This window comes from Castanea sativa, chromosome 11 (assembly GCF_040712315.1).
Source record: "Castanea sativa cultivar Marrone di Chiusa Pesio chromosome 11, ASM4071231v1".
Taxonomy (NCBI): Eukaryota; Viridiplantae; Streptophyta; class Magnoliopsida; order Fagales; family Fagaceae; genus Castanea; species Castanea sativa.
In genome coordinates, this window is record NC_134023.1 from 14328636 (window position 1) to 14400724 (window position 72089).

The 72089-nt window shown below is 35.0% G+C and overlaps 2 protein-coding genes and 1 pseudogene across 3 annotated transcripts; all 3 read right to left on the reverse strand.

The window, feature by feature from the left end:
- Positions 1–9962: 9962 nt before the first annotated feature.
- Positions 9963–10748, reverse strand: LOC142616119 (protein FAR1-RELATED SEQUENCE 5-like). The gene has a single exon (XM_075789004.1). It carries the CDS (start codon positions 10746–10748, stop codon positions 9963–9965), a length of 786 nt encoding a protein of 261 aa, XP_075645119.1.
- Positions 10749–19670: 8922 nt separating this feature from the next.
- On the reverse strand, positions 19671–30723 carry LOC142614973 (disease resistance protein RPV1-like; annotated as a pseudogene).
- Positions 30724–54911: 24188 nt separating this feature from the next.
- On the reverse strand, positions 54912–61937 carry LOC142617154 (uncharacterized). 2 transcript variants are annotated; one of them, XM_075789873.1, is made up of 10 exons: positions 61788–61937; positions 61097–61537; positions 59640–59769; positions 59051–59541; positions 58041–58121; positions 57808–57912; positions 56954–57067; positions 56784–56867; positions 56314–56385; positions 54912–55658 (listed from the first exon to the last, which is right to left on the reverse strand). In XM_075789873.1, the coding sequence occupies exons 2-10, from the start codon at positions 61415–61417 to the stop codon at positions 55380–55382; spliced, it is 1677 nt and encodes a 558-aa protein (XP_075645988.1). In that variant the 5' UTR covers positions 61418–61537; positions 61788–61937; the 3' UTR covers positions 54912–55379. The 2 variants fall into 2 exon arrangements, with proteins under 2 accessions (XP_075645988.1, XP_075645989.1); XM_075789874.1 differs by having other exon boundaries at positions 61097–61937.
- Between the last annotated feature and the right edge of the window lie 10152 nt (positions 61938–72089).

Here is a 72089-nt window from a genome sequence, read left to right on the forward strand (position 1 = left end):
TGAATTGGACGAAGTTGGTGTTGGATTTTCTTATTTGAGGTGTGCGCAAATATAAAGAAAAGAATCGTGTTGGCTTTAGTGGTTGCTTGCTATTTTTAATGGTAATTTGTAGAAAATAATTACTTTCAAGAATGCGATTTTCTTTTTTATCAAATTTGTATGACTCTTTTGACTAAATTTCTATGACCCTTTTATACATATTGCAGTTGTTTTATTTTGAGTATGTCAATGTTGAAACGAATATTGAACATGTGTCCAAACGACCTCAACCACGTATCTGTTATTGGGGGAAAAAAGAAGTTAACCAAAGGATGCTTAAATTACATTCAATTGGAAGTTTTGACAGTCCTAAGGTAATAATTGACTTTTTTTTTTAATGTTTGACTATTTAGAAATAAGTTAAATATGTTTTATATGTGAATTATTACCCCCATGTAGTTGACATAATTTTTATTTTCTTTTTATCATAATTGTTTGTAACACAAATGGATGGTGGACATGAGACAGAAAATATTCCATTACAGAAACAAGATATTAATGAATCTCATGCTATGCCATCTCAACATGAAGACAAGCCAAATATGGTATCTTTTTTCAACCAATAAATCTTATGAATTTGATGATAATTTGGTGCTAGACATTTGTTGATGATTGTACCTATAAATTAATCCACAGGGTTTTGATGAAGCAATTCGTAGAATTGAGCAATCAATAACAAGTCTTAAAGATGAAATGCTAGTCATGCAGAAAACCGTGACAAACATTGCAAACAATGTGGACACATTTAAGAATGACATTCTTTTGGAGTTAAAGAAAACAGCAAGGGAACATTATGGACATTCCAATGACCTCAACTTAAATGATATTGTAGATGTTAAAAAAGAAATGAAGTCTGCATCTCTATATATAATCCAAGACACAATGGATGACGATGATACAGTATGTGCTAAAAAAGAATCTAAGATAGAGTCTACATCTCCAGTTCAAGACAAAATGAAACAAGATGATACAGAGCACATTAAAGTATCTAAGATAGTGTCAATGGAGGAAGACTGCAATGTTCACATTGCTGGGCAAACTCAATCTAATAAAAACCTAGCAGCAAAACACCCTTATCTCATAATGTGGTAAGTGAATTAGTATTTGTTATTTATTTATTTTAAATGTGTTTAGGATGTTTAGTAGCAACATGAGTTTTTTTTTTTTTTATATTGCACAGGATGTGGATATGCTGCAATTAACTTTCCCTCATAATGTTCGACTTAATGCATCATGTGTTACACCTTCTAGCAAGCCTAAAGTCACCAGATCACAAAAACGCAGCCCAATTGTCACATCACAAGCTGAAGTTCCAAAAGTCAATAAAAGGCAAAAAATCAAAGATTCATTGCAGGTGAGTTCATGAATGTGTACATTGATATATAAGGGTGTGAATACAACAAATTTTTATATGCTAATTTGATTATACTATATTCTTTTAGGAATCTAGACTGGGTGATGACGAGGATATGAATGAGTTCGAACCATTTACTAAAATGGAGAAGATCATATGTAACTACATTTTTAATAAAAATTTTGAAGAGAGGTTTGTCCTTTTTGAAGTTGATATTAAAAATAATGAATTTATTGAATAAGCTCTAACAGAAGAATTTGTCAATGAATAATGTTTAGTGAAGTTCTTGTTTCCATGAAATATGAGTATGGTGATCGTGCAGCTTTCAATACCTTGCTCCCTAACCAATGGATAAGCAGTCAGGTTAGCGTATGAAATTTAAATACACTAATAAATATTTGTGCTGTTTATTTATACAATAATTATAACATTATGTTGTATTTTAGATTATTAATTTGTTCATTTGCAAGATGAGGATGGAAGAAAACAGATATAGAGACATGTTTGTGTGGTATTTGCCAACGCATTTTGCTGTAAGTTTTCGTAATATTTTGGTTTCTGTGCTTATAGTGTTTAATTAATACACAAGTTGTTTTTCTTGAATATATGTTTTGGATTGTGCTTGTTGAGTTTAATTAATACCGTACTTTTTTGAAATTTTTATATATTTTTGTAGCAAAAAATGCTTGAAGAAGATGGCAATCCCACACTAGAATGGTTTAAAAAGACATATAGGGACGATGACAAGTATATGTCAAATTTGGTGAAGTGTGAACGGGTAATTTTACTTAGCGCGCGCACACACATGTATATTACATTTACTCATGCTAATACATTGTTCATTTGTACCTGTAGATTTTTATCCCAATGAATGACAATAATAGTCATTGGTACTTATGTGTCGTTGATTTTGCAAAAAGATTTATATATATACTGGACTCTTTGAAAGCACAACTAGTGAAGGCATTCGAACAAAAAATGTTAAAACTGTGGTATTGTTTCTTACTCTTTCTACTCAATAATGATTGTTTTTAATGTAATTTTGCTAGGTATTGTACTAAAAATAACTGATGTTAAAATCCAACTTTGCAATAGGTTACAGGCCTTGATAAGTTGTTGAGTTTTTTGGAGAAAGATAAGTATGTTGATAATATTACCAGATTTAAATTGAAATCACCCATCTCAAATCCTCAACAAAATAATGGGTAGGTACCAAATTGTACTAGTACATATGGATAACTATTCTATGCATTTTTCAAATTGCAAAATTTTAACAATTTTCATTTTTCAGGTATGATTGCGGGATGTATGTTATAAAACACATGTTTACAAATACTTCCAGCAGGAATTTACCCCTTTTGGTAATAATTTTCTTTGAATTAAATACAAATTTTCACATAATTTGTTTAAACTACTTCTTAATTACATGTCTAATTATTTGTAGGAGAGTTGGTCGGAACGTTTACGGTACAAGTTGGCAGCAAGTCTAGTGCTTTCAAAGAATAATGATCAACGTTCAAGAATTGTTGAAATTGCTAGAAACATTCCACTACAGGAATATTTTCGGTCACTCAAAGATTAGTATAAAAGAATGAATAGGATACTGTTTATGAGTTAGTGATTTAGTGAATTGAATTTTTTTTTTTAATGAATGGGAGATTGATTTTTTATCTTTCATACAGTAATTTAGTGAATTATTTTTTAATTTTCTAATTTTTCTAATGAATGTGAGGCTGAATTTTTATTTTTTGTTATCACATACGTTTTTGTTGTGCACAAACTGTTTTGATTTCAGCTGCTTGGTTTAAAGAGCTTCTGACATCTCCCCACTCTCTTCATCTGAAGCATTGAACAGATTTTTGGTTTGTGTAAAGGTCATATCATAGTAATTGATGTTTTTGAGTTTCTTTTTAGACCCATCTTGAGTTTAGCCTATTTTAGTGTTTTTTAGAGGAACTTGAGAGAAAAGTTTGTGGCCTTTTTACCAGACTAGCAAATGTGTCTTTCTTGTAGGATATTGAGTACAATGTGATAAATTATAGTTTTCAATTTTAATGTGGTAAAGCAAGTACTCTTGACTATTGTGGTAGTCTCTTTTGGCTTAGAAGCAAAATATATATTATCTTGAAGATTGTGTCTTGAATAATAAGTGCTGGAGTTGCACTTCATCTTCAAGTATATTTTATTAAAGATTGTGTCTCGATTAATAAGTGATTTGGTTGTATTTTCTGCAGATTAGTGTTTGGATCTTGGTGGGAAATCTGATACCTGTTGGCTATATATAGTTTGTTTAGGTGTCTAATAATAGTGGATGCAGCTAATGTATTAGAATGTCACAATACCATGACTTCATTGCAGGAAGAAATGCTTTACAACCTGAAGGTAAGTTAAAATGAATCAGTGGTTGTGTTTTTGGTGCAAACTTAGCCAAAAATAGAAAAGAAATAAAAGAGAAAACAGTCACTGTAGATTGCTACTCTTGATCTTTGGTGTCAAAAAAATAGTTCTCTAGATGAATCAAATTACTTCTGCCTTGGACATCATTAATTTGCCAAATAGTTATTTTGGGAAAAACAAATAATAATTGCTCTGCATTTCTTAGAGGTTAGTTGTATCATTGATTTGCCTCTCTTGATTATATTTGTGGCTTTGGACATCATGCAAGTCAGTATTTGGTCAAGCCCAGTCAGATGTTGCCTCAGCTTCCAATCTTAAGAGAGTCTCCAGAAACATAATCTTACTCTTCTACAAGCAGTTGTATTTTTAATTATTCATTTTAGGTGATTCATCAGAAGTAAAATGATCTGTTTTTTATGCTCTTCTATATATTACAGTTAAATTATTTTTGTTGTTGAACTGGTATGTCTGGTTCGAATTTCCTAGCAATTGGTTTTTTTCAATTGAGCTATTTGGGAACCAAAAAATATTTGCTAAGACAATTTAGGTATACTTTATACATCACAATTTTGGCCCCTATAGCTAGTAGAGCATATCAGACTTTTGTTTTGAGATGTAGCAATGGTTAATTGTGCATTCAATAAATTGTGCTAAAAGCTAGCGGTTGTACCAAAAGATAATTGACAATGTTGCACCTTGTCTTTTATTTTAATCTTGGCAAGTATGTTGCTGCATATGAACATTTGTATGAATTCTACATCTTTTTTCCAATGAGTTTTTCTGAACCTTATCAATAACGCAATATTTATACTTAGTTAATGTCATTAGTGTGGTATGCAATTTATAGTTAAGGAAATGTTTGTATCAAGTCTGTAGGAGCGACTGACTTGTATTTTTTTTTTTTTTTTCCTTTCCTTGAGAATGACTTGTGCGTATTCATGTCAATGAAAAGGAAAAGCAAAAAAATAATAAAGAGCATGAGAAATTGAGAGATGGTCGCATGGCTTTTATCTAGCCTTTACAATCATTTAGGAAAAACATCGCAAGTGGAGGAGTTGAGCAAGCTTGACTTCACAAATACAAGAAATCACATTAGAATAACTCTTGGCACGTTGCAATGTGTTGCCAGAAAGAGGCCAGCATTAATATGTCCAATTGCAATCATATGGTTCACAGCTTAGCATTATCCAATAGATATATCATCTATGAAGCTCCTGCTCTTCTAGTATCAACCACTTATGCTAAGGGAAATATGAAAACTCCCCACTTTCCAACTAACCAGATTTGATGCTCTGGTCTAAGTTCAAGATTTTGATAATCTAATAGTCAACTGCATATTTAACCATGCAAATTAATCAAAAGACACAAGTTAGTGGAGTCATCCAACAAAATTCACTAAACTGTCAAAACTTTGGAATAAAACACATTTCAATCAACCACATATGAAACAAATAGGTAGATATTTAAGTTAGTTCTGCAAATCCAACAACATAAACCACAAATTTTGGCAAGTCATGTCCAAAGTTTAAAGCCTTAAGTTATTTATAGAATTTCTTTAAAAAAAAAAAACTTGAAAAGGCCACAAATTAGTTTACATCCCTGAATAATCAATCGCACGAAATATGTGAACTTCGAAGACAATAGTCTCCCGGTTGATCAGCTCAAACACAAGGACATCTCCTTCTTCCAAATCATGTTCCCTAGCAAATGTAGCCCATCCCTTGCCTATACTCCTTCCTGCACCTGAACCCTCCCTATAGAAGCATCGTGCAGGGAACCGTTTTCCCTCAAAATCCTAAAGTGTGATGGACTCTGAAGGAAGATACTTCATAGCAAATCCAGTAGGCACATACTACATAAGCAAGAAAAATATGAACCTAAGCTTGTTGCAACTAAATCACATATGTAGGTGAAACTTAAAACCAACACACAAACTGTAACTCACCACAAAACTATTATATATGTTATGACGCCGCAAGATAGCTTTGAATAAAGGATATTCAGACTGAAACATATCGGCAGCTTTTTTTGCCCTTTTCCTTGCTGCTTGGATCGTTTTAGAAAATTTGGAAAACAGAGTCCCAGCATGCCAAATGCCTAAAACCTTCTCCAGTTTGCTAACACCACCTACCACCTTTGCAACAGTTGGAATTTGATAATATCACAAAGATAACACTGACAATCACTCTTGGGTCACAAGACTACATGTCATGGGAGTAGCCAGAGCCAGGTCAGTCATTCACTATATCACTGAGAAAATGCGAAATGTTCTAAGTTACCCCATAAAACTCAGAAAGTGAGTAACTTGTACACAAGGTATAAGGAACGATTCTATGGATTTGACATTTAACTAATCCATTAATTTGATGTTGTACACAAACAAAGCACATACAAACATCTACCCAATTCTTTTTCTTTTGTGGTTGTTAATAAATGCTTTGAGTCAATATCCTGATTATGGATACACTAATATTAGGAAACAATAAGTTTGTACTGGCAATAACAAAAGTAACAAAATCAATATGAATAAATAGATTAAAAATTATTATTCTTTGATGTATAAAGGTTATTCAAATAACAAAGTTGATTCCAATGAAAATTGGTTTCCTTAATCAACAACAGAAGATGATTACAAGATAAATCAGTTATTACCAAAAACCCTTAACCACTCCCTATACTACAAAATAAAAAGGTTACAATGATAACAGATTATATGAACTTTATGAAGTTTTGGATTAAGAAATCATGATGGAAAAAGCATGCTCAAAAATTTTAGACTGAAAACTTACTTTTTTGCAGCTCTTCTGGTGTCAAATTCCAACTGATGAAGGCTTCTATCAACTCTTTTACCTATCATCTTCACATCTGAATAGACTTTCTTCACACTGATTTCTACGCATATGTTTAAGACAATACTCCTCATCACAAGTACTTCTTCTTCAGTTTCAAGAAAATCACCAATTTTGATAGTTTTGCAGGCTCTCCCTCCCCATTGGTTCCTCAAATGATCCTTCAACTGCATAATTGATACCAGATGAATAGCCAATTACTCAATGTGCAAGAAAAAATTAGCCATGGTTGCTTTTGCCTATCGACTGATGCCAAGCAATGCTCAATGAACTTGTATTGCTCGATTCCTTCCCTCTAGTCATGTTCAATGTCAGCTATGCAAAAGTGGAACATGCCATAATCGGTGGAGTAACTGGAAAATGAAAATAATATTGTTTACACTAGTTTCTTGCACATCTAGAAATTAAGTCTATTGTAGGCCACATATGGGGAGATTGTACTGGTACAATATTGATAAAACATATAAATACATAGCTATAGGTGAATGCCAATCACTTAGCAATCTACTTTTTCATATAAAAACAGACATATGGGTGAATGGAAAGCACAAGTTTGAAATGATATTCCTATACCAGAATTTGGCTCTGTTCTCAGTAGGGACATAAAACTTAGTCTCCGCTAACACGCCACATTACCCCCCAGAGTCCATATTCCCATAGAATGATCTAGTCCCTGGCTAGTCACGCTCATGGTTACCACTGTAAGGATTGTTCACCATGTGGCACATAAGACAAGGTACAAGACAAGTATAAGCTCAAATTTTATGAGTGGTATATTAAGATGAAACCTTGCAATCATGTATGGCACGGTTGATGCAATTGGCTCAACCTGTGCTGTAAATATCCATTTGAAATGTATCCTATTTCAAATTCAATCCTTTTGGGTCTATGGGTTAGCCCATTGGTTGTTATTGCTAGAGAAGTGTTACTGATTGATGAAATAAGAAAAGAAATTTAAGAGCTTATGGATTGAAATTTTCACAAAATTTTGGCTGAAAAGTAAAAACTTATGCTCAAATAATATTATACAAAGACTACTATTATGGACATAAATGCATAACAAAGGAGGTGCTGCTCCTCTGCATAAAACTTGGCTCAAAACCCAATTTTTAGGAGTTCACACCTAAAATCAAAATCATATGCAAGAATAAAGATACAATATACACTGCATTGGGCCATAACTCCTTCAGAAAACTGGTATGTATAAATCTAGGATCACACCATCCCACTGTCCTTGCCGGTGCATCTGCTCATATACAACAATAAGATGAGTTATGGACCAATGGGAGAGAACTCAAGAACAGGTTTTGGGTGATATTTCAACAATACTGAAAAGAAAAATGAACCATCATGCAATTCTTTTGCAAATGTGTCAACCTTCTGAACATAATCTGTCCCAATTCTAGGGATATTTTTTTTATATTTTTTTTTTCATTTATGCTTAGTGGTGAGTCCTGATGTTTAGAGCGGCAACATACCCAGATAGATTTTAAGAAAAAAAATTCAAACGTAAGAATTTTACACACCACACATGCTGTTACGATCGAAAGTCAGTGTCCCAGCTGGAAAAATGCACTTGGTCGCCTCCTTTTGGACACCACTCTACAAAATCTCCTGCATCATTGATCCTATATCCACTTGTCCATGTCACAGTCATCTGAGTATCAATTCAAAACCATGTTATCTCCTTGAAATTGTAAGCTTCTTAATGTAAAATCAGTAACCTAAGGTAACATTAGAATAAGTATCACATGTTATTAGTTCAAGGAAAAAAAAGAGATTAGAAGAAGGTGCTAGAAAACTAGTGGAACAAAAGCTTCAAGGTAAATGAATAGCTTTAAAGTTAATACAAAATCACCAGCATTTCACTGTTTTTTTTTTTTTTTTTTTTATACTTATAATTTGAAGTCAAGCATATCATCAAATGACAATCTTCTTCATTAAGATTATCAAAAATCTACCAAGCAATTAACTTGTCATTTCTATCCTAAGTCATGCTATGTAACACCTTTTCAACCAGACTAGTTCATATGCATTAGATCAGGTGCTTGAAGTATGTCTGAATATCTCATTGTCTCCAACACTCTTTGTGCAGAATTTCCCCATTCTTTTTCAAAGCCCCACTGCCTAAACCTGTAAAGAAAATTGATTTATCAGATAACAAGTTTTCAGGATTTGTTAACGAAATTTAGTATCAAATTTACAACCTAAGCTCGCAATCCTGAAATGGAGTGTCCTTGGTGAGGTTCTGATATAGGAACAGCTCAGCTACTAAGTGCCATTTGAAGCTTTAAAGGTGTATCAATGGTACTATTTATCATTAGATTCTGCAAATTTAAAATTACTTGCAGCATTTAAATTGTAAATGTTATAATGGAAAATTCAACAAGATTTACGGTGCAAACTTCATTAATCGAAATATAAAACTTATCTCAACATTGAGGGAAAATCTCATATATTGATAGTATCTCCTGAAACTTCAATTAATAACACAACATCCTTACTAAGCAACAAAGGCTACCCTAACCCCCACCCACCCACACTCAAACTGCAAACAAATATGCACTTGACTTAGCACCTAACTAAGACAAAGAATGTGATATCTATTAGCCGCAACCATTAACATGCTTGAGGCACCTTCCCTGCAAAGAAAGAAACACATATTAACTAAAAATTTTATAAATTTTCAAAGGAGCAATGTTGATATTGAAATACAACGATGAAAGAATTGCCTCACAATGTTGGGGTGTACTCAGCATAGCATTAGGAATGTTGAAATCTACGCTTTATGATTAAATGTCTCCAACATAATCTATTTGTAAATTAGGTGAGCCAACTGGTGCATCTGATGCAGGTTGTACCATGAATTCATGTGAGTTGTCACTGTCAACATGTTCACCTTAGTGAATATGGATAGATGGACATGTGCGCCTTGTGTGTCCAACATCTCTACAGTTACTGCATTGCCTAACTTTCGCACTGCTATTACTTGTGCTACCATGGTCACCTTTAGTCTTTACAATAGCTGGGTCATGAACATTTCTTTTGATTCCAACTCTACTATGTATCCCTTCTCCATTTGCATTTATATTTGAATTGTAAAGTTCTTCCATGCGGCATTTCAACCTTGCTATTTCATCCTTCAATTCTTCAAAGCCTTCTTTTGTTCTTGAGCCAAAGAAACACATCTAACTACAACTAAAAGACAATGCACTAAACCGTGCCATACTTATGACATTCGGAGAAATTTGGGATTCATGTTTGTCAGATAGGTCAAACTTTGCAGTTTTCAGCCATCTCTTCATTATACATGATGGTGGAATCTATTTCAAATGTTCAGCCTTCATAATAGCAAATAAGTGCGCATAAGGATATCCATATGATTCAAATAGCAAACATGAGCACTTCATATGTTGATCTTTTGGATAATACACAACCTCCCATTTTGAGTCAGGACATTCATATTGAGTTAAAGTATAGGTACGATAACCTTCACTCTCTGTGCTATCAAGCACAATGAATGTTTGTTCATTCATTATTTCTTCCTGAACCCTACTGAACATCTCCCTTGTCAATATATTAGCAGCTTGCTTCTCAATTTTAACTAACTTACTAATCAGAATAGGTTTAGTATAATTTGAACTAAAATCTACCCCCATCTCATTGTGTCTAATACATGTAAGTGCTCTATCAACTTGTTGGAACAACTGATAAAGCCTAGTCTTTCTATTCACGTATCTATTGAAGAATTCATTCATGGCTTCACAACGTTGTGTACTCCTGCATCTGGAAAAGAAATGACCTCTCATGTAAGCTTTTGCCCATTTCTTTTTTTTAGCATACATTTCATGCAACCATTCATGGTTATTTAAATTGTGTTTGTTGACCATTTTCTTCCACATGTCTTCAAATTCATCTGGTGTAACATACCGTACCATACACGTGATAAAACTTTCATATGCTTCAATATTGGGTAGATTTGCAAAAGCATTCCTATCAAGATGCCACACACATAAACGATGTCGAGACTCTAGAAAAACACTTTTGATAGCCGCACTCATTGCTTTGTCCCCATTAGTCACAACCGAAATAGGAGTCTTATTGTTCATTGCTACAAGCAGATTTTGCAACACCCAAATATATGTTTCAATGTTCTCATCAACCAACACTGCACAACCAAAAACTGTGGTCTATCGGTGGTGGTTGACTCCTACCAATATAACAAGAGGCTTTTTGTATACATTCGCCTTGTATGTTGTATCAAATGCCAGTACATCTCCAAAACATTCATAATCTAACCGACTTTGAGAATCTGTCCAAAACAGATTGGCCAAACGGCTTTCTTTGTCAACAGTGTACCGGTAAAAAAATGACGAGTCCATATCTGCCTTGGCTTGTAAATATGCCAAAGCACATTCAGCATCACCATCACGCATGTTAGAATTTCGATCTGCTACTACATGGTTGTAGAGGTCTTTTGGAATGAACCCTACATTCTTATACCCTCCAGCTTGTTGGATCAAATTATCCATGATTTGATTTGATTTGATCCCAACATTATGCAGTGCTATAATGTAAGCCTTGTCAGAATCCTTAATATGCCTGTGTGAATGGAGAAATTGAGTCTCTAATTGAGCAACTAAGTCGTGATTATGCTCCTTTTTAAACTCTCCTACCACCCATTCATTTGACCTTCTATCAAACCTAATACGAAAAGCTGCCTTGCAACCAGTTCTAGTTATTGGCCTTGCCTCTCACTTGCAATTTAAGTTATCCTCCTTTCTTGCTGTTCGAAATCCTTCTTTTGCACAAACCCATCTCCTAGAGGTAACAATGTTATTTTTGTTACGCTTTATCTCATCTTTGCGAATGCTAAACCCAACCAACTTCGCATATGTGTTATAAAATTGTTCGCCATCATCTATGGAACTAAATCTCAAACCAGTTATTTCTGCATCTGTCAAGTGATCTATTCCTTTCTCAAGAATAGTGATCCAGTGTTTTTGCACATTTTGTGTAGCATCACCACTGCCTTGTTGTCCCATGATACAGTCATTATCTATAATATTATTAACATCCTCGCCAGCATCATCATTCAAATCAATGAACACAACCTTCCTACTGTTCTCTGTATTATGATCCATGTGGATTGTGGACCAATATATTATTCCTAAAAATAGATATACACTTATGAATAAAAAATAAAAAAAGGGTAACACAATAAAGCTAACATAATGTTACAAGTAACGCCAACAATTATTAACAAACATTACATGTTAATAAGTAACTAATAATGTATACTTTTGGAATAACTTCAAGCAATTCACTTACACTATAGAGAGCACAAACTAGTAATTTGGACCTTTATCACTCAGAAATCATGGATGAAAAAATTGACACAAGGATTTAAAAAGATCCAACTTCTTAAGTTAATGATTAATTATCAAAAAATTTGAAGTCATTTAGATGTGAGAAATAGAAATCAACATAATGAACAGGGATCAATAAAAACATCAACCAACACTGCAACATAGATAATCGTAGAATTCTCATGGTTCAAGTATATACAATCATCATAGTTTTCTCACCTGCTAGTGACCAAAAGGAGTAATAGAAGAAGTAAAACCTGCTGGGTTGTGTTCCTAGCAAACCTGCGAACCCAAAAGGGAGCCAAAAATTAAAAACAATCAAGCAATAAAGGGACCAAACAGAAATTTTAAATATATATAATAAAAAATAAAACCAGATGGAAAAAGGAATGTTAAAAAGGGATGTACCGAAATTTAGAGGCGATAAACGGCAGATTTCGCGAACAAAGAGAGATGCAGAGAGAGATAGAGGAAACTGTATCTTTTATCGTCGACATCGAAGGGAAGAAGATATGCTGCTATCGAACTGAGAAAATTGCGGAGCAGACAAAACTTTAGAGCTACGTGGGCTTGTGGGATTCTTAGAGCTCCGTAAAATGTGAAGAAAAACAATTCATAGAGAGAGAGAGAGAGAGAGAGAGAGAGAGAGAGAGAGAGAGAGAGGTGAAAACTGAAAAGAGGGAAAGGAAAGAATTGTTGGTCAGAGGAGGTGAATTTACAAGAAATGAGGGAGAGAGTCATTCTTAGATTTCAGGGGCATTATAGTCATTTTTTATGTTCTACTGGTATTTTGATCATTTTTAGAGGTTGTAATGGTATTTTATTTTTTTTAAATGTTATAGGGAATTGAAGGAGTTTTGGTCATTTTTTAGGTTTTGAGTGAATTTCGGTCCTTTCTAATGTTTTCGAGGTCATTTTGGTCATTTTGTAGGTATTAAGGGTAGGGGTGTGTAGCGAACCCACTAAAACCAAACAGACCTGACCCAACCCACAGGGTTAGGTCAATTTTTAGGAGATGGTGGGTTGGGTTGGGTCATGATTTTTTTTTTTTAACAGTGAGTCAGGTTAGGTTTGGGTTATGAGATTTACAAACCTGCCTAACCCAACCAGACTCACCTATATTTAATATATTTTTAAATTTAAAAAGATATATTATATAATTTTGATATTTATTTTTTCTGCCCCTTTTCCTAAACAAACCCTGTACATTACACCACTAAGGCATGGGAGAATGCATATGTGGTTGGATCTGGACCCTACACTTGGAATGTCTGTGAACAAAGGAAGAGGAAGCATTGGCTGAAAGATCCTATTCTTGGTCCGTGCCAAAGGCATGACTACTTTGGAAAGGAAGTAAGATATGCATCTGACATAGTACTTAAGTACACACAAAAAAGGAGATAGTGACTTTCTAAGGTCAGCAACTATGGGGACACTCCTTATTGGTTAAATGCATGTTGGACTATTTTAAAGACATGTGTAATATTCACAGTACTCCTGATATCCCTCTCAATGTCCAAGACTTGTTTCCCAAGCAGCAGCAAAATCACCTACCCACAAGTCTTAGTGCCACGTTGGCGCAATCTCCATCCTTTAGTCAGCTTTCCATATCACAGCTACGGAAAGTTAAAAAACAAGGTCTCTCTTTAAGGAAGAACACCCTTATTGTACAAAAGCAACCTATTTTCCCCACATAATACAAATTTGAACAGAGCAATAACATTCAATTCTTGCTCAAACCATGGTTTTTCATCCCTTTTCCTAGGGTTTTCCACATACATCTTATTTCCTTCTTACGTTCTTGCTATCACTTTCATCTTCTCTAACATGTGTCATGTCAAAGTTAGCATTTTTGTCACTTACAAGCTTTTTCATGTAAATGTATTGTTAGATAACTTATTTTATTCCTTTATATAAGCTCAAATTTAACTTGCACATACAAAACCCAAACCCTAAGTTTTTCTTATATAGTTTATGTTTGTTCGGCGTTATGCTCATGATTATTTGGTTATAAATTTGCTTTTAATTGTAGTGGTGTTGTTCTAATGCTCAATTTAATAATAATGAAAAGAAAATTTGTCCAATCCATGGGTCCAACCAACCCAACCTGATCCACTTGGGTTGGGTTAAGTTGAGTTGAACCCTTATGATGGGTTTAGGTTGGATTTTTTTTAACCCACCATGGTGGGTTGGGTTGAAAAAACTTCTTAACCCGACCCATGCACACCCCTAACTAAGGGTATCTCGGTCTTTGTTAAGTTTCTAAGGGTATTTTTAGATATTCTCTATGTATAGGGACCATTCTAGTCATTTTCTTTTCTAAGGGTATTATGGTCATTTTCTTTTCTAAGGGTAGTTTGGTCATATTTTAGTTTCGTGGTTATTTTAGTAATTTATTTAGATTTTATGGTAATTTCGGTCATTTTTTAAGTTTCAAGGTTATTTGGTCAATTTTATTTATTTTAAGGGTGTTTTTGGTCATTTCTTAGTTTTCGTGGTTATTTTAGTCATATTTTGGGTTTTTTTTTGGTAAAAAGTTTTTATTTATTTATTTATTTTTAATTAATTTAAGTTTTAGGGTTATTTATGTTCTTTTTTCCCTTCTTACCTGATATTAACATTTTAGTTTTTGAGTGAATTACACAATTTTAGTGTTTTGATATGTTATAATTTGAATTTGAAGACAAATTTCTAAGTCATACACAAATTAGGAGATTACTATAACTATGATTGTCTTAAGATTTTAAATGATTCACTTGGGCACGTGAAAGCTTTTTTCTACTAAAATATGAAGCTCATCTTGCAATATATATATATATATATATATATATATATATATATGTTATTCAACATATCATAGCAGAAATTCCTTTAGAAGTATATTATTGATCCTCTGAAAGGATTTATAGCACACAACAGTTACAAAATAACATATAATACCAGAGGGTTCCACAAAATTACCCAAATTAGTACCATCCCATCCTATAAAAGAATATTGCCAATACTATGGCTTCAACACCATGTATACGCGCCACACCACTTAGTTGCAACTCGCAAGACAATCCCTAGCTCCTATCTTCACTCTAAGTAATTTTTTTTGAAAGTATGAAAGAAGAATAAAAGACACAACTCTTACATACTAGCACCAATCATTTCATACACCGTTAGAGAAGCCACTCATGCAACATATATGTTGGGACAAAGTCACTAATTCTAGGTGGTATTTGCTTGAAGGAGGCCATCTCTAATCCGTGAAGCAATGTCGTTCACAGCACCTGGTCTGTGTGTGAGGAGAAACAATGTTCAATTCAAAATGAACACTAACCGGCATTTATCTCACTCATAGTCCTCTTCACATGTTCATCAGGTTCGGTGTCCACAATAACCATTTCAACAATCTCAAATCCATAAGCTGACTTGGCCTATGCATGTAAAATTCAAAGATATTAAAAAGAAATAGATTAACCCTGTAACTTGACTAATACTAAACCAGAGTAGCAAACAGAGAAATTCCTTTTCGAGTTCCTCTTCCACAGCTTTCGCAATCTAATTCTTTTATTCAAAAACAAAATCCAGCACTAACTTAGAAACACTTGCTCAAATAACTAGAAGAATAGAGATATAAGCCTGTTAGTCTCTCCAAACAATAAACAAATAGGTAAAATTGTCTCCAATGGAAACTATGACATAACAAGTATATGCATTGATAGTGACTAAAAACTTTCCCCAACCTCAAAGACAATTTAGTTTATTTTTTGGATCAAGCTTCTTTTTTTTCCCTAGCTTACTTCCATCTTGGATCCATTGATTTTAAAATATGCTAAGCATCCTTAAATAAATTGTTGTGTAATTCTTGTTTTTAAGAGAACATATTGAGCATTAAGTTGTTGCAATCTGACAGAATAAGATTACCAATAGTATTTCCAAGAAATTCCAACATATAGATTGGCTTTTTGATGAAGAGCAGGAATAAGGCTGTATATAATTTATATAATTTGTGTTTTTAAGTCATTCTCAATTTGTAATAATTTGTTCCAAGCATATTCAAACACAAAGAACTATAGGTCTTCCCAGCAAGAATGACACTATTTAGACTAGATAAAAAAATTGGAATGCATTATGACCTAAAAAGCTAATAATAGAACTCCATCACAATATGGTATTTGCAAAAAAAATTTGTTTACATTACATTTATTCATCAACAAAAAAAAAAAAAAAAAAACAGCCACTACATGAAGAAACAACTTGCTCAGCAATTCAATTATACAATGGCAACAATGGAAGGCAAAAATAATGATGCCATGGCCGAGACAAGTCAATTCGAAACTTCAAATTTTTTTTTTCCATTACATAAGAATTTTTTTTTTCCAGAAACCAGACCCCAGATACAGGCTGGGCTTTATTGAAACAAGGAAAAAAACATTAAGAAACATCACCCAAAACCAGAGGGGCAAAGTCCTTAGGACAATCCTCCAAACAAACTTGTAAATCACACCCTACTTTAGCACATTTGGCCAAGGCATTTGCTACTTTATTACATGACCAAGGAACAAAACAAAAATCAGAGAAATATAAAAGAGAAGCTTAGGCTAGAATGTCATCGACTATATGACCGACCATACAAGGATTGGTTGGCCGATCCATTAGAAATAGCATTGATGATTGCTGCTGCATCACCTTCAAAAATCACTTTGTGTAGCCCAATTTCAATAGCAAATTGTACAGCTCACCTACAAGCTAGAGCTTCAACCATTGCCACGGACTGGGGGAGTGGGACTCGCACTGACAGGCCGCTTATGACCGCGGCATTGGTGTCTCGAATTATCACGCCCAAACTAGCTGAGTTAGTGCTTTTGAATAGAGCTCTGTCGAAGTTGGCTTTGTATCGTGGCCGTGCTGGGGCAAACCATTTAGGCTGGACTGGATTCCAGACTAGGATTGGTGCATCATTGTGAGCCTCAAGGAAGTCTTGCAAGATTCTGATAGCTTTAGAGAAGACCTGGTTCAGTGGCATTAACATCACTATGATGAATCTCCCTCAAGACTACACAACATACAAATAAATTAGATTAACATCACTTCAAATTTCTAACATATATTTTCTCAATCATCTTCAGTGCATTTCACAACTCAAACCACAGTAATAACATAGGGAATGAGAAAAAACTGATCCACTGTAACAAACTTCAAATTGAGAGATTTTTATCAAGTTAAGAATCATAGTTCTATTTCAGTGAAAGAAACTAAGGAATAAGAAATGGATACTCTTAGGCAAAGAAATCAAGATCAGAAGAAAAAATCATAGATTTAGTATCAACATTTCCAAAATGCCAAAGCCAATAGACCCATACACACAACAATTACAAGAAAACCCATTTTCATTCAATCACAACAGATTCGGTCATATTGCAAAGCCCTAATTTTCAAACTCAAGCAAAACCATCAAGCTTTACACTCAACAAGAAAACCCATTAATCAAGCTAATAAAAAAAAAATCCAATTTCCATACACATAGCATCACAGTTTTGGCATAAAAATCCAAAAAAAAAGGGCAGAATACAGAGAGATGAACTAATACTCTATGAGGCATTTCAACAAACATCTTCAATGCCCACCCAAAAACCAGCTTTAAAAATGCCAATAATAACAGTTATTACTAATTCCAGAAATCCAAACAAGAAAACCCATTCATCAAGCTAATCAAAACTGAAACAAAATGTTATTCATTAAACAAAATCTCATCCCTCTCACCCCAAAATTAGTGAGCAAACAAGAGGAAAAAAAAACCCACATAGAAAAAAAAATAAATTAAGGAGAAAGAGAAGGTACCCGACGGCCACCAGCGTTGGTGACGTCGTTGAGAAGCACTGCCAGAGATGGTGGTGTTGGGGCAAGCAAAAGCTTGGCCACGACTGGACTTGAGAGAACGAGAAAAGAGAGGGACCTTAAGAGAGGAGAAGGTTAGACCGGCAAGCACCGCCGGTGGTGGTCGGTGGGCCTCGGAGGATTCCAGTTGTAGCCATGGTTATGGAGATTAAGCTTGTTGGAAGAGAGAAAAGTTTTGAAATTTGGATTTGGTGAATCTAAAGACAATAGAAAAGGGAAAGGTGAAGAAAGGTAGCCCAACACTAGGTGAGACACGGATCGATGACGTGGCAGCTAGTTACAACTGTTAGATTAAATCAAAGGCTAAGATTATGAATCCAATTTTTCTTATACGAAAGTGCAGAACGGTGGTACTACTCAATAGGGAATTCCATAAAAGTGCACTGACATGTGATATTGGTGTTGCATAATGTGAGGATAGTACCTTCAAATGTGAGGAAAAAAAAAAGAGAATTATGAATGTGATAAAAGTACAGTCACATGTGATGTTGGTATTATGCAATGTGAGGCTGGTACCATAAAATGTGAGAAAAAAAAACAAGGGAACCACTGAACGTGATAAAAGTACAGTCACATGTGATGTTAGTACAGTCACATGTGATGTTGGTATTACAAAATGTGAGGCTGGTACTATAAAATGTGATAAAAAAAAGTAAGGAAACCATCAAATATAACAAAAAAAAGTGACAGGTAATGTTGGTACTGCGCAATGTGAGGATGGTACCATAAAATGTGAGAAAAAAAAAGGGAACCACCGAATGTGACAAAAGTGCAGTCACATGTGATATAGGTACTGCGCAATGTGAGGATGATACCATAAAATGTGACAAAAAAATAACGGAACCATCGAATGTGACAAAAGTACAGTCACATGTGATGTTAGTACTGCACAATGTAAGGATGTTACTATAAAATGTGAGAAAAAAAAATAAGGGAACCATCGAATGTAACAAAAGTACAATCAAATATGATGTTGATACTACACAATGTGAGGATGGTACCATAAAATGTGAAAAAAAATAAGGGAACCACCAAATGTAACAAAAAAACAGTCACATGTAATATTGGTACTGCGCAATGTGAGGATGGTACTATAAAATGTGAGAAAAAAAAATAAGGGAACCATCGAATGTGACAAAAGTACAATCACTTGTGATGTTGGTACTGCGCAATGTGAAGATAGTACCATCAAATGTGAGAAAAAAATAAAGGAACCATCGAATGTGACAAAAATACAGTCACATGTGATATTGGTACTACACAATGTAAGGATGGTACCATCAAATGTGAGAAAAAATAAAGAAACCATCGAATGTGACAAAAGTATAATCACATGTGATGATGGTACTGCGCAATGTGAGGATGGTACTATCAAATGTGAGGAAAAAAAAAAAGGGAACCATCGAATGTGACAAAAGTACAGTCACATGTGATGTTGGTACTGCACAATGTGAGGATGGTACTATCAAATGTAAGAAAAAATAAGGGAACTACAGAATGTGACAAAAGTACAGTTATATGTGATATTAATACTACACAATATGAGAATGGTACCATCAAATGTGATATTTTGGTAACCTGGTATAGCAAGTTAACTACTAGTGGGTACCATACCCAAAAAAAAAGGGTGGGTACGCTAGAATTATCCGTAATATATATATATATATATATATATATATATATATATATATTTACTAATATTTTATCAGTAATATTTTCTTTAATTACACATAATTGTTATCTAACATATGATTAGTAAGGCAGAAACATGGATCATTACAGAATGCAGATAACACATTTTTCACAACTTAATTGCGGTTTACAATGTTCTTAACGTTACTACTAAATTTAAAAAAATTTACACTTCTTGGATGGTGGTTACATTTTCTTTTGGCAATAATAGAATCTCTTCCCTTTCCACCCCTTTCCTAAAAGATTTCAATCTCATGGGTTAACGACCTGAAAACACCAGGTTCCTCTGGCACATAGCATTGTGCAAACCAATTCAATCAACTTACAGCTCTAAAAACTTGGTTATTTTTCAGAATCAGAAGGATAGAAAAAAGTTTCTAATCAATCTACATTCTTTGCAATTGTGAAAAGCAATGTCACCCATTATAAGCCTTCCAAGCCCACCAAAAGTAATGGAATTACTAGGATTCGCATGTACAAACTCCATCACTTTTTACCCTTGATCAGGGCAATCCCCTTTGTGATGGGCAAACAAAACTTTCACCCAGCATTTCAGCATCCAAATCCCATGGGAATCTGCATGACTTGGATCGTTGAGTTTTCTCCAGGCCTTACATGGAAGCTGGGCCGATGAGTGTTGGGCCTACAAGCCATTCCCTGCACAGAACAATTCAAGATTTAAAATACTAAAGATGGAATTGATCATGTAAAGAAACGTTGATCATTTTCCCAGCAATTTTTATGCCCAAAATGAAGCAACACAAACACCATAACACTAGAAAAAATTTCATGAGTTGCCCAAAGGGTTAGAAATCCCTGGTTTTTTCTTGAAAGGAAAACTACAAGCCAGTATACAGCATTCATATGTGAATGATAGTCCAGCAAAGTGTTACAGTCTAGGAGACAATATCCATATTTCGGCAAGTTTCGCTACTTTCAAAAAGGGGGGTCCTAAGTAACACATGCATAAACAATTTGTAAAAGGCCAATTTTGGCTTTTTGCATTCTCTTATAATCTTTTAGAAAACACAATGGATATAAAAATGTACACATAAATGCAGCCTAAAAACTTAGAATAATACATATGCCGCCAATAAATTTGATGCTGCCCTCAGTGGATACCCACCTAAATGAGTCAAAAAATTATCCTCTTTTTCTCTATTCTTAGCAGATCTGATTAAACTAACTTCAGCAATATCCTTAAATAAAATTCTAAAACTCAAAACAACAAATGGTTATAGGAATTATATGCACAAAGATGCAAACCACTGACCTGACAGATAGCCCATTCTGATACATCAAAGATTTTGCTCTCAGCACAGACAAAAGCACGTGGTATTTCCACCTAAAAGACAATAAAAAAAATTTCTAAATGAATACTGCATGCTAATCACATCACTGTAATCAGGAAAGACATTGATAATGATTCAATCAAACAAAGCAAACATGCATCATGATAAGGTGAATACAATTTTTTATACATGACAGTATGGTGAACATGAAATTTAAAAGAAGAAAAAAATACCAGAACAAGTGAGCTTGTATTTTGAGCATTTGGAAAATGAAAAATTAATCTCATGTTAGGATGATACCAGAATTTTATAGTTTAAGGCACACATTACAAATTCCCTCATAGTTTAGCATGGTAGTGTTAGGTTTAATTATAAAGGTAGTGATGATATGGTGAACTTAACATACATATACTTCAATATACATACTCACAGCATGTATATATGAATTACCTTTTGAGGACATTCATATACCAGCGAGCCTCTGTATTCAACCCATCCATCTCCATCCTTGGCTTGATGATACTGACAGCAATCCTGATGCCAAAACAAGTCTCACAACTCATGGCTACAAAAATGAAGTGCAGAAATGGATGGGTGGGGAGAGAGAGAGAGAGAGAGTAACCTGACACCATCTTGCCTTAGCCTTGCTCCTATTGGTGCATACCCATATATGTGAAAGGCCACACTTGGTGCACTGTATACGTCTTGACTATTCAGAGCGATAGTCCTGATTACCCTGCTCATGGTAGCAGGGGCGTTAAGAAATTTCATTTGAGGTTATCACTCAGTATCAGTGACTTTGGTGCAGACACTAAATCTATTATCTGAGGGGAATATCTTATCTTATGTATTTGGATCAGTTTGCACATCGGCTTCTGGCTAAGTCAGCTGCAATGGATCAACCAGGGCCTTCAAACACCTCTCTTAGTAATGGATTCTAGACAAGCATTTTGAAGCTCAATATCCCGAATAAGATTAAACATTTCTTATGGTGGGCTTGCTCTGACTCACTTCCAACTAAAGGAAATCTTTTCCGTAGGAAGATTACTACCAATGCAACTTGCGAATGCTGCCGTGACCAAGATGAAAATACCATACACGCCCTTTGGGAATGCTACGTCAACAAAGAAATCTGGTGGGAGGAGGAATTCTGCAGACCACAGTTGTCGGATCACTTTGTTAATTTTCAGGATCTATTCATGGGAATTCTCAATGCCCAGGTTCTGCAATTAGCAGAGCGCTTTGCTTTTATTTCCTGGAGCATTTGGTATAAAAGAAATTCTACCCGACTTGACTCACCATCACTGCCATACTCCAAGATTCTTGCCGAAGCCAATGAGCGGCTTCAGGAATTCCAAAGGGCCCAAGACTGGCCACCACTAATACAGCAGCCCCCTTCTTTAGCTCACTGGTCTCCCCCCCTCCCAGTCCACGCTTCAAAGCCAACTTTGACAGTGCTATCTTTCAAGATCTAGCTGCGGCTGGCCTTGGAGTGGTGATTAGGGACCATGAAGGCCACGTTATTGGCGCTCTTTCTGAAAGAATAGCCTTGCCCCCATCTGTTGAGGATGTCGAAGCCTTAGCGCGCTGGAGAGCTATTTCCTTGGCTCACGAGATTGGCTTGCAGGAAGTCGTATTTGAAGGGGATTCTGAAGCTATTATCAAATCTCTCAACTCAGATGAAGTTTGTATGACGCCCTTTGGTCACCTGATTGTAGATTCTCTCCAACTTGTAGATAGTTTCAGGTCCTTTTCTTTTTCTCATGTGAAACGTAAAGGCAACTGTGTTGCTGATAAGTTAGCTAAATTCATGTTCTTGTTTCTCAAAAAAAAAAAAATATATATATATATATTTAAAGAATAAAAATAAATTTTAAAAAAAAGGGGGCTGGGACACACCTACAACAATGTCCCATAGGTATCTGTGTGTCCTAGAGGTGTCCGGGGCCCAATACATGTCAAACACGAACACAGTAGCCCAAATGAAGTGTCCACGCTCATGCTTCCTAGAGCATATCTACCAACAGGTCCTCTTGAATATTAAAATTAATTCCCATTTGATAATATAGCTAGATTGATAGAAAATTATAACCTTTAAAGTTCTGCTTCAAAAATTCAAAGCTCACTGTCTCATAGACATTAACTCAAATCCACATAGATGAGTAAAATGTGACAAGGGGTCCGTATGGATAGAACTTATTGTTGAAAACTGAAAACTGAAAATACTGTAACAAAATAATTTTTAAATGTGTAAATAGTACTGCGAGACCCATTTTTAATAAAAAATTGTTAAAAAATATATGAACAATGCGCGCATAGTATGCACACGTGCACTGCGCACTTTGTCCCCCAGCAGCAGGAAAAAAAAAAAAAACGCAAGTCTATATAAACGCAGCCATAATTAAGCTGAATCCAAACACATTCAAAATTACCTTAAAGTATTGCTTGTGTTCCATCCAATGAGAAATGTTATTACTAAAGCCACATAACTCATTATCTGTCAAGGCCTAGATCCCCTTAAAAAAAAAAGATTTTAAACTCTAGTTTCATTTTGAAACAAGATGCATAGATATACCACTTGAACAAGCTTTTAAATAATTATAACCGAACCAAATACAAATTCAATATAACATAGTCATGCTGATTGAAATGCATGTACATATCTAATTGCCAAAGCCTCTATTGAAATTCATCCTATGAAAAAAGAATAGTCAAAGTACAAACAGAACATGAGCGCCATCTTCTGCAATCATGACAATCATCATCATCATCACCCACTGCATATATGTGAAAACTTGAGTTAGTATGGTACTATAATAATAATAATAATAATAACTACACAACTCCTTACTGATGACTGAAATTGGAGTTGTTTCTTACCTGTTTTAGAAGGCATGATACCAATGATTATGAAGAATATATATGGTGGGGAACGAAATACTATACCGTCTCTAGTTTTCATGTGTCAAAAATTTATCAGGAAAAGTAGTATTTCTTTTTCCAGCGCAAAATGAATATGCAAAATAGCATAATACTCTAATAGTTAAATATAGGATGCCAAAATAGGATTGAAAGATCTACATTAGCAAAATCCTTTGAGAAATGTAATGGGTTAAGCTTGAGAATGTATTTCCTATCTAGATCATATTCTAAACTGCTTGCCTAATGTTTTACTAATTATTATGCTTCTTGTAAGTGATGATGGTGTAAAGGCTTAGACAACTGGCAACAAACTCATGGTGGAATCTAAGGTTAATTTTCAGGAACTCAAAAAGTGTCGGGTGATTGGGATTGCTTGCACATGGTGAAACAAAAAAAGAAGAAGAAAAATTTCAGGGAGTTACTTGACAGTGACGAAACTAGATGTATAGTTAGAAAGAAAATAGGATTGGGCATTAACATGAAGGATGTTTGAGTTGGCCATTACCAGTGAATTAAGAGGTTAATCCCTTCTCAACTTCTCAGTTCTCAATCAAACATTGTGCATTTATTCGGCTGAACTCGTCTACATCTTGCTCGTATACCAAACTGACCCCACATTCCCACACATGAAGGGCAAAGTCATCGGTCTCAAATATTACCTTAATCTGACTGCATTCACCATTCCCAACAGTAGCAAACCAATTATCACGAGACAAATACAGTAGCCAAATGCTGTCCCCACAATACGTCGTCCTAAACAAAAGTTTAGAGACATAGTTATTCTGAGGCGTATTACCAAGGGCTATCACACAAGCTCTAACGCCAATTCCTTTCCATTTTGTATCTGATACTGATGCACAGATGGCAAATCCCATCCATTTACAATTACACCAATTTAAAGGCAGCTCTATGCTTATTGAATTCCCCACACTTCGATAAGTTAACCAAGACGGAATGTCAAATCCGTCAATAATTATGTGAAATTCAGTTATAGATTCACCCTCATCCTCTTTCCTTTTGGTAGAAGTTTCATTAACAGTTTTTCGACAAAGGAGTCCCTGTACGCAAAACACAACTACGGTTGTAGTTAATTGTAATTTAATAATTCAAGAGAGATAGTAGAGATTACCTGTAGGTAACGGAATAATATTGTAAGTTCGACTCCAACTCCACGCTTATTCCATGGAAACGGCTGGGAGAAAGGTTGTAATAAGCTACTCAGTTTGACTAGTGCTGGTGACGGCTTTAGAGAATAACACCGTTTAGCATTTATATATCTTAGAGTTGATGGAAGCCTTGGCAACAGTTCTAGATTAAAGCATCCAGAAATAATGAGTTTTTCAAGAGACCTCAAACTATCCATGCTGCATGGAAGAAAATCGAGAGTTCCACAATTACTTAGATCAAATAAAGTAAGAGCAGTCAAATACTTGATCGATGAGGGTGCTAGTCTCTCAATAGCAGTCCCATCCATATAGAGTTCTGATAGGCTTTTCATAATTCCAGTAAATTTTGGAAGGGAACTGATTTTAGAGCAACCAGATAGACGAATAACCATAAGAGACTGCATTTCAGCAGACATGCTCGGCAGATTGGTAAGAGATTTACAGCTTCTCAGATCTAAATACTTAAGCCTGCTAAGTTGTCCAATAGATGGGTGGATCTCAACCAAATTAGTGCAATGACAAAGCTTTAGTTCCACAAGTCTTGGAACCCCTGAAAAGTCAGGTGTCCTAATAAGGTTTATGGAAAATCTAAGATCAATGAACTTTAACTTTCCAAAACGCTGTTACAAAAAACAAAGCTTCCATTAAAAATACTATTTAATTTAATAAGCAAAGAATTCTTTTAAATTAAAACAACTATATGAATGAAAAGAGGAAGCTCAAATACACCAGGAGTGTATTGTAGCTACACTTAGAGAAAATAGAAATAATAAATAATAGAAAATCAAGTAAAAGAACAAAATTACCTTTACTCCTTCCCAAAGATATTCAAAATTGCTGTAACACAAGTCAAGTTGAACAAGCTCCTTTGGTTGGAAACTAGATGGCAAACATTTTAAAGAACTGGAGTTCCATGAAAGATATTTCAGGTTATTAGGAGCAAAATTGAGAGCATTCGGGATGTGCCAATCATCAATAATCAGCAATCTAAGATTAGACATCTTCGAAAAAAATGCAGGAAATTCTTCAAATTTGAAATCCACTTCCTCATATATGGCTATGGCTTGAATTGCTTCAGATGCCTAAAAATTTCAAAAGTAAAGGACATTCACATCAACTAATGCAAAATAGCATAAAGGCCAAATTTTGCCTAAACAACCCCAAAAAATGACCCACATCAACTTATGCTTACATTGTGAAAAAATGTATTTTTGCTACAATACTTGTGCAAATATACACAAGCACTATTGTTATGCATTTCAATTTTTTTTTCTTTTTTATATTTTTCTGCTTTGGGGATTTAAACGTTAGAGATCATGGACACGCAAAGAAGTATCAAGTCTTGGTATCAACGCCAGAACAGGTCATTTTTTGTAGCAGCGTTTGTGGAAAACTCCGCAATAGATCACAAGAAAAACACAGCTTTAGACCGGCTTTGTAGTAGTGTTGTCAAAATGACACAAGTTTTATATTGAGTTTAATCCGTAAAGGAAATAAAAACATCTGAGTTTTCCATATATGTAACCTTTCTAAAAGTTATTTAATTCTTGCATTACCCTCTTCTCCACTAGAAGTGCCCAACTTTAAATTTAATAAATAGAAAAAAGTAAAATGTACTACATATTACCATTTGGCATTGCTATTTTGTGTAAAAAAGAGATAATTAAATGAAAATGCAAGAGGATTGGTATTTGGCATTTTTAGGAAAATTACATTTTAATAATAAGAGAAAATGTGTGTTTTCAAATCTCAGCTCATGAAAATTGCATTTTTACGATGCAATTTTTCATATCAAAAAATACTTTTCACATATTTTACTACACACTTAATTTCATTTTTTTAAAAACGCGTTTCCAAAAACACAACTAAAATCTTTCAAAAAACTAACTCAAACGGATGATAAGAGTCCCATTAGTAACTAATAGATTGTAGTACAAAATCTTATTTTAAATTTTTTTTTCCCTTATTAATCTCTTTAAAACTCGTACATTAAAACTAGAAAGGTGCACTTTTACCTTTTAGAAATTCAAGACCAAAAGAAGAAAAATTAAGAGATTACAACATTACTTTAAAAGCGATGAAAAAAAATAATGAAATAAAGCCTGCGGTTTTATATATAAAAAAAATGTTAAGATAGCTTTTTGTTCTAGGTAGTAATCAAGAAATGAAAGATTGGTTGATTACATCAAGAAATATGAATTCAATTTTATAAACAATTACAAAGATATTTTTTTTTCAAAATATAAGAAATCTTCATTGACAATATTTTATCATGGTAAATGAATGTTTAATTCTTTATTTTGCTACTTAAATACTTAGATAATCACTTACCTACTGGAATTTTTTTTTAAAAGAACTAATTTATTAAACAAAATTATGTCACTATACCTACTTAATCTTATTTTCTGAAATAAAATTATAGCATTGTCATTGTTCTTACCATATCATTCTCCAATACACAAAGTAAGTCCTCAATAAGCCACAATCTACTCCGCTTTCCAAGCTTTCCACCTGATTCTAGACGAATAATTTTTTCACCCATTTCTGTTAGTAGATCATGCATCCCCAAACGTTCACTGTCATCTATGGTTAGAAGAGATTTTTCCAAAAGAACACTTATACCAATTCTTGCATCAAAACCACAACTCTCTAATATCTGTATTACTTCATCTTTTTTCCACCATCTAAAGAAACATGCAATATCTAAAAAGATATCCTTCCACATTTCCTCTAGTCCATCGTAACTTATTTTAAGTATATCAAATATTTCTCCTTTAGTTTTTTAAAACTATCAAATGCACTTTTCCATTCATCCGTTGTTCTTCCAACCAAAAAGGAGCCCAAAGTAACAAGAGCTAATGGAAGGCCATTAGCATATTCTACAACTTTATGGGAGAGTTGCATATAACCTTCTTTGGGTTGCTCCATTTTGAAGGCTTTCAAACAAAAAAGTTTTGAAGCATCATCATTATTTAACAATTCAGGCCTATATCTTTTAAGAACTCCATGTTGGACCAACACATGTTCATCTCTAGTTGTTATAATGATCCAACTCCCCAATCCAAACCAGTCCTGCTCTCCTGCCAGTTTTTCTAATTGATCCAATTGGTTGACATCATCTATAACAAGTAGAACTTTTCTATGACATATCCTTTTCTTAATCATGTCAACTCCTTCATAAACATTCCTTATATCGATATTTTTGTCCTCCAAAATATCTGCAAGAAGCTGTTGTTGTAATTGATGCAAACCATGTTTTTTTGAATCTTCCCTAACATTAGCAATAAAGCTAGAACCTTCAAAACGACTATGAAACTCATCATAAACAACTCTAGCAAGAGTTGTCTTTCCTATTCCCCCCATACCATAAATTCCTATCATGCAAACATTATTCGTAAAACCTAAATATGAAGGGATCAATTTTGCCACCATAGATTCTACTCCTATGAAGTTTTTGGTAATGCTTGAGGACTTTGAACTCAATTTCTCTATCATCTCTTCCACAATGTGTTGGATAAATTCTGATTCATGCCTACAAAGAAAATAGAAAATATTTACATGTTGGTCAAAACCAATTATAAAATCATCCTTTTCACAATGTTTAGGATAAATTCTGACTCATGCTTGTGAACAAGATAGAAAATAATTACATGATTGTCCAAACACAATTATAAAACCATAGGGGAGGAAGAAAAATATTAGGCAAGAATACTCCTTTCTCAAACACATGTGAATAGCTCAAGCAACATGGATAGAAGTAGAACTGCTCATATAAGAATTGCATATTATATTAGTTACTTATTTCAAACGGACAAATTCAGAGCTATAGTTTTCATTATACTTAGTTCAAATATATCCATCAAATTTTTAGGTTGCTTGAGTACAAATAATAAAAGTTAAGCCTTAGTGCCAACACAAAGGAAGTTTTTACCTTTTGAGTCAAAGCCCAACGGCCCAAATTATGATTTTTCCCCCCTTCAGAGGTGTTCTTTGAATTTCTATTTAGCCACTAATATCATTATAAACTACTACAAGTTCCACTTCTTCAAAATTATGTAAACTTTTTTTTACTGAATAAAATTATGTAAAAAATTGATTTGTGAATAAAATGGACAAAATGAGCTATAAGGATTTTATTTAACCCAAAACAATGATTGGGCCAAAACTAAATCCTTTTAAAAAGCACTTATATGCCCAACGTAAACTTAATCCAATTTGAAATTTGGCAGAAGGTAATTTTGGGTTTTTGAAGCATCACATTCAGTTTTTATAAGTATTATAAACAAGGAAGCCAATACTATACTGGTATCGGCCATTAAATCAGTATAGTACTTCTAAAAAATGTACTAAATAAAATTCCATTCTATACTGGCCTATACTGGTTAAATCGGAGATTTTTAGGGTGTTTAGCTGATATTTATATTTTGGCCTATACGATAAAAAAATTTAAAATTAAAAGAAAAAATATATATTATTTTAGATAATACATTGAGTTAATGAATTCAGGCCAATATTTTAGCTTATAAAATATTTGGATTTTAAATTATATGTTGATAAACATAAATATAAATAAATGCACACATATATAAAATAAATACAAGCATATTACACACACACACACACACACACACACACACACACACACATATATATGGATGGATGGATGGAAATATATAAATAGCGGCAATCCCAAAAAAGCATACAGATATCAACCAATATTTCATTCACTTGGCTAAACCAAAACGACATCTAGTACAAAGTTATACCTCCCTTAGTTATAGACAAGAACAATTGTTGAATGCTTGTCCATAAAATTAAAGCATCACATGACTTACTAATTGATTGCCTCTTCATCGTAGAATTAATTTTTTTAGTCATTAGAATGTATATATTCTATCAACAAGTGGTCGAGCCTTAGTGCAATAGTAAGTGCCTTCCACCAAAATTAAAATTTTGTGAACTAAATTGTGAAATAGCCAAACCACAAAGCATAAATTGTAATTTTCCCCCAAAAAACAATAATGAAAATAATAGACAATCTTAATAAATTTATAATTCATAGAAAGTTATATCCTCAAATCAAGTAGTTCCTTTTTAATTATTGCAAAGGAGTGTTTCCTAAGTCGTAAAGCAAGGGTCACAAACTATTTCTAATAATACAACAAAATCTTAACTAGTAAGTAATATTTCAATCCATGCATATAATGTTACGTTCTATCTATCTATCTATTTATATATTTGTTATGAAAATTACCGATCTTGTAGATGCCAATCAGATAAATTGGTCACTTCTCTCAAAGCATCTCTCCATATTTCCACTTTCTTTATGTTCTCTGTGCAACAGTTTTCATGTTCACTAAAGGCCTCTCCAAAAGTTCCCGTCTGTTTTCGTACGTTAGATGGATCCACATCATAAAAAACCGGCCAAACCGTCAGTCCTGTCTCCCTCATGCATCTCACGATCTTTGCGAGTTCATCTAAGCACCATGTAGAAAATGCATAGTTTCTTGAGAAAATAACGATAGCAAACCTTGATTCTTCTATTGCTTTCAAGAGCTCTGGTGAAATAGATTTCCCTCTCTTGAGTTCTTCATCATCCCTAAATGTCAAAATGCCCTTCCGTTGTAAAGCAGCATATAGATGATCAGTAAAACCTCTGCGAGTGTCCACGCCTCTAAAACTAAGAAACACCTCGTATTTCCATTGAGGTGTTGAAAGAGGAGATGGTGATGACATTGAGGCACCCTGACTGCTCATGGAAATAGTCAAAAATATACTAGAAAATGTTAAACCATTTTAAATGAAGAGACAATATTCATGTTGAAGATCCATACTCCATCAATTTGGTATGGATTTTACATTTCAAGGAAAAAATTAAAGCAAAGAAATAAAAGGGATGAATATGTGCGACTTACAGATTTGGGAATTGAAATTACAGTAGTAGTGATTGCGATGCTCGAAACCCTCTTGAAACAAAGCCGGATTCAATTCCTCTTCAATTCAGTAGTAGGATTGGACTGTGTTCTTTCTTTCTCCGTGTGCGCTCACAATTTCACATCCCCTGTATTTTGCTAAGTCAACAACTCTTTCTGGGCTAGTCTCAACTCTAGTATTATTAAAGAGTGAAAAAGGAAGCTTCCTTGCAAAATAATATTATTAAAATAATACCAATAATATATATATATATATATATATATATATTTTTTTTTTTTTTTTTATTGTTATTATTATTACGTAGTTTTTTTTTTTTTTTTTTGGAGTTAGTATTACAAAGTAGTTGATTTAAGTATAAAATAAACTCCTTTATATATACATTGTCATTTTTAGTAATTTATCACTCAAACCGTCACTTTTATAAGTACTAGCCAAACACCCAATTTTTTAATAAAAAAAAACAATTTTTAACAGCTTTTACCAAACATTCAGTTTTTTCAAAAAGCCCAATTTCATACCGCACTTTTTAAAACTTCGACTTTTTTAAAAAACACAATATCAAAAAATTAAACCAAATTCACCCTAATTCTAGATGGAGTGTTGCCACAAGTCATTGATTCTTAACTTTCCTAATTCTTTGCTTTATTTTTATTTTTTTATTTAAATGAATAGATGAGTACATGGTCGTTTCGTGGTAACTAGCGTGTTTTTTTTTTTTTTTCAAGATAGAATTTCTACTTTGTCCTAATCTAAGTATATACGTATGTCACACTCAAAAATAAAAAAGTATATACGTATGTGAAACTCTCTCCTAGAGACTTGAACCCCGGCCATTTCCTCCACACTTAACAAGCACTTATACTTGTGAAGTGATTATTACACCAAGAGTGCGCAATGGTATGTTAACCAGCTATGATTCTACGAAGCTCTGATTAAATAAGCAAATTTCCTTTTAATTCATATATGGTGGCTGGTGGGGCTGTATGAAAGATTTCCATTTGAAAATTAGATTTTTATATTTATTTAGGCTATTTTAGTTCATTTTTCTACTTTTATTAATTTAATATATTTATTTATATTTTAAATAATTATTAAATTAATTATTTTTCTACTTTTATATTTCAAAAATCTTGTACATCTCCCTCTTGCGGTTCATTGAACGGTTCAGGTTTCAAAACTATGCTAATAAAGTCTCTAATGATTGAATAAGAGATCTGGAGTTCAATACTCTCCTACACCAAAAATCGATTGGTATCTTAGTCTGATAGAACTATTATCAAGAGTGAACGTTATAGATTAAAATTCTCTATAAAAAAAAAAAAAAGTTGGGAAAGGTGAAATATTTCCACCACAATCTTTTCGAATTTTATTTTTATCATTTATTTATAACCAAATTTTAATTCTCTTCTACTTCAAGTCTACAACCCATAATTTTTTTTATTTAATTAAATCCCTATTCCACCTATTGTAACATTTGCATGATTGCATCTACATTCACACCCAAAACGTAAAGGTGAAAGAACCGTGGAGATGAAATTGAAAATCCATTTCAGTCAAGCTACTCATGCACACACAAGATTGTTACCAAACAACCCAAAGAAAAAAATTAAGGGAGTGGAAATGTGCCCAAACCCGATAAAGACTTGACTGATAACATTGATCCCATATGATATCATCACAATTAATCATGATTAAATTTATTTTTAAAAATTATAATAAAAAATTCCGTAAGAAATACTTACTCATAAAAAATTATAAAAATGAAATACAAATTACAAATTTATAAAAACGAAATAATGTTGAGTTTAAAAAAAAATTAAAAGAAAATATCTGAAGTTGCTCTATCTTTTCTTCAATAAGGTCTTCAGAAATGTTGATCTTCTAAATCTCCCTCCTTTTTTAAAATGCAACAAATAACGTAATTATCCTGTAACAACAATAAAAATAAAGAGATTTAGGAATATGTTTAATATGAAAACAATAAGATGATTAATTAAAAAGGAAAAAAAAAAGTAAATACAAAGAAACATTTGTGTGATATAACAATTGCCTCGAGAAACAAAGCATGGATGGTAAATTTGGACAATATGCAACATTAAGCAAGTAACATTAAAACCAAAAATGGGTCACCATAATTGTAAATAAATTAAATGGGGGGAGCATAAGCATTTAATTAAAGTCGGACTCATATCAATTATGCATGGAACACATCAACACCCAATTCCCAGAATATGTTAAACTTCACGGAGAAAATGAGCATTTGCTCCTAACTTACAAATTATGTAATAAAATGTCCATGTTTTGAAATTATTTAGCAAAATTCCCCTGTTTTTGAAATTCAATTTAACAAAATCGAGTTACACGTGAAACTCAACATTAGTAATGTCGAGTTCTATGCATATTTTGCCACTTAAATTTTTTGAAAATTTAAGTGAAACTCAACATTGTTAATGTCAAGTTTCACTTAAAAATAAAACTCGAATTCCACTTAATATCGAGTTTCAAAAATATGGACATTTTGTTAAATAGTTTCAAAACAAATGCATTTGTTGCATAGTTTGCAAATTAGGGGCAAATGCCCATTTCCCCCCAAAATATGCATAAAACTTGGCATTACTAATTTCAAGTTCCAACTCTAACTCAATTTTATTAAAATCGAGTTTAAAAAACAGGGGTATTTTACTACATAGTTTGTAAATTAGGAGCAACGCCCATTTTCCCCTAATTTTCACACATCCATTCTCAGTTAAAGTGCTTCCATTGCTAGACATTCTAATATATGCATGCAGCAAAAGAAGCCATGGTGATGTAAGCTGACGACATCAAGCTGACGGCTACATCCCGGGCACAATAAGCCAACGACTGTAAGCTGATAGCATCAAGCTGAAGAGGGTAAGCTGAAGGGAATAAGCAGAAAGGAAGGTGTGAACTTCCTTCAGGTTTGATACGGCCTTACTTAGTCTCCATGCATACGTGTATAAGGAGAGTTCTTACACCACACACTTAACCTTAATTAAGAAGACTCCTACAAGGAAAAGAACTCTAGGAGATACGTAAAATCCAAGAGGTTTTATCCTAGAAGGAGAAGACTTTTTGGCCAAGGCACAGATGTCAACCTTGTACTACTATAAATACCCCAAAACCTTCACAAATCAAGATACGCATTATTCACCCCAGCTTTGGCATTCTAGAGTTACAAACAAGAGATTTCTATAACTTGACCGTCGGAGAGTATTTGGCCGGTTCCACACCGGTACTCCTCTTAAGGTCTTTTAGCTTTTATGTTGTGCAGGTTCTCCATCGGGAGCACGTGAAGACCATGTGACTTACTGACGATTTTCAGCATCATCAGTTGGCGCCGTCTGTGGGGAATTTAGCAACTTGTAAAGTCGTGCTATCGCTTCCTGGACAAAGAGTTGTATGGTACTCACTCGCTCGATGACGACCACCAACAACGTTCAAGGAGATGAACCACGCACGACAGCGCTCGAGAGACAAGTCCAAACTCTGGCCGCCGCTGTGGAATGCCTCACCAAGCAGAATCAAGATTTGGAAGAACAATTGTGCCAAAGGAACGCAGGCACTAATACCTAGAAGGAGGATCAAGAAGGAACCAACGCAGAGAGAAGAAACTAGGAGGGGCCGGAAGGTAGCAATGCACCAAGCAGGCCAGAAAGACAAGACATGAGCCGACTGTCTGTCACTGAAACCGCCCCCTCACATAGTCGCTGAAATGGAGATGATGAAGGAACGAATGGAATGCATGATGAACGCCCTCAGAGGACGAGTGTCTAATGACCTTGATGACCTCGTCCAGTGGACTGACTCGCCATTCACAATGTCGGTTACTTCATTTCCCCTTCCACACAAGTTTCGCATGCCACAGGTGGAAAGCTACGATGGGTCCAAGGATCCCTTAGATCACTTGGAGTCTTTCAAGAGCTTGATGCACCTTCAAGGGGTGCCGGACGCAATCATGTACAAAGTCTTCCCCACCATGCTAAAGGGACCTGCAAGGATCTGGTTCAATAGGCTGACGCCCAACTCCATTGGTACTTTCAAAGAGTTAAGCGCCTAATTCGCCTTGCACTTCATCGAGGGGCATAGGTATAAGAAATCTACCGCATGCCTGATGAAGATTAAGTAGCAGGAAGACGAGACACTGAGGTCTTACATAACTCGTTTTAACAAGGAGGCCCTCTCGATCGATGAAGCAGACGACAAGATACTCGTAGCGGCGTTCACTAATGGGCTGCGTAAGGGTAAGTTCTTATTTTCCCTATATAAGAATGACCCAAAGACCATGTCGGATGTGCTTTATAGGGTAACTAAGTACATAAGATGCACTGCTGGCCTAAGAAGAGAAGCCCAAAAAAAGGGAAAGACAAGAGGATGCACGATCGGATAGGGAGCGAAAGATGGCTAGAACTAGAGAACGACGGGAGGATCGACGCTCCAAACCACCCGTGGGAAGGTTCACAAGCTTCACCCCGCTTACTGTCCCAATCGACCAAATGTTGATGTAGATTAAGGATGAAGGAGCCCTGACGTTTCCCGGCAAGCTGAAGGGAGATCCTAACAAGAGGTCGAGGGATAAAAACTACCGTTTTCATCATGATCATGGCCACGATACAGCGGACTGCTATGACTTAAAGCAACAAATAGAAACTCTTATTAGACAAGGAAGGCTGTAGAGGTTCGTTAGTAAGGAAAGAACGGATCAACCCCAGGAACAGGCTCCCCGACGAGAGAACGAGTGCCCCAAACCGCCCATAGGAGATATAAGAATGATCATAGGAGGCACCACGACTGCGAGGTCGTCAAAGAAGGTCCGCAAGACTTATCTCAGGATGGTTCAGAACATCCAGTTGACGGGTTCCGTACCCAAAATGACGCAGATCGACAACCCCCTCATTGGATTTTCGAAAGAAGATGCGCAACGCCTTCACCACCAGCACGATGACGCATTCGTCGTCACCATACAAGTAGAAGACTACAACATGCACCGGGTCCTGGTTGACAACGGCAGCTCGACCGACATCCTCTACTACCCCGCATTCCAATAAATGGGAATTGGTAGGGAGTGATTAGTTCTAACTAACGCTCCCCTCATTGGCTTTGAAGGGACGAGGGTATTCCCCATTGGCGTCATCACTTTGGCTGTGACTGTAGGCGACTATCCTCAGCAGATCACTAAGAATGTAACATTCCTCATGGTCGATTGCTCATCGGCATACAACGCCATCATAGGAAGACCTACCCTCAACTCATGGAAGGCTATAACCTCAACCTACCATTTGATGATAAAATTCCCTATAAAATATGGAGTAGGAGAGCTACAAGGAAACTAGGTGGCCGCACACGAATGTTACGTCGCTATGATGGAAATGGATGACCACCTCCAGGCCATGAGCATCGAAGAACATTGGACAGCGACGGAGGCCATTGAGAGACTCGAAGATATACCTCTTGATAATTCTCAACCAGAACGAACAACCAAGGTCGGCTTGCAAACTCGACAGTTTGTCAAGCTATTGTAACTTTCCTCAAAGAAAACCAAGACGACTTCGCTTGGAGCCACGAAGACATGCTGGGAATCGACCCGTCAGTCATGGTACATAAGTTGAACGTATCGCCTTCCTTTCCACCCGTCTGGTAGAAGAAACGAGTGTTCGCCCAAGAGAGAGATCGGGTTGTGGTAGAAGAAGTCCGCAAACTACAAAAGGCGGGGTTCATTAGTAAAGTATACTACCTTGATTGGTTGGAAAACGTCGTAATAGTCAAAAAGAGAAACAAAAAATGGAGGATGTGCATCGACTTCATGGACTTAAAACAAAGCATGTCCCAAAGATAGCTACTCCCTCCCGCGAGTCGACCTCCTAGTGGACTCTATGGCTCAGCACCAGCTGCTGAACTTTATGGATATATTTTCAAGATACAACCAAATTCAAATGGATGAAGATGATCAAGAAAAGACTTCGTTCATAACAAGCCAAGGCCTTTTGTTACAAAGTCATGCCATTCGGCTTAAAGAACGCGGGTGCAACATATCAGAGGCTCATGAACAAGATGTTCGCACAGCAGATTGGGAGAAATGTCTAGGTATATGTCGACGACATGCTAGTAAAAAGCCGAAGGGAAGACGATCACTTGGAGGATCTCAAGGAAACCTTCGACACTCTTCGTTCTTACAACATGAAGCTTAACCCAGGCAAGTGCGCCTTCGGAGTGACAGCGGGAAAATTCTTAGGATACATGGTGTCCTAGAGAGGAATTGAAGCTAACCCGAACAAGATCCAAGCTATAATAGAAATGGTGCCTCCCGAGAACATAAAAGAAGTGCAAAGTCTCAACGGCAAGATCGTCACGCTTAATAGATTTGTATCCAGAGCGACAGATAAATGTCTACCATTCTTCCGCACGCTGAAGAAGTCTTTTGAATGGACGGCCGAATGTCAGCAGGCATTCGAGGACCTGAAGGCCTACCTCTCTTCACCACCGCTATTAAGCCCCTCACAACCTGGAGAAGAATTATTCCTCTACTTGGCTGTTTCTCCGGCCGCCGTCAGTGCGGCCTTAGTCAAAGAAGACGACAAGGTACAAAAGCCCGTATACTACGCTAGTCGGGCACTTCATGGTGCAAAAGAAAGGTACCCCCCGATGGAAAAGCTCGCCTTCGCTCTAGTCACAGCGGCCCGTAAGCTCAAGCCGTACTTCCAAGCCCATACGGTGGTCGTCCTAACTGATAAGCCCTTACGGTGAGCGATGAGAAACCCTGAAGCCGCTGGATGTATGGCCTTATGGGCAATAGAGCTAAGTGAATTCAACATACAATATTGCCCACGTACCGTCATCAAGGGACAAATGGTCGCCGACTTCATTGTGGAGTTCACCAATGCGGAAGGCCAGGGGGCAGGGGATCCCCAATGGAGTGTGTTCATGGACAAATCGTCCAATAGGAAGACTGGTGGAGCAGGGGTCGTACTTCAATCTCCATAAGGTGACGAGATCGAATGCATGGCTCGACTCAATTTCCCTACGACTAACAATGAAGCGGAGTATGAAGCCCTAATAGCAGGGTTAGATCTCACCAAAGCCATAGGGGCCGCGAACATGGTTATCCACTACGACTCCCAGGTCGTCACAAATCATGTAAACGATGATTATGAATGTAAGGGCAAAAAAATAAAGAAGTACTTGGAGCAAGCAAAGAGAAGGATGAATGAGTTACAGGCAAATGTCGTCCAAATTCTAAGGGGAAAGAATGAGCAAGCCGACCGCCTTGCTAAGGCCACATCAGTAGAATACATGACCACCCCCGACAAGGTACTCTTCTTTATTTAGCTCTCGCCACTAATAGACGTTGTTAATGTACAAGAAATAGGTTCCGAAGACAACTGGACCACCCCCTTAATTTCTTACTTGAAAGACGGCACACTACTTGACGAGAAGGAAGCCGCGAGAAAGCTGAAGGTCCAGTCAGCGCGATTCGTCTTGATAAAGGACGTCCTGTATAAGAGAGGTTTCTCCCGACTGTACTTAATATGTTTAGGTCTCAAACAAGCGGACTATGTCATGAAAGAAGTGCACGAGGGGATCTGCGGCAATCATTCGGGGTCACGGTTGCTAGTACATAAATTGATTCAGGCTGGATATTACTGGCCGACTATGCAAAAGGACGCCCAAATGTATGTCAAAACCTGCGACAAGTGATAAAGGTTCAGCAACATTATTAGACAACTGACGGAAGAGCTGACCCCAATAACTGCCCTGTGACCATTCGCTCAATGGGGGTTGGACATCATGGGCCCATTCTTAATAGCAGTAAGGCAGCTAAAGTTCCTAATAGTCGGCATAGACTACTTCACCAAATGGGTAGAAGCTGAAGCCCTGGCCACAATTACCGAGAAGAACGTACGAAGCTTTGTTTGGAGGAACATCATTTGTTGGTACGGAATTCCAAGGGTTTTGATCTCGGATAATGGTAAGCAATTTGACAATGACTCCTTCCGAGACTTCTGTTCACAGTTAGGAATCAAGAACCACTACTCCTCCCCTGCCCATCCCCAAGCCAATGGACAAGCTCGACCCGAACTGGGAAGGACCCTATAGAATCACATCATAGCTGAGGAAAGGCACCTACCACTTGGAGACGCTTGATGGGCAAAAGCTACATCACCCATGGAACGCCGAACATCTCAGGAAGTACTACCCTATAGAATCACATCATAGCTGAGGAAAGGCACCTACCACTTGGAGACGCTTGATGGGCAAAAGCTACATCACCTATGGAACGCTGAACATCTCAGGAAGTACTACTAGTAGAAGAAAGCATGAAGAACGCTACTCCTCATTGCCAGTCTATTTTTTTTAGTCGTTTATTTTAGTTTACTTTTGTCTACAGTACATTTAAGCCCAAAGGGCTGACGTTTGTTCTTTTTTGGAACAATTTTTTACTTATGCATGCATTCATCATAATAAGAGGAGTTTATTCGAAAACAACTGGCGTATTTGTTGTGTAGACGGATCTACTACAAAGTAGACGACCTTATGAAAATCCAAGTGGACGACCTTATTATTAAGTCCATAAAATGGACGGGTCTACTACTAGGTCCACAAAGTGGACGGGTCTACTACGAAGTAGACGACCTTATGAAAGTCCAAGTGGACGACCTTACTACTAAGTGGACGACCTTATTATTAAGTCCACAAAGTGGACGAACCTACTGCTCAGCCCACAAAGTAGACAAAATTATCACTAAGTCCACAAAGTGGACGGGTCTACTACTAGGTCCACAAAGTGGACGACCTCGCAAAGTCCATAGAGCAGACGGGTTCATAAAGTAGACGAGTCTAAGTCCATACCAATTCCACCAAGTGGACGACCTTATCTTTTAGACCAAGTGGACGACATTGTCACCAAGTCCACAAGGTGAACGAAATCGTTATCAAGTCCATAGAGTGGATAGCCACACGAAATGGACGGGCATATTATCAGAGTAGACGAATCTAAGTCCACAAAGTGGACAACGCCACAAAGTCCATAAAGCAGACGGGTTCGGTATAACATCCACTAACTGGACGAGTTCACTACAAAACCTTTAAAATGAATAAGCTTATAAAGCAGACGAATAGTCAACTAAAAGAAAGTTGACGTTCTTATTCACAAGTTGACGAGTTGAAATTAGTGGGAAGACGAGCCTAAGAAAAACTTAGACGGACGGCTTCACCCTATTTCACCAAACACCCTAGCATACGAATACAAGAAATAGACACAAGTAATGCATATTTATATATTGAAAGTGACAAGCACAAAATATTACAAATAAAGTAGTATTTTTTACAAGTAGAACCCAAAAATAAATGGGCTTCAAAACATTGTGCAAATTACAAAAAGAAAGAACTAAGTTTAAGAGGCTGGGGACTCTTAAGGGTTCTTATCGTTCTTGGAAGGAGGGTCCTGAACACCCTGAGAAGGAAGGCCTTGTGCAACAGGAGGGTTTTCTGACAAAGTCAAAAGGTTGACGGGTTGATCTACGGTAGGCTGGGCAAGAACAACGCCATCAACCTTTGGATTCGCCTCGAGCTTGGAAGCATCATCGCTTTTCTATAAGATGACGTTGCCCACAGGAGTTGACAAGACAGGTTCGTCCTTATTGACTTTGGATAAATCCAAGTCAAGATAAACAAATTTGATCTGCTTTAAGCAGTTCAAATCCATCACCATAGTAGACAGCACAAACATCTATGAAGGGCTGCGAGTCCTTGAATTCCGTCACAGTGTCACTCTTGGCCGTTTCCACCTGACTTAAAAGGGCCTTCAGTTCCTTTTCTGTCATCAGCTTTGCTTCTTGTTCCAATTTCCTCTAACGACCCTCTTCTGCCAGCTGTTCCTTTAACACCTTCACCTCTTTACCAATAAGATGAGAGGATTCCTTGTATTACTCCTGCTCGTCGATCAGATTCTTGATGCGTGTGTGCAGACGGGTAACTACTCCCTCTTTGGCGACGCTCCTATCTTGCAAAGCCTTCATACGAACCATAGCCTACATGACGAAAAATGGCGTCAGTCTACTGAATCTCGTCTAGCATTGAAGTATGAAAAGAAACATACCTGGGCAAGATCAAAAAGGCCTGACGCCCCTAGTTCCTCCGTCGCTTGCTCAGCACAAGGATCCATCTCCTCACCTTTGAGGATGGATTCCATCACCTCCAAAGTGTAATCCTTATGGGTAAGAAGGCGACGGTCTAGACCCTGGCTGATGGGGCCTGATGTCGTCATCAGCCCTTTACCTGCCCCATGGCCAAGCTTTGGAAGCGACGGCTTCTTGGGGAGTTTATCCCTAGGAGTTATGGCCACTTTCTTGCCAAGACAAGCGTCCTTATCGTCAGCTTTCCTTTTGTTAGATGCTTTCCCGAACGGCCTTGGGAGCTGACGAGGACGTCCCCTCCCCTTTTAATTTTTTCTCCTCTTCTTTCCTTTTGGCAGCAGCTGCCCGAACTCTTTGTTTAGCTGCCTCCATCTCTGCAAAATGACGAGAGGCAAGAATTAGAACAAGAGAAAGCGACGAAAGAAAATAGGGGAGAAATTAAGGGATACTCACGTCGACGGGAGTAGGCGTTTAGTTTACAAGCCTTCTTTGACGGTTCCGGACCTCCACAATATAAGTGTAAAGCGTCAAGTGTGATCAGGTTTCAACACTTCTGATCGTCCAACAAGATGGCCGTTACCCGACGAATGAAATCCTCTTGTTCCGCGGTAATATGTGGACGAACGCTAGCTGAAAAGAAAAGTAGACAGGGTTAGGAGTCTGGAACAAATGAACTAAGTAAAGAAGCAAACGAGATCAACCTGAGTCCCTAACGTATACCCAAGTGTTAGCAAAACCATGAGGCATAGACTCTCACTCCTCCTGAAGGCATACCTAATTCGTCCCCTCTAAAAAAAGTACCTGCCCTTCCATTTTCTATTCAAATCGGGCATATCCGACACCAACTTCAACTCCTTCTTCCTTATTACAAAGTGATATATTCCCTGGGACAAGGAAATATGCTGGGGACGGTAGCACCAAAATAACTTGTCAAGAGTAAACTGACGATTTCCACCACTCAGACGACCCCATAATATTTCAGCCCCAATAAATATCCACCAAGCATTGGGGGCAATCTGACTGATGGACAAACCTAAAAAATTAGCAAGATGACGATGAAGTGCCATCAGTGGCAGTCTCAATCCTGCTGCGAACATGGCGTCATACATGCCAACATCCGCGATTTGTCCTGAATAAACTTCTCGCCCTCCTCAGGAAGACGAATTGGAATATCATCTGCGATTTGATAGTGGGCGTGTAGGTTTTTGAAGACCAATACCGACATCGTCGGCAAGAATTCATTGACGGTACATTTCTTGGGTAGAATGAAGGGACAGTCATCCTCGGGGACTCTAAAGGTGCTTTCTAAAACCTCCTCACCACTGTCACCTTCACCCCCTTCACCCATTCTCTCTCCTTCCTCCTCGCCAGTCTTTTTGTCTCCATCGCTTATTCTCTCTTCCTCTCTTTCATCTCTCTCGTCTTTGCCCTTACTCACCTCACCTTCACTACAACTCTCCACTTCCTCGTTAGAAGAATGGGCTGACGTTTCCCTCTCTGGCGACTAGGAGAAGCCCTCCTCGGGCTCATGACTTGACTGAAAGACCTCGTCGTAACCCATTCCCTCATGGATCGACGATTGTTCACTCATCGCTTCTCTAGACATCTAACTACCTACAAGTGACAGATTCATTCTAAGAACCTAAGTCAACGACCTCACTATAGAGACTACTAGCTAGAAAAATGAAGAATAAAATGAAGAATAAAAGGAAAGAGAACTTACAAGTGGACCCTTGACAAGAGACGCTCCTGGACAAATGACAGCGTTGAAGGTGACAAGATTGTAGAGCTGACGGAGAAAAGAGTTCAAAAGGTGACGAGCTTTTTCTCTCAAGATAAGGAAAAGGCAAAAGGTTAAAAGTGAGGGAGGGTTCAAAGTATATATAGGCGAAGAATGCACGAAAAACGAAGCGACACACTTGTTCAGACATTAAGCCAACCGACTCGTGCCACGTGTTCAAGCATTTAATCTAGGTGGCTCGAGGCAATCACACCTGGATGACATTTCTGACGACGCTAACTCCATAACCCGTCAACTAAGGCTGACAGGGCTATGAAGTAAGGGGCAGCTGATGAGGATAATTTTGTAATCTAGCCTGACTAGACAATAGGCGACGGACATGACAGGATCGTCAACTTCACTCATGAATGACAATCTTGTCGTAAGGTCTACAGCTCCACTCCATACCTGATGGCTACATCCCGGGCACAATAAACCGACGACTGTAAGCTGACGGCATCAAGCTGAAAAGGGTAAGTTAAAGGGAATAAGCAGAAGGGAAGGTGTGAACTTCCTTCGAGTCTGATACGGCCTTACTTGGTCTCCACACATACGTGTATAAGGAGAGTTCTTGCGCCACACACTTAACCTTAATTAAAAAGACTCCTACAAGAAAAAGAACTCTAAGAGATACGCAAAATCCAAGAGGTTTTATCCTAGAAGGAGAAAACTTCTTGGCCAAGGCACGGATGTCAACCTTGTACTACTATAAATACCCCCAAAACCCTCACAAATCAAGGTACGCATTATTCACACCAGTTCTGGCATTCTAGAGTTACGAACAAGAGATTTCTCTAACTTAACCGTCGGAGGGTATTTGGCCAGTACCACACCGGTACTCCTCTTAAGGTCTTCAGCTTTTGTGTTGTGTAGATTCTCCATCGGGAGCACATGAAGACCGTGTGACTTACTGACGATTTTCGGCATCATCAACAACTAACAAGTAATATTGATTATCAAAGAGTAACAATTAATATCTGTTCAAAGGGTTTGAACTTTTTGAATTTTGAAAAGCAAGCAATTTTTTTTTCTTTTTTAGAAACAAAGAGCAGGTAATACTGAAGCTCAGATAATCAATGGAAAAAGACTAGGATTGAGGTTTCCGAATACTTTAAGGGATTATTATCAGAGATGCAGAGAATGTCAGTTAAGGATGTTTAGGGGTAAATGGGTAATTACAGAAATAAACTTACAACAGTCAAAATGGATACGTAAGTGGGACTACTAAATATAATATTCAACATTTAGAATTATCAAAGTCAAACCTATCTATGTAATTTCAAATTTTTAATATTAAATCTGGGGTTAGTTCATTGATGTGATGACTTGTTTTGTTCAGTTGAGCCTTGAGAGTTGAAAGTGGAAAGGCAAATGGGAATGGGAGAGGAAGAAGAAGATGAAGAACTTGGTGATAAAGAGATTATTTTCAATTATTGTTTTTCAATGGCACATATATGATATGACTACCAACTCTTTGTGTATTAATTTAATGGGTATTAATATTTTTTTGGAAATGTGTATTAATTTTAGGTAATACTTGTTGCACACAACTCACACCATTTTTTAATTGAAACCATGACTTGAAGTCATGCATAGTTTCAAAGTTTAAAGTAATGACTTCAATTAAAAAATAAGGTGTGTAAAATTGTGTATAACAGTTTGTGTGATAAACACAACCCTTAATTTTATAGCGCACGTGACTAAAGAACTAAGATTAACTCACAATTTAGAGAGGAGACTCATTCTTTAACAACTAAGGAAAAGTTAGAACAAGTTAATCTTCGTACTGATATTAAAAAGCTCACCATTTTTTAAGAGATTAGTTGGAGGCAGAAGTCTAGGGTGCTTCACTTGAGGGAGGGGGATGCAAATACCAAATTTTTTCATAGAATGGCTAATTCCAATAGAAGAAATAACGGTATTGAGAGCCTTATGGTTGATGGAATCTTATCTCCTGATTAATGTATGATTGCTAATTGTATTACTCAATTCTTTATGAATTTATACTCTGAGCAACAAGTTGATCGACCATTCCTAGAGGTCTTGGTCTTTACAAGGATATCTGATGATAATGCAGATTGGCTTGATAGACCCTTTGAGGAGGCAGAAATCTTTGATGTCATATAGAATTTTAATGGGGATAAATCACCTGGACCAGATGGGTTTCCAATGGCCTTCTTCCAAGCTTGTTGGGGAATTCTCAAACATGATCTTATGGTTGTATTTCATCATTTTTTTGCTAAAGGTCAGTTTGAGAAAAGTTTGAATGTAACTTTCATCACTCTCATCCCTAAAAAAAATGCAGCAATTGAAGTCAAGGATTTTCGACCTATTAGTCTTATTGGGGGGGGGGGGGGGGGGGTTATAAGATCATTGCTAAGGTCTTAACCACTAGACTTTGCACGGTTATGGAAGATATAATTTCATATTCGCAGAATGCTTTTGTAAGGAACAGGCAGATTCTTGACCCTGTGCTTATTGCTAATGAGTGCCTTAACAGTAGAGTGAAAACTGGTTTGCTAGGGCTACTTTACAAATTAGATGTGGAGAAGGCTTTTGATCATGTAAACTGGGGATTTCTTATGCAGTTACTAGAAAGGGGTGGGTTCTCTGCTAAATGGAGGTGGTGGATTTTCTTTTGTATATCAACAGTTCGCTTCTCTATTCCGATAAATGGCTCTCCTTATGGGTTTTTTGAGAGTTCTAGGGGGTTGTTACAAGGTGATCCATTGTCCCCTTTGCTTTTTGTCTTAATTATGGAAGCCCTTGGGAGGATGTTGGATAAAGCTGTCATTGATGGTCACATGTCAGGCTTTGGTGTGGGTTGTTTGGAGGGAAGATCTTTGGCGGTGTCTCGTCTCCTCTCTGCAGACGACACTTTAATTTTTTGTGATGTTGATTTGGATCAGGTTTTGTTTCTCTGTATAATCCTCATTTGGTTTGAGGTAGTTTCTGGTCTAAAGATTAATTTGGGCAAGTCAGAGTTGGTTCTTGTTGGTATGATGCATAATTTTGACTTACTATTGACTGTCCTTGGCTGTAAACAAGGTTTTCTTCCAATGAAATATTTGGGTCTTCCTTTGGGAGCTAAATTCAAGGATAAGACAATATGAAATCCAATTCTGGAGAAGATAGAACAAAGATTAGCAGGGTGGAAACGTTTGTACCTATCCAAGGGAGGTAGAGTCACTTTAATTAAAAGCACTCTATCTAATTTACCCACATATTTTCTATCTTTATTTCCTATTCCTGCTACTGTGGCTAACCGAATTGAGAAACTTCAGAGGAATTTTTTATGGGGTGGCATTGGTGATGAACCAAAATTCCATCTAATTAATTGGGTTACTATCTGCAGTCCCATTGCTTCGGTTGGTTTGGGGATAAGGAGGGTAAGACTTTCTAATGAAGTTTTTCTTAGGAAATGGCTATGGAGATTTGGGATAGAGAGGGCTACCCTTTGAAGGCAAGTGATAGCAGTGAAATATGGTTGTGGATGGGGTGGCTGGTGTACTAGACCTATTAATGGTCCATATGGTGTTAGCTTGTGGAAAACTATTAGTCGAGGATAACCTTCTTTTTCTCGCCACATTCTATATGATATTGAAGATGGGTCTAGGGTGAAATTTTGGCTAGACCGTTGGTGTGCTGAAACATCTCTTGCAGTCAGCTATCCTGAATTATTTAGATTTTGTCGAGATCAGGAGGTTAGTGTGGCTGAGATTATGAAGTTTGATGATGGAACCCTGTTTTGGGATGTCAATTTCTTTAGGGGTGTGCCTGCTCGAGAATGAGAGGCGATAGCTGGTTTCATGGATACCATATATAGTGCTTCGGTGAGAGAGTTTGGCGAGGATAAGATGTACTGGAAATCTAATAGAGAGAAGGGCTTCATAGTTAAGGATTATTATAGTCTTTTAGTGGGCTCTAATGACTATTCCTTCCCTTGGAAAAGCATTTGGAAACAAAAGATTCCTTCTCGAGTAGCTTTCTTTGTTTGAACTACTGCTTTAGGAAAATGCTTAACGATTGACAATCTACAAAAAAGGAAGGTTTGGATATTAGATTGGTGCTACATGTGCAAGTGAAATGGTGAATCAGTTGATAATATTTTCCTTCATTGTTCGATTGCAATGGATCTGTGGGCTATGGTGTTCGATTTGTTTGGAGTGAGCTGGGTTATGCCATAATCAGTAGTGGGGCTTCCAGCATGTTGGCAAGACAGATTTGGCCGTCATCGAAATGAGTATATATGGCTAATGATTCCCCATTGCTTATTGTAGTGCCTTTGGAGGGAGAGAAATAGTCGGTGCTTTGAAGATAAGGAGAGATCCATATCCTACTTGAAACTATTTTTCTTTAGAACTTTAATGGATTGGTTAGCTATATTGCGGAACCAATCATTTTCTTCTTTTCTTGATTTTTTAAATTCTTGTAATTTTTATTCTTGAATGCTTGACCCCTTGTACACTCCTTGTGTACTAGGGTGTTCCCCTTTTTTTTTACATCAATAAACTTATTACTTATCAAAAAAAAAAAAAAAAAGTCGGTACACATGCACCCAGTGGATCTTGAACTCTCGGCTTCATCCTCCACCTTTCTACTAGAAGTTATAAGGTGAGGAGGTGGCTACATTACACTAGTATATCGTATCAAAAAGTTTTCAGATTCATTAGAAATACATAAATACAGACACCCCATTTGTTTTATAGCACATGAAAGCAATAAATGGTAGCAAGAACAAGGGCTAGTAGTTGTTATGGTTAACCCATTTAACGGTTTTTAACCGTAATGATTACTTTCTGTACAATATTCAATGGTGAATATTAAAAATATCAACCAAAAAAATATTACAATATTAGCTACCCAGTACTAAATAATGTAAAAACATTCCCAATCTTGATGAACAAATAGTTTTCAGGTTCTATTGTACTCTTTGTAATTTGATAGTCCTAAAAATCATATCAAGTTAGTCCTTTCGTGGTCTTGCCATTATAAGTTTTTGAAGAATACAAAAGAATTTTTCTGTTAAAGAGGTCTAGGCCTAAGATTGTTGTCCGTGTTTATTGTATCTAATTCTACTCAAAGTGCAAGTAAAGTAATGCAAGTCTTACTTCAAGTACAAGCAAGGTCATTCGATTGTTAGTTTAGCATTTAGCCACCTATAATACCTATTAACACCAATGACATCAACCTAAAAATTTTATATATATAATAAATAAAAAATGGAAATCAACCAAATAGATGAAAGGGTGACTTACAAGTAACTGATAGTACTCTGCCTCCCGGAGTAGCTCTGAATATTCACCATCTTTCAGTGTGGGAACAGCACCTTCCCTCAACCAAATAAGTATATGCCGAAAATGCTTCCCATCCCTTTCAACATAAACATATCCCTACAAGAGTCCAATATGAATAAAAAACAAAAATTGATTTTAGAAACAACCGTTGTCACTAGACAGTGACCAAATAAATAAATATAAAATGGTAGGTGTTGGAAAAAACAGCAACCATGAAAAGATCATAAAACAAATGCATCAAAGTATATAGGATTAGTTACACTTTTTCCACGCTTGGTACGAGACAAATTAACTTTGACAAGATGTGATTTAGCGTAAATGACATTTGAGATTGTTAAAGCAAAGAATGTTTTATGGTTTACTTTTGTGCCATATGGGTGATTCTATTCTAAAAGAGCCTAGGTGCCCCTACCGGGTTGTCACAATTAGAAAATTCCCCATCATAATACTCTCATTTAACTTTTTGCTCAGGACTGTAGATGATGAAGGTCTTCACAGTGAGCTACAGTTTCCTAAGTTGCTAGACATGCCATTTTTTTCTGGACTATTTGTTGTTTTTAATATTTTTCTAATTAAATGCCTGATGATATGATGCATTTTTGGTTCCCTAATTGTAAGTTCTGTGTTGTAGTCATCAGACCATGATAGCTGTGGACCTGTGGTTCTTGACATTTGCTAAGTAGGTGAGTGGTTTTACAAGTCTAGTGTCAAAATTTTGAAGAAACTGTTCTAAATTGAAGATTAGTTTGTATCAAATATTATTCTGTTGAATTATCTAGCAAATTGACAATCTATGCAAAGTGAAAGTTGAAACGGCTAAGTGAAAGTTGAAACTGCAGATTTATGAAATTGCTGGTGTTTTGCGAATGGGCAGTTGGGCACTATTTGTAAAAACCAAAATTATCTTGGAAGAAAAGTATGTCATTGCTTGGAAATTTCTAAAGGTTGGATAGAGCTTATTTTCTTTTTCTGACTTTCTTGTGAACAAGGTTTGATGTAGCACGTGTAGTCATTTCTTTATTGGAAATATTTATGTTTACTTTAGCAGTCAAGTTAAAAACAAGACCTTAATTAAAAATTTAAAAGTAAATTTCCCTTCAAAGTAAATTTAGGTGAGACTAAATTTATTCATCTTGGTTTGCAGATTTGCTAAAGCTTTAAGTACTTTGTAAAGCATGGGACGTAAAGGATGGTGCCAATCCCTACTTGCCTTACTCTTTTGTTTTTGATTGCTTGGAAGCCCTAGTTTTATTTTAGGCAGTTGTTGGTTCATGAAAGTTGGGATGGTTCAGTGGGGAATGCAATTGAACAAATATTGTTTCTGCTGATGACTCTGCAGTTTTAAACATGTCCTAGTTGTAATAATTGCAGCCTCGGTACTTAAAATTGGTGTTCTGATATGTTTTGAAACCATCCTTATTCTTTCTTTAATCTGAACAGAAGAATGATATTTAGAAATTTGTTGAATTGGAACAAATATTTTAGCTATCTTAAGTCTTTGGCAAATATGAGAATTTCTCTTGATAGTCTGATGTTTCTGCTGATGACTTCATCTTTGGATCAAGACAGCCTTCTGAGCTAGAGTTGGACTTAGCTTTCCACCAGGGAAAGTATTTTGCTGGCATTTCAAAGAAACTCAAGGGAACAGCTTGATTTTATCCCCTCACCATATATACAACATTTCCCATCTCAGAAATTGTTTTCATCTGCCTCGTTGTATTAAAACTATAATTTTTTCTTTGCTGATTAGTTTCTCTTCCATTTGCCTTGTTTGTACTAAAACTATATTTGATGAAATCCTGGGATTCCTCCACATTTGATTCTTTAAAGCACATGACAGCCAAATTTGGAGTTGTTTAGGTGCAACCATCTTTGGCTTCAAATTTTCAGTGGTTTTCATTGTGGAGGTCAGAGTACTATTCTGATAAAGATTCATTAAAAATTTAAGCTAAAATATAGGATTAAACCTCTATTTCAGAGAAGAGAAAGAAGCTCCTTTAATTACTTTTAGTCACGCTTTTGGAGTTTAATAACTTAGGTGGGTCATCAGTTGCTCTTTTTTTAAGCTAAAATACAACAAAGTGGCTGGGAACTGACTTGTATACCAGTGAATATATAATATATAATTTCAGCTTTTTCTAAAAGCTCATATTTATCATTCTAGGGGCATTTTGGTAATTTTGGATGTCCAAGGGTATATTGGTAATTTTGAAAGTGTAGGGGTATTTGGGTCATTTTGGGTATTTAAGGGTAATTTGGTAATTTTGGATATCAATGGGGGTATTCAACTAGTTTTAGAGGTATTTGGGTCATATTGGGTTAAATGGACGGGCTACTAATTAAGTGGGTTGAGCGGGTAATGGATAATTAATATATATATAAACAGGTCATAAATGGATAAATGGATAATTACACATCCAACCCGCCTATTTGCCATATCTAGGGATGAGTAAGTGAGTGAAGACAGGCAATAATAATAATAATGTTACAAATTTAAGATTTGACAATAGCATCAAAGCTATGAAGCCTTCTTTCTATCCAATAGTTGATGCCACTAAGAGTAATTGGACATGGCATGGCTTCCATCAAATCTGGCTTATAATAATAAACTGAGCGTTGCTTTACTTCACTGCTTCACCTTTCAATGAGTTTGGTACTTTGGTACACCACCCTGTTCTAGTTCCACCTTTTTTCTTTTTTTCTTTTTCTTTTTTATAAATATTAAATAGTTTGCTGTTCTTTTCATATTTTGATCACTCCCATAAACTATTTTGTTTTCACATTATTACCTCTATTGTCTATTTTAATTACTAATTTCACAATATATAATATGTTTTGCTGTCTCTATTAACGAAATTTATGAATTTCAAATATTTTAGACTTCAGTATTTTATGAATTAGTTAAATAGAAAAATGCCCTATACCATCAAATTAGTTTCTAAAAGAAAAAAAAAAACTGTCAAATTATTAATGAAAATAAACAGTAAAGAAAAAAAATTTCCGCTCTATTTATTTCAGTGGGAAAATTTTGTTGGTAGCTTTCTGTGTCTTTCAGGATTTATTAGCATTAAAAAAAATGAATTAAAGGAAAAATGTTTTTGGTCAGCATAAAAAATATAGCTTATTTTTTTGAAAAATAATTATAACATGCTGCTAACCCTGCAGTTTGAACCATTTCCCTGCTAGACCCTCAAACACTTTGTACATGAGAAAGTGCCAATTCGGCTATAAGGCCATTGGCAAATATAGCTTATTTTTAAGAAATCTTTTTCCACTAAATTTTTGTTATTACACAAAAAACTTAAATAATAGAAGTTATGAAATTGTTTTCTAACTCAATTAAAGTTGCAATTAAACATAGAAAAATGAAATAGTTTTTATAAAAATGAAAATTATTGTGTACTGTGAGAGGATAATTATTTTCTCTCACAAATAAGTAGGCTCTACTTATTATGGGATCTACCTCTCTATAAAAGGGAGAGATTATACACTCGGAGTACAAAATATCAGCCTGTATTGAAAATAATACCTTTCCATATGTACTTCTGTATTGAAATTTTTAGGTTGATGTCCTTGAAGCGGAATGATCAATTTGAAGGGGAATCGCTCCTTCCCAAACGTACTTCTATGCTTCTTCCATATTTTCCCAATCTCTCTCTCTCTGTTTCCAGGCTTTTTTTTTTTGTATTTCTACGCTTCTTTTGTTTTCTCTTTCACGTTATTAATGAATGAGTGAAATTACACTTTTGGACCTTTATAATTGGGATTGTTTATATTTTGCTTCTTTTAAAAGTTTGAAAATTTTAAATTTGATCCTATTTTTAAAAATAATCACTCTTTTTTTCATTTTTTTTTATGACTGATTTGATCATTAAGTGCCAACAAAAAAAATTCGTCAAAAAAAGAAAAAAAAAAAGTGCTAACAAAATAGTGTCAGATTTTTTTTTCCTCAAATATTTTAGAACCAAAAAAAAATGCACAACTTGCATCATAACTTTTCATACGATTGACTTTGATGGATAGTAAAAGATGGTAGGTCTATATGAAAATGACAGTAACCTATCACAGTAATAAAAATGTTGTAGTTGTGAGTTTATTTGTGGTATTAGAAGTAATGTTAGAGACACAAAATAGCACAACTTGTGCCACAACTCGCCCACGTGGTGAGTTGTAAGTGGTAAAGATGTGATGGTTGATCCATACGAGAACACACCTCTACCATCACAACTCACCACATGGGCGAGTTGTGACACAAATTGTGTCATTTTATGTATCCCTAGCATTACTCGAGTATTAGTCTACTGCATGAACACTTCTCTTTCAGAGACCAAATTGGTGAGGGACATTGACATAAAAACCTTTTGAAAAAAATAAAAATAAAAGCAAATTTGATGAATCAAAATGAAAAATCTTAAACTTAAGTATTAAAATAAAAATAATACAAAATTTAATGGTCAAAATCAAATAAAATCTAATTGTAGTTTAGTTGTTATTTTCTTTGTCAGTATGAGTCAAAATTGAAATCAGTATATGGGCATATCAACCTTCCTCTCAAGTGCGTTGTTTGACTTAGCTTTTTCACCTATTTTTTCTTAAAGAAATAAAAATCACTTATTTAGTTTTTTTTTAGATGTGATTTATGAAATCCTAACTTATTAAAACATCTACGGAATATCCTTCAAAAATAATAATCATACGAAATTTTGAAAAATAAGAAATAGTGAGAGTTCTTCCCTACCCAATTTGTATATACAAGCTTCATTTTTTTTTTCACGTTATTATAAAGAGTGAAATTACAAATTTGAAATTTAAAAGTTGGGTTATTTTTTTATGTTGGTTATTTAAGATTTAAATTTCTCATTTTGATCTATTTTAATTTGTTTCTGATTTTAAAATAATCACTTTGTTTATTGTTTTATGTTTGTGAGGGCCTTTTTTGTGACTTTTCAAGCCGAAGTCCTGTGGCTAGATATAAGGCTTTTTGGATCTTGGGGTTTCAAGGCCCAAAGGGTTTCACCTTTCAAAAGAAGTTGGGTTTGGTTCCTCCTGAAAAGTGAAAAGTCAATCCGTTTGCAGAACCAACCTATGCACAAAGAGCAAATCCAAAAAATAAAAATAAAAATAAAAATTAATGAAAGAAATAACAATAATGCTTAAGTCGTTATCTAGTCCAAATAAAAATACAGATTATCTAGATTTGTCACAAACTCTTGGAACCAAATTTCCACAGCCTTAACGTTTTGGGCCGGAGGCCTGTAAAAAAATCACCAAAAAAGATGTCTCATCTAGCTTTCTAACCTTATTCAAATTTTTGCAAATATGTTATGTTACTCTTCAAAGTTGTTGATTTAAAATGAATTTATTTTTTAATGGCCTTTTACTTTTAAAATTTGTTTAGACTCTAAAGTTTGCAAAATTGGGAAGCTACACCAATTTTTTTTTTTATATAAAAAAAATTGTTTTCTTTTCATTTTATTATCCTCATGTCATGTAACAGACTTTCAGTATGTTACAAAAAACTAACAAAATTGCTTTAAGCAAAAGTTTATTACTAAAGTCTCAAAATGGTTTTAAGGTTTCTAGAAATTTAAAATTTTGTTTATTATTTTTTGTGTTATTTTAATACAATAAACTATTTTTTGTTTAATAATAATAATTAGATATTACATAGTGTGCATGCATTATATGACTGAAATTAGTGAATTTAAGTATTTCACACATATACTTGCACTATGTGACTTAAATTGTACAACATAATTTTGTCATATAATATAGCTCATTATAAATATATTACAATTATTAACATAATTTACTTTAAGTGCAATTCTATCGTAAAATTTTTAAGAAAATAAAATACTGCTCCACTTAAAACTCCATTATAAAAAGTTTGAAAAACTTTCATTATTTATTTTAAATTATTTTATAATCCATAACAATTTTTTTTAATTTTAACAGAACTATCTTACACATAGGTGGATAAAATATTAAAATAACATTAATTTTCAAACAATATAATAAGTAGTTAAGTTTTACAAACTATATTTTTTACTAGCATCTCGAGTCTAAAAAACTCGATTTTAGGCTATAAATCGAGTCTTTAATGCTCGATTTTTATAGTCTGATTCTATCTGATGTGGCATTTTTTCCACGTGGCGACTACTTGAAAATCGAGTCCCTAAGACTCGATTTCCAACCAAAAAAATATTTCCTCTGCCTTCATTTCCCAGAGCACCACCACCAAAAAAAAAAACGAACAGCCCACCTGGGTCGCGCGACCCAGGCCACCGCGCGCCCATGTCGCGCGGACCTGGGCGCGCGCTGTCCTGGGTCGCGCGACCAGGCAGCGCACGCCCAAGCCGCGCGACCCAGGTGGGCTGAGTGCGTTCGTTTTTTTTTTTTTTTGGTGGTGGTGCACTAGGAAATGGAGGCAGAGAAAATATTTTTTGGTTGTAAATCGAGTCTTAGAGACTCGATTTCCAAGTAGTCGCAACGTGAAAAAAAATGCCACATCAGACAGAATCAGACCATAAAAATCGAGTATTAAAAACTCGATTTATAGCCCCAAAATCGAGTCTTTTAGACTCGATATGCTAGTAAAAAATATAGTTTATAAAACTTAACTACTAATTATATTGTTTGAAAATTAATGTTATTTTAATATTTTCTCCCACATAGGTCATATCAATAAGTAATATATTTTTATATTATTTTATTAAAAATATTTTCTTTAATTGCACATAATTCTTATTTAATATATGAATAGTAAAGCAGAAACATGGATCATTACAAAATACAAATACCACATTTTTCACAACTTGATTGCCGTTTACAATGTTCTTAACGTTACTACTAAATTTAAAGATTTTACAGTTCTTGGATGGTGGTTACATTTTCTATTGGGAATAATAGAATCTCTTTCCTTTCCACCCCTTTCCTAAACGCTCTCTATCTCATGGGTTAACGACCTGAAAACACCAGGTTCCTCTGGCACATAGCATTGTGCAAACCAATTCAATCAACCTACAGCTCTAAAAACTTGGTTATTTTTCAGGATCAGATGGATAGAAAAATGTTTCTAATCAATCTACATTCTTTGCAATTGTGAAAAGCAATGTCACCCATTATAAGCCTTCCAAGCCCACCAAAAGTAATGGAATTACTAGGATTCGCATGTACAAACTCCATCACTTTTTACCCTTGATCAGAGCAATCCCCTTGTGACGGGCAAACAAAACTTTCACCCTTTACAATTCAGCATGACGTTCTTCGGTGCCATTGCTTCTCCTTCTTTCCTTTCTTATGATGCAAGTTGAATGGACTCCAGCTCTTTCTGCGTTTGGAGCCTTCACAAAAGAGTCCAGAAGCCAGAGCCTGCTGAAGCCACAACTCAAATGCTTCTTCATCTTCATCCATCATTTCAGCATCCAAATCCCATGGGAATCTGCATGACTTGGATCGTTGAGTTTTCTCCAGGCCAACCATGTTTACATGGAAGCTGGGCCGATGAGTGTTGGGCCTACAAGCCATTCCCTGCACAGAACAATTGAAGATTTAAAATACTAAAGATGGAATTGATCATGTAAAGAAACGTTGATCATTTTCCCAGCAATTTTTATGCCCAAAGTGAAGCAACACAAACACCATAACACTAGAAAAAATTTCATGAGTTGTCCAAAGGGTTAGAAACCCCTGGTTTTTTCTTGAAAGGAAAACTACAAGCCAGTATACAGCATTTCATATGTGAATGATAGTACAGCAAGGTGTTTACAGTCTAGGAGACAATATCCATATTTCGGCAAGTTTCGCTACTTTCAAAAAGGGGGGGTCCTAAGTAACACATGCATAAACAATTTGTAAAACGCCAATTTTGGCTTTTTGCGCTCTCTTATAATCTTTCAGAAAAACAATGGATATAAAAATGTACACATAAATGCAGCCTAAAAACTTAGAATAATACATATGCCGCCAATAAATTTGATGCTGCCCTCAGTGGATACCCACCGAAATGAGTCAAAAAAGAAAACCATATATATATAGCCCTCTGCATGACCAAATTATCCTCTTGTTTCTCTATTCTTAGCAGATCTGATTAAACTAACTTCAGCAATATCCTTAAATAAAATTCTAAAACTCAAAACAACAAATGGTTATAGGAATTATATGCACAAAGATGCAAACCACTGACCTGACAGATAGCCCATTCTGATACATCAAAGATTTTGCTCTCAGCACAGACAAAAGCACGTGGTATTTCCACCTAAAAGACAATAAAAAAAATTCCTAAATGAATACTGCATGCTAATCACATCACTGTAATCAGGAAAGACATTGATAATGATTCAATCAAACAAAGCAAACATGCATCATGATAAGGTGAATACAATTTTTTATACATGACAGTATGGTGAACATGAAATTTAAAAGAAGAAAAAAATACCAGAACAAGTGAGCCTGTATTTTGAGCATTTGGAAAATGAAAAATTAATCTCATGTTAGCATGATACCAGAATTTTATAGTTTAAGGCACACATTACAAATGCCCTCAATAGTTTAGCATGGTAGTGTTAGGTTTAATTATGAAGGTAGTGATGATATGGTGAACTTAACATACATATACTTCAATATACATACTCACAGCATGTATATATGAATTACCTTTTGAGGACATTCAAATACCAGCGAGCCTCTGTATTCAACCCATCCATCTCCATCCTTGGCTTGATGATACTGACAGCAATCCTGATGCCAAAACAAGTCTCACAACTCATGGCTACAAAAATGAAGTGCAGAAATGGATGGGTGGAGAGAGAGAGAGAGAGAGTAACCTGACACCATCTTGCCTTAGCCTTGCTCCTATTGGTGCATACCCATATATGTGAAAGGCCACACTTGGTGCACTGTATACGTCTCGACTCTTCAGAGCGATAGTCCTGATTACCCTGCTCATGATAGCAGTGGCGTTAAGATATTTCATTTGAGGTTATCACTCAGTATCAGTGACTTTGGTGCAGACACTAAATCTATTATCTGAGGGGAATATATTATCTTATGTATTTGGATTAGTTTGGATTAGATTTGATTAGACTAAGACTTTCATTTATAGTTTGAGTTCAACTAGGATTAGTTTTTATGGGATATTATCTTTATCTATATTTCCTGGAAGCTTTATAAAAGGCTCTCATTGGTGACGTTATTATTATCCAGATTATTATAAATAAAATTCCTTCGTGAAATTGCTTCTGTTTGTTGGCAATGCCAATCAACCCTTAGGTGATGAAGCCTAGGCTGTCCTGCATCAGACTTAACTCTGCCCCATGCATGGAATGTAATGAAGTACATATTTATGCTTTCATTTATTAAAGTAAAAACATGACTAAAAGGCAGGTTTCCATAAGCAAAGATAATTCTTGCAACTCATTAAATATGACATTCCCATCTAAAGTTTGCTTTATTAATGTCACACTGAGAAATCAAGGTGCACAAGAAGGTTTCCTACATATCCTTACAAATTTGGCAAGTGGAACAGACAAATTAAATGTACAAATTAAGGAGCATGGATAAATATGTCATTACCATGTTGTGGATTCATCAAGAAGACCCCAAAATTTCTAAGAAAACAGTGACATAATACTCCAGAAGTAGATGCAATTACATCAATAAGCAATGCCACATTATTTACCTGATGTGATGTACTATGGGACCTCTGACACACACTCCTAGTCCTGGATTCTTCTTTTCTCAATTGCTCATCATAGTCTCTCTTCTTTATGCAATCAGAAAGAACCTGTAACATTCAGACCATCATAAATTACAAAAGGAACCACAACCTCTGTAAATTTGCTGAATTTCTATCTCAGATATGCATCAAGTAGCAACAAGAAAACACATAAAACTGTACTTATTGACTTTTACCTCATATGCACATTGGAGTTTCTTAAAGGATTCGCTTGCTTGTGAACTTCCCATATTTTTATCAGGATGCACAAGCATAGCCTGCAAAAATAATTGTAAAAGGGAAAGCTTTAAAAAAATACAAGTAAAAGAAAAATGCAGAGTCAGTGTATAGATATGGTGACCGGCTTTCAACTCCAGAAATATTAAAAGTTAATAATTAATTTTTTCAATAACTAGGATAATACTACTTTTGGCCATAGGAATCGTCAAGCACCTTAACTCTATTAAACATTTCAAATCCACTAACCATCAGATATTTTCTTAAAAAATAGTTGGTTGAGTTGAAGAGGAAGGGACAAACTCTATGCTGGTTGAGAGAGAGAAGGGAATGAGTGGGGAGGAGAGAGAAAATCTGCTTGGCAGGAGAAAAGGGAGGGGAGCAAAAGCCACAAAACTACTCCATGCCCTCTTAAAGTAATCCCTCCAAAATGCACTGATTGGTGACAAGAGAGGTTATTGGGTAAATTGTGTGAAAGTTCACTTTTGTTAAGTAGGGATATAATGATGTAATGGTAATCCTCAACCCTTAAACTCACTATTCATTCTCTTTACCTTCACTCCAATCACATGGTGGGGGGGATTGGGGGTTGGGGGGAGGTGGACTCCTCTGACCTCTTACTTCCCCCTCAGTTCCATTAACCCCACCCTTCTCCATGGTTCCTATTTCTATTACTCTTACCTAACAGTGAAAGTCCTTGGTCATGCAAGGACTACCTCAACTTCCAGCTAAATGAGGGCAACTGTCAACTATAGTGGAAGTTCTTTCTAGATCTACTCCTAATCCATTGTTCTTTATTCAAATGTCCAATAGAAATGTACAAAAGATGGTCCATCCTTACATTTCCAACTAGTAGCTATGTTGTTGAACTGTTGAAGAGAGAGAGAGATCTTAATTGGGTTTTTTTCTTCTTTTTTATATAAATATTTTTTTTAAACATAAGAGGAGGCCAAGTTAAAATTTTGCATACCTTCTTCCGGTATTCCTGTTTCAAAATCTTTGCATCTATTGTCTTGTGGCGAGGGAATCCCAGTGCTTCATAATGATCCACGCAATTTAATATTCTTTTCATTTCATCAACTGAACTTGCAAGCTCTTTGACTGCTTTGCTAGAAGCAGACTCTTTGTCGTCATTAGTAACAGATGAAGTTATAGGCGGTGTGCTAGATGATTTACATGAGTGCAAGTTTTCAGATTCAGTGGTAGGAATAAAGTACTCACACTCTTCAGAAAAATCATCCCCCAAAACTCTGGCTGATGGTTTCTGTTCTTCAGAGTGTGTGCTTTCACTCATTTTATCACACCATTGAAGCATAAAATTCAGTAAATCACTAGATAAGAATGCAAGGTTTATTGAGAGAAAAACACCATGCCATCCAACTTGAACTTTGACACAGTAACTGGCATATATAGCTGCCACTAAGACCACCAACCGTGCATGATTTACGGAGAACAAGTAACCTACATTTGTAGGAGAGAGTACTTTCTTAATATAAATAGGAAAACAAAAATTTTGCACATAAAATCAAATCAAATTAGGAAAAGAAACCAAGCCATACCTCCAACTATAAACAATGTCCCCATTATCCAAAAGTTGGCATACATCCATAAAACTAGAATAGCAAAGAGCCCCACAATAAAAATTCCAGGAGTATATCCCAAGTACTTAATGGCAACTCCAGCAGCTCCCTGAAATAACCAACCAAAAGTGCCATTATTATCACATTTCATCTGTATGATCAATTAAGTTGATGCAACCCTAGAGATATGTTCTTTACAAGGATCTCTTGATTCATGTTGGAAGCATGTGAACCATATTAACAACCATTGCAAGGCTAATTGGTCTATATTATTTACCATACAAAACTTAATTTCTTTAATTAAAGTCTTAAAGATCTCCACAAGTGTGTGGGGATAACAGAAGCCAAGCATCCAAGAATCGCATTATTGGGGCTTAAGACGATGAGGAAATCTAAAAGGTGTTGGATTAGCTTAATTTGGGGGATTGTCAAATGCCATTGCAATTTGCAAAACATCTCCGATAGCACTAATGCCATAAATCTCCAATACAGTTTCACCATATAATACCACCTGACTTAAAATGTGCTGTCACAAAATTCAGTTAAATCAAACTAAAAAAGAAGCACAAACCATCTTTATTAATTAGTCACTAGAATAGTAACCCACACATCGCAATATGTGTAAATGAACCTATGACAAACAACCCCCCCACCCCCCCAAAAAAAAGAAGAAGAGAAAACGCAAGCCCAAATATGTTATCAAGCATGAATATCACATACTATAATTAGACCAATCAATGTTGAATGGACTCACATGTGCTTTTAGTAAAGCCTTCCAGAATATAATATCAACCATGCAAAAAGAAATCAAGTTCCTAGAATACCAAGCACCTCATTTTCATTATTAAAACTAGAATTGATTGGTATATTCAAATTATGGAGAAAAATCTTCACCATAAAGTCATGTAAGAATCTTATCTAAAGGTCATACATGGATAGTACCAAATTTAGCGCCATAAAAATTTGTGCATGCGGAACCACAATACCAGCTTTACCATATAAGCAATTATGCTCATTGAAACTTGTTATTGACTACAACTTAAAAAAAAAAACAACTCTTTCTACTACTTATAAAGCAATTGAAACTTGTGGATGACTAAAGTTTTGAGATTCAACACAATTTACACTAAATGACTAGAAACAAATTCATAAAATTCCCATACTAAGAAGCCGATATTACCACCAATCCATGGATAAAAGAACATCATCATGCATTCAATTTCAATTATCTCCACTACTTAAATGCTATTAAAACTTGTGGGTCACTAAATGACTAGAAACAAATCAACAAAATTTCCATACTAAGACCTTAGAATTTGACTAAAATTTGTTCGAATCGAACACGATTCACACTAAATCACTCTAGAATCAAACCAATCAAAATTTATATTACTAAGAATCACATAAACTCAAACCAAAACCAATCAATCACATACCATACTGAGAATCACATAGGCCAAGCAAGACAGAGAAGTGAGGCTGAGGAAGAAACTCCACATAATAAACAACAACGCAGCCGAGCCGAACGAGATCATCGATCGGAACCCTCTGACCACGCAGTTCTTCCATAGCAGCACCAAGCAACGAAGCAACCTGAGGAAGCTAACACTCCCGCTGCAAACCTTGGGCCAATGCCGCTCCAAAAACGAGCAAACCTTGTCTTTACAGCAACCGACCGCGACTCGAGCACGAAAGCACGCGTCCTTCTGCGATCGCAGCCATTTCCAGCCTTGCTTCACTAAGCCTATATCTTCCATTACCACCGCCACAACAACAACAACAACAAAAAAACACTAGTAGAAGTAGTGGTACTAGTATTATTTTTGTAGTAGCCCTAGAAATTTTCCGGGAAAATCTCTGAGAATCTCCATATCAGTCTAAAAATGGAAAAAAAAAATTAAAAATTAAAAAAAATCACGGAATTGAGTGACCTTTTTTTTTTTTTAGAGTAAATTCGATCACGTTTGTTCGTTCAACGCTAAAATTGCTTGATAAATACGCTTCTAAAAAAAGTAAAAATAAATAATAAATAATAAATAAATAAAGTGGTTCTTTTTTGACAGAGACTAATGGCTTTTGTTTTTCAGTCTGTGGAAAAAGAAAGAATGGCTGAGCAGTGGAAATGACCTGGTTATGAAAGAAGAAGCAGAAGCACCGACAGAGAGAGTAGCTTTGGCTTTTTTGGGGGGGTTTGGGAACCCTAGAGAAACTTTTTTTTGCTTTGTGTTTCAGGGATAGCTCGTGAAAAAGGTAGAAGAGAGGTTGGGGAAAAGTTTCAGAAAGTTTTATTAGCAATTTCATTTTTATACTTCCTGTACTGTGTGTGTAGTAGGAAGTTGAAATAAATGTAAAAATATAAAGCTGGAGGAAAATTCTATTTATTTCAAATAAATAAATGTAAATATATAAAAATGAGCAGAGATCTCACTGTCTTTTTTTTTTTTTTTTTTGAAAGTGCAAAAAAAAAAAACATTTATGTTTAAGTTTTTTTATTAGGGATTTAGGAAAGAGAAAATAATAAAGTATTTCTATTTGCAAACAAAGGAAAGGACTTTTTTAGGGTAGTATTTAATACTTAAGAATTAAATATCATTGATCATAGAGGTCAAATCAATTTAAACATCCTGAATGTTTGGTGAGACATTTTCTACACAGAGAAGTAATTTGGGTGAAGAAATTGTCTATCTAAAAAAAAAAAAAATGTTAACCAATGTTTTAAAGTGTTAGTTGAAAAATTATTTTTAGAAATATTTTTATGAAGAGAAGATAAAGTAATTAATTGTATTGACAATTTTTTATATTTTTTATAAAAAAAATATGTCAAAACTTTCCTAATGTAATTTATTACAATTGTCCTAAAAATACCCTTAATATGACCTATAAAATATATATATATATGACACATTTATATCACTTTCACATGAAAAGAGATAACGTGGAGTTTTGTGTTAGACTAAAGATTACGCGTTACGTTCAAAACCTTCATAACATTAAACAAGCGTTAATACTAAATTACAACTTACATGTAAAACAATATTATAGGAGATTAAATATTATACTATATATATAAATATATAATTTTTTATGTGGATTTAGTATTTCTTTTTATTTATGGTAGTTTTTAATATATATATATATTCCCGTAAGTGAATAAAATTTGGTTGAATATATATATTTTTTCCTGGGTGTGGCTGAGAGGAATCAAGAGATATTGACGTTTTGTATTATTTAGGATAAAGGTGTTCTACCACGAGGGCGATCAGTGGCTGCATCTATATTGGTGTCAATTCGGGTTAGCGTGTCGGGTTCGTGTCGTGTCAAGGTAGGGGTATTCGACTAAATGGCTCAACCCTAACCCGACCCATTTAATAATCGTGTCATGATCCTTCAACCCTAACCCGATCTGTTAATAAGACGAGTTGACCTGACCTAACCCATTTGACACACTTAATAATCGAGTTGTGTTGGGTTGACACAAATGTAACGCAAATCATTTCAACCTACATAATATTAAATATAACATCCATCTAGAAATAATATTTTTTTTACATCCCAAAAGCAATGCATACATTTCAAGTCTTCAACCCACATTCAAAATAATATAGTTCAACAAAAATATAACATTCATCTAGAAATAAGTTCTTTACACTCTAAAAAAAGTGCATACGTTTCGACCCAAATTCAAAATAACATAGTTTAACAAAAATGAAATAACATAGTTCAACAAAAATATTATATCCTTAGAACTCGTCAAATGCTAAGTATCAATATTGAAAGAATTGGAACAAACAGTAGACTAATCCTGACTATGACTACGATTATCATATATAGATTCTTTATTGATGTCCAAATTCATAACATCTTCCACAAGCTCATGCAGTTTCATTTATGCCAAAAATATATATGTAAGGATTTGTAAAGTTTCAATTTTCAATTATATCCCTTATAAGTTTTTGTGATTACTCACTTTTTTTTTTTTTAAATATATGTTGGATAGGTATTTGAAAAATCTAAATAAAATGAATATTTATTTGTAATACGAGTTAAATGGATTGTGTTAAGTAGGTCATTTCAGGTTGACATAAATAAATTAGCATGTCAAACGTGTCTATTGCGGGTTACGCAGGTTGACCTGCTTATGACACGTTTCTTATCGTGTCGATTTTGGGTCGATCCATTTATGACCCAAACCCATTAAGGGCCAACCCTAACCCGCAAAAATTCGTGTCGAGTTCGTGTCGTGTTCGTGGGTTGGGTCGAACATTGACACCCCTAATCTATAAGCTCGCATCTACCTTGAGGGCATTTTGGGGATAAAAATAATAATATCTACGTTCCACATCATCCTTAGTTTGGTGTTAAAGTTCCAACCAAAATTCTAAGGGCAGTCACACCAGTCTTTGCAAAATACAAAAAGTTGTCAATTTTACATATTTTTCTTCTAAAGCATTTCACATCACTCCTTCTAAATCACGGTAATTTACAATTTTGTTGCAATAAATCTTAATATTTTATTAATTTCACAATTTCACTATTTTTTTTTCTCCATCTTCTCCGTGTACAAAACTAACTCAAACTTGTACGGTTCCTCATTGTCTTCTTCTTCCTTTGTGACACAAACACACTCACGTAGACAAATCAACACAGATACACACAAACACACCCACACGAACAAACTAACAAAAAGAGAGGGATTTATCTTAATATTTCAAAGTGCAAAAAAAAAAAAAACATTTATGTTTAAGTTTTTTTATTAGGGATTTAGGAAAGAGAAAATAATAAAGTATTTCTATTTTTGCGAATAAAAGAAAGGACTTTTTTAGTGTAGTATTTAATACTTAAGAATTAAATATCATTAATCATAGAGGTCAAATCAATTTAAACATCCTGAGTGTTTGGTGGCACATTTTCTACCCAGAGAAGTAATTTGGGTGAAGAAATTGTCTATCTAAAAAAAGAAAATGTTAACTAATGTTTTAAAAGGTTAGTTGAAAAATTATTTTTAAAAATATTTTTATGAAGAAAAGATAAAGTAATTAATTGTATTGACAGCTTTTTATATTTTTTATAAAAAAATGTATCAAAACTTTCTTAATATAGTTTATTACAATTGCCCTGAAAATACCCTTAATATGACCCATAGAAAATATATATATATATAACACATTTATATCACTTTCATGTGAAAAGAGATAACGTGGGGTTTTGTGTTAGACTAAAGATTACGCGTTACGTTCAAAACCTTCATAAGATTAAACAAGCGTTAATACTAAATTACAACTTATATGTAAAACAATATTATAGAAGATTAAATATTACACTATATATATAAATATATAATTTTTTATGTGGATTTAGTATTTCTTTTTATTTTTGGTAGTTTTTAATATATATATATATATATATATATATATATATATATATTCCCGTAAGTGAATAAAATTTGGTTAAATATATATTTTTTTCCTGGGTGTGGCTGAGAGGAATCAAGAGATATTGACGTTTTGTATTATTTAGGATAAAGTTGTACTACCATGAGGGCGATCAGTGGCTGCATCTATGAGCTCGCATCTACCTTGAGGGCATTTTGGGGATAAAAATAATAATATCTACTTTCCGCATCATCCTTAGTTTGGTGTTAAAGTTCCAACCAAAATTCTAAGGGCAATCACACTAGTCTTTGCAAAATACACAAAGTTGTCAATTTTACATATTTTTCTTCTAAAACATTCCACATCACTCTTTCTAAATCACGGTAGGTTTACAATTTTGTTGCAATAAATCTCAATATTTTATTAATTTCACAATTTCACTCTTCTTTTTTTCTCTCTCTTCTCCGTCTACAAAACTAACTCAAACTTCTACTGTTCCTCATTGTCTTCTTCTTCTTTTGTGACACAAACACACTCACATAGACAAATCAACACAGAGACACACAAACACACCCACACGAACAAACTAACAAAAAGAGAGGGAGAGAGAGCACTGTTGTGAGCGGTAGATTAAAAATGATAGATCTATGTGAAAGTGACATGTAGCCAGTCACAATCTGCCATATAGGATAATTATGGTAAAAGTTGTGACTTTTATGTGGTACTAAAATTACTCGTTAGTTTAATGTTCTCAAATATAAAATTTTAGTTTAATGATTTAATTTTAATCCTCTATAAAATGGGGTTGTCTTAAACTTATTGCAAATGAGTAGAAAGTAGAAGATAATTCAGGGGAGGAAAGGAGGTCATGATAAGCATATTTAACTTTTAATGTTTGGATTGGATTGTTGACAAATTGACCATATATGCTGCTGAAAAAGTTGCAAAGCCAAATGAATAATGATGCAGTGGTTCTAGACCAAAAAACTAAAAAATATAAAAACAATGATGTAGTGGTGCCCACGCATTTCTTTTTTCTTTTGGTCGTTATTTTTATTATCACATTCACATCCCATCCATACAACTTCTTGGTTGTTGTTTGAATTTAGAATATAGGAGATTGTCAAGTTGGCATCATTTTATTATTTTATTTCTTTATTTGTTTTTAATAATTTAATACTTGAGCAAGAGGATTTAATTAAACATTTTTGTTAGAAACATCTTCAATTTACCGTATTGAGCTACAAGACACTTCATTATTAATAGACTATTCATGATGACAACTTTAATAATGAATACTTAAAAAAGGGGTTTTGTATTAGTGTTCAGATAGTTTTTTTTTTTTTTAATATATAGAAATAGCTTCAATTTTTGGAGTTCGCTATTAATGATTTTTTTCACAATCAAACTAAGATATTAATTAGTTTTAGTATAAATTATCAATTGAGCTAATTGAAACCCACAGTTTTTTTTTTTTTTATAGAAAAATTTGAATAGTTTAATACAAATGTTTGTTTTATATGTGTGTGTATCAACATCTGACAATTTTTTTCAAATAAAATAAATTACAAGTGTAAGTGCACAATTGCACCTGGACCCAAGAACAGTTGTGGGCTCAGGCCCAATGAGCCTTAAACAATATGAATTTGTAGAGTGTGGGCTTGAAACCCAGGTTAGAAGTGTATGAGGATGAAATGACAAACTAAAGATTGCAAGTACTTGGAAACAAAAATGAGTAATGTAAATAGGCCTCCTCGGACGTAAGCCGAGAGCTGTTCTTATATTATATCTCTCTTTTTGTTCTTTTTCTTTTTAGGTTACCAAAAGTTCCCTTCTGTTTCTGTCCTAGGTCCCCCCTTAAATACTCCTCTTTCTAATACTTTATCCACGTGTTGCCCCCAATTCCTCCCTTAGCCTAGATATTTCTTTTCTTAGTGCCTTTGAACAGTAACTAGAAGTTTCCCTTCCACTGTTTAAGTGTCACTTCCTCATTAATGCGGCCAGGGTGGTAGGTGCAGGGTCTTTAATGTGGAGGTAGCAGCCTTTACCTTTGATATTCTTCCAACATCGGCGCTTCTAGGACATTCAAGGGTTCTCTCCCTTTAACCATTGGTCTTGACCGTGTCATTCCCTAACCTTTACCATGAAGTCTCAGGTTCTCTGATGTCAGTCCGAGGGGAAAACAATCCTCGGCTGGATCCTCGGATCCTCGGCGTATAGACCGACCCATAGCACCAACAATCTCTAACCCCAGGGTCTGGTCGGCCTTCCTTAACACGGCCCAAAAGGCCCACGTTCCCACCAGGATCCTTTTGCCCCACACAACAAGCAAAGGGAAATCAAGGTCAACCTAATAACATCACCAAGACAGGAGGGGCACCATTTTACTATGGTGTCCTATATAATAAATTACCGGTCCATTTGGATTGAGAGGGAGGAAGGGAGAGTAGAATAGAGTATAATTGGCTCAAAATTATCCTATTTTCAGTCAATTTTACTCTACTCCCTTCCACTCCCCTTCCCTTCCCCCTCAATCCAAACATACCCTACATGTGTTTATTATATAGTACACCATTTTACTCCAAGTCACATGTCCTCATTTTGATGATGCGTTTTTCATTTACTGTAGCATCACACAATGATAAGTTTAATGGTTTTAATTCAAACCTTTTTATTTATATTGAAAGTTTAGGTTTTCATTTGAAACTTCTTAAAGTGTAATAACTCAAAACAACTATTAAATCATAGTTATTCATTTAGTAACTATAGGGTTTGGAATGAAATTTATCCTTGTTTTTTTTTTGAAAATACAAACAACAAATATACACAGTAGGGAGTAGGGACCTTAATCATCTCCAATAGTCTTTTCCAAAATCCCATAAAAGGCAAGTATAACACAATGGGGTTCACTTTTAGAGCAATCGCTCCAATTGGTGTAAAATAGAAATAGTTGTCAAGTTTACATATTTTTGTTCAAAAACTATCCACATCAGTGAATTTATGATATTGTGAATATACAAAATTGTTACAATAACCGCATAAACTAAAGCTTTCTATTTGATTATTTATATTTTTTTTTCTCTCTCTCTCTCTCTCTCCAAAAAAAAAAGGAGGAAGAAGAAGAATACATCAACTCAAAAAAAAAAATTTGAAAACTCATCACAAATCCAATTCAAAATCAACCCAAAATAAAATCCAACAGAAAACTCATTTGAAAAAATCACATCAACCCAAAGCCCATGCCAAAGTTACTGTCTCCATTGCCATGAATGCTTGGGTGGAGTGCTCGCCGCTACCATGAGAGAGAAAGTGAAGATTTGGACCTTACCGAACCCGAATCGAGTCTGTGATGGTTGGTTCAAGGATTGGGTTTGCCTCAGATTTATCTACTAATGCCAAAAAATGGACTCTGATTGATATGGGTTTGTGTTGAAGTGAAGTTTTGAAGTTTGTTTTATGGAGTTTTTGGTGAAAGAAAACGGGAGGAATAAGGAAAAAAATGATGAGTAGAGAAGGAGAGAAATTTCAAAAATGGATGAGAGAGAGAGTGTGTGTGTGTTTTAACATGGGTAGGTGAAATAATAATAATAAAAGATTATGTAAATAAAAGAGAGTGTATAATAGATGGTCTAATGTGGGTATTTTTGCAAATTGTTTATGTAAAATAGAAAAAATTGGGTTCCTACACTAAAATAGATAGAAAATTTTAGACATACTAATGCTAATGCTCTTATGTGTATTTTGGTTGCTTTGTATATCTAGATCACTAGATATATGAATTCTCTTAAACTCTGTTTGTTTTGAAGTAAAATATTTTCTCATTTTCAAGTGTTTGTTTGCATATAAAATGTGGCCAAACTTATAAAATATTTTTTGTTGACTATAAAACATTGTACAAAACACACATAGTGACTCTTCCACCCCCCCCCCCCAATTTGTTGGCTAGATCACAAATGCCATCACTCTAACAGTCGGTGACGCCAGTTTGGTTGCCATAACCACTACTTTGGCAATCAAGTCAATAGCGCCACCGGTCCGATCACAAGACCTCTAGCACTAGCAACTCTAATGGCTAAGCCACCGATTTTGGTGGTTTGTGTGAGAAAATTGTTACATGTTGTACCAAACACTTGGAAATGTGTTTACATGTAAAATATTTTACTTTGAAAGTTGAAACAAACGGAGCGTTATTTTATTAGACTTAGTGTCTAATTAAAAATTATTAGACTTAATAATTTTTAATTTGATGTGAATTTTGACAAATCCACCATTGGATGACATTATCTTCGTATATCTTTCATGCTTGCACAGTTTAAAAGTGATTAAGAATTAATAGTCATGTCATCAATCAATTGTTTAAATTCAAGTTTTTGTAGTTTAAAATAATGCATAAAAAATGAATTTATTGATCGAATAATAACTAACATCCAATTTGCTTAAAAATTGACATGCACGTTAAAAACATATGGAACATGTAATCCAGTGTTAGAACTTTCAAAATATAAATTCAATAACAAGTTATTAGGTGGTGTAACTCTAAATAATGTTACACCACTCCATAATTTTTTTTTTTATACAAGATATAAATTCTACTCTAACTTAATCTAAGTGTATATGTGTATGAAGCTCCCTCCTGGAGACTTGAACTCCGGTCCTTCCTCCCCCCCCTCTCTTTTACCCCAAAAGCATTTATACTTGTGGAGTAATCATTGCACCAAGAGTGCGTGATGGTTTAATAATTTTTAATTGGATATGAATTTTGACAAATCCACTGTTGGATGACATTATCTTTATATATCTACATGCTTGCAAAATTTAAAAGAGATCAAAGATCAATGACATGTTATCAATCAATTGTTTAAATTCAAGATTTTGTAATTTAAAATAGAGAAATGATATGTCCACAACATTTTTACAACATTTTTACAACAAATCCTAAGTGGCAGGATGTTACTGGTTGTTATTGTTGGGGCAAAAAAGTAATCTTAGTGTTAGGTTCAAATTTGAACCAATAACAACTAACCACCTATGATTTGTTGTAAAAATGTTGTAAAAATATTGTGGACGTAGCACCTCTCTTTAAAATAATGCATAAAAAATGATTTTATGGATCGAATAGTAAATAACATCTAATTTACATGAAACTTGGCATGCATGTTAAGAACATATAGAACATAAGAATGTGCAACCAGTAGAAAAGGCTAAAAGAAAAAGATTAATCTAATATCTAATATTTATAAAAGAAAATAAAATTAAATATTTTTCACTAATTAACATAACAGTCAACTTGTATCGGAACTTTTTAACTTTTGATAATTTAATAGTTGCAATTGAGGAAGAAAGATTTTTGTACCCTTGAATTGTTTTGGAGATATCAAAAAATACTAACCAGTTAAGTTATAAGACTCTTGATTATCAGATTTTTAATCTTAGATAGTCCAAACTAATATTGCTTTGTATTGAAGGGTGATACTAATTTTATCATTATTGTTATTAGGAAAAAGTTAATAAATGCTCTAAGGGCATTGATTTAGGAAATATTTTTAGAAATTTTAATTTTAAGAGAAATTTTTTTAAAAAACTTTTACAACTTTTTATATTTCTCATTAAAGTGACGTCAAAACTTTTTTAAAATGATTTATTATTATTATTATTATTATTGTTATTCGGGTTATACAAATTAACATAACAGTAGTAATGGTCGGCCCTAAAAATAACAAAACAGTAGCAATGGTTAATTGGTCAGTAATAGACCATATCCATGTTTTTGGCCAATAGCACTCATTATCATTATCAGACAATATTGTCTGATGTGAATATTTATGTAGCAAATTAGAAACAATTCTTTCATTTGGGTTCAATTAACTCAATTGGTAAAGTCTTCTTTGATGGTTGAATGAGAGATTTTAGTCTGCTGATAAATGATGCAATTATTAGAAGCGGATACCATAAACTTTATAAATAAATAAAAAGAACCATGGGGTTCAAATGAAACCCCTGACTTGGCCCCATATATATAAATTTTTATTTGTTTTGACCCTTTAAAATAAAAAATTTGATTACTCTAACCCTATTTTTTTTAAGCACAATTAAAATAACCTTAAATATAATCCTCTTACCAATATCTTGACATTTTTAAATAATAAAAAAAAACCCCAACAAGAAGCCAATTTAATCTAAAACCTTGAAAATAAAAATTAGTTGTTGAATCTAAAGTGCTTTTAATTTGTTATTTATTGAGTGAGGACCAGGCGTGTGGGACAAGCCAAGAGTGATTGAGTAAATAAAAAAGCAAATATTAATAGAATAAAATTTTCTTAGTATCTATTTGAGAACAATTTATCTAGTTTTTTGCTGAAAGTATAAAATAAGGAAGAACTCACATGAGACTTGCAATTAGTAGAAAAAAAGATGAAGTAATAAGTTGGCTTATAATCAAGACCCTAACGCACTTAATACAGTTACAAAGAATAATAGTTGTCAAAGTTGAGTTGAATTGTTAAATACAAGAATTATAAAAAGTTAAAACAAACTAATACATAAAAGAATTATGAGCAATAATAATTAAAGTTCACTTAGCGATAATAATTAATATGTTTATTGTATTTGAAAATAATGAATGATTTCCAAGATTTCATCTTAGCAATAATAATTAATATGTTCATTGTATTATGAAACTATATGCCAAATGAACTTATAGTTTATATTTTATTTTCTTACTAATACTATGGACAAATTAATTTGTAATAAAGAAACATCATAGACCACAAGATTCATTTTTTATCTAAGATTTATCTTTTTATTGACCCTTCTAAAAAAAATCTTAGAGCCGCCATTGAAAAGAACAACTCTTTCATATGATAATTTTACCATATTAATTTTTTGATATCCAATTTCTAATTGTTGGATGCAAGTACGTACTAGCTAACAAGTTATAGCCGCCATGCAACGAAATATGAATAACTAATAAAGTCTTCGTAAATATTTTTTTTTTTAAAAGGAGGAATTTTATATTCACAATATTTTCATAACACTTTTACAATAAATTTTAAGTAGC

What these genes read in the sequence shown, in the direction of transcription:
- LOC142616119 (XM_075789004.1), bottom strand. Translation starts at nt 10,748, where the DNA reads ATGAACAATAAGACTCCTATTTCGGTTGTGACTAATGGGGACAAAGCA.
- LOC142617154 (XM_075789873.1), bottom strand. Translation starts at nt 61,417, where the DNA reads ATGGAAGATATAGGCTTAGTGAAGCAAGGCTGGAAATGGCTGCGATCG. An exon ending in AACTCCAATGTGCATATGAG is followed by an intron (nt 57,913 to 58,040) that starts GTAAAAGTCAAT and finishes TGAATGTTACAG; the next exon opens with GTTCTTTCTGATTGCATAAA. An exon ending in CCCATAGTACATCACATCAG is followed by an intron (nt 57,068 to 57,807) that starts GTAAATAATGTG and finishes TATCATGAGCAG; the next exon opens with GGTAATCAGGACTATCGCTC.